General features: G+C 34.3%; 2 protein-coding genes across 3 annotated transcripts; both read right to left on the reverse strand.

Moving 5' to 3' along the window:
- Positions 1-30,691: 30,691 nt before the first annotated feature.
- On the reverse strand, positions 30,692-43,558 carry CSN3 (casein kappa). 2 transcript variants are annotated; one of them, XM_057302088.2, is made up of 6 exons: positions 43,484-43,558; positions 39,467-39,520; positions 37,258-37,319; positions 34,276-34,308; positions 32,632-33,127; positions 30,692-30,862 (listed from the first exon to the last, which is right to left on the reverse strand). In XM_057302088.2, the coding sequence occupies exons 3-5, from the start codon at positions 37,309-37,311 to the stop codon at positions 32,666-32,668; spliced, it is 549 nt and encodes a 182-aa protein (XP_057158071.1). In that variant the 5' UTR covers positions 37,312-37,319; positions 39,467-39,520; positions 43,484-43,558; the 3' UTR covers positions 30,692-30,862; positions 32,632-32,665. The 2 variants fall into 2 exon arrangements, with proteins under 2 accessions (XP_057158071.1, XP_003809047.2); XM_003808999.5 differs by lacking the exon at positions 43,484-43,558 and having other exon boundaries at positions 39,467-39,535.
- A 3,157-nt stretch (positions 43,559-46,715) lies between these two features.
- On the reverse strand, positions 46,716-56,315 carry FDCSP (follicular dendritic cell secreted protein). The gene is made up of 5 exons (XM_003809000.5): positions 56,252-56,315; positions 51,184-51,240; positions 49,411-49,443; positions 47,726-47,921; positions 46,716-46,857 (listed from the first exon to the last, which is right to left on the reverse strand). Exons 2-4 carry the CDS (start codon positions 51,238-51,240, stop codon positions 47,754-47,756), a joined length of 258 nt encoding a protein of 85 aa, XP_003809048.1. The 5' UTR covers positions 56,252-56,315; the 3' UTR covers positions 46,716-46,857; positions 47,726-47,753.
- Between the last annotated feature and the right edge of the window lie 15,774 nt (positions 56,316-72,089).

A 72,089-nucleotide genomic window follows, 5' to 3' on the forward strand; every position in this document is an offset into this window, starting at 1 on the left:
CCAGGATTTGTCCCTGGTGCCTTATTTAGTTCATTTGATGAGGTCATGTTTTCCTGAATGGTCTTGATGTTTGTAGATGTTTATCTGTTTCTGGCCATTGAAGACTTAGGTTTTTATTGTAATCTTTGCAATCTGGGCTTGTTTGTAGATATTTATCTGTTTCTGGCCATTGAAGACTTAGGTTTTTATTGTAATCTTTGCAATCTGGGCTTGTTTGTACCTGTCTTTCTCAGGAAAGCTTTCCAGGTTTTTGAAGGGACTTGGGCCCCACACCCAATTATGTTGTTGTTTTTGCAGATTCATAGAGGTACCACCTTGATGGTCTTGCATAAGATCCAGAAGAATTCTCTGGGTTACCAGACAGAGACTCTTGTTCTTTTCTCTTACTTTGTCCCAAAGAGACAGTCTCTCTCTTTGCCTTGAGCCATCTGGAACTGGGGTGTGTTGATGCAAGCTCCCCTGTGGCCACTACTACTGGGACTTTGCTGGGTCAGACCTGAAGCCAGCATGGCACTTGTTCTTGCTGAAGGCCCACTGAAACTGCTACTTCACTACTACCTATGTTCACTCAAGGCCCTAGGGCTCTATGATCAGCAAGTGGAGAAGCCAGCCAGGTTTATGTTCTTCCTCCCTTTAGGGTGGCAAGTTCTCCCAGACCTCAGGTGGGTCCAGAGATGCCATCCAGGAGCCAAGGACTGGAGTCAAAAACCTTGGAAATCTGTCTGGTACTCTATTCTATTTCAGTTAAGCTGGCACTCAAACCATGAGAAAAATCTTTGGTACTCTCCCTTCCTCTTTCCATAGGCACAGGAGCCTCTCACCTGTGGCTACCATCACCACAGGCCCACAAAGAATACTGCCAGGCCTTTACCAATGTTTACTTAAGACTCAAGGGCTCTTCAGTCTGCTTGTGCTGAATGCTGCCAGGCCTGGGACTCACCCTTTAGGACAGTGGGCTCCTCTCTGGCCTATGGCAGGTCCAGAAATGCTAAGAGCCTAGGCTTGGAACTAGGGACTTCAGGAGCCTGCTTGTTGTTCTACTCCTCTGTAGCCAAGCTGGTACCTAAGGTGCAAGACAAAGTTCCTTTTACTTTTACCTTTGCTTTTCTCAAACAGAAAGAGTCTCTCCCCATAGCCACCAAAGCTAGAATCCAGCTAGGATCACACCTGAATCCAGCTAGGATCACACCTGAATCCAGCAAATCTCAGAGTGGGTACCCTTTTGGCTTAAGGCATGTCTAGAAATGCTGTCCACAAGCTAGGGCCTGAAATGGGGGTCTCCTGACTCTGCTCATTGCCTTGTCCTACTGTAGTTCAGCTGGTATCCAATTGCAAGACAAAGTTCTCTTTACTATTTTCTCCTCTTTCCTTAAGCAGAAGAAAGAAGCCACTTTCCTTGCTTTGAGCTGTACTGCCTGGGGTTGGGGGAGGGGTGGGCACAAGCGCTTTCTAGTTGCCCCAACTGGCATCTCCCTAGGTCACATGCCTCCCTAGTCTGCTGGCTCTAAGCCCAGGCCAGCACTAGAAGTTGCCTAGGAATTGCAGTCCTTATGTCCTAGTTTATCAAGTTTATCTAGGACCCCAGAGCATAAAGTGACCTTATTTATTATTACTGTGGATATTTTCATCTTGGGAGTAATAAGACTTAATACATTAATCAGAAATAAAACACAAATAATTATTAAAGAAATGATACTGACTTGTGGAAATAAGCTGATGGGTTGTAAAAAGAATGTGGGTCAATCTTATAGAATTTACTAAATAATTCTGGGAAATATTAAAATCTAATTTAGAGAAGTCAATTTTAATTGGTTGGTAAAGTCAATTTTAATTGGTGACATTTTACCACTGTGACTATGGAATTTTGTAATTAATTTTTGGCTTTGCATTGTGAATTGAATGTAAGATATTTATATATGATAGACTAAAGAAAGTAGTAAAAAGGTTATTACAAGAAGGCACCTAAGTCTATGAAACTCAGAGATAATGTTGTGGCTAAACTCTAATGTAATCAGAAGTAAATTGTTTAGAAGTCAATTCAAGATACTCAATTTTAACAAACTACAGAAAATATGTCTTACAATTTTATTGTGAGTCAAAGTATCATGTAAGCCCTAGAATGTTGTGGTAATAATTCTCTATGAAATGAAGGAAGAAGAATGGAATGAAACTTGAAAAAACTGAGAGCGTCTGAATGAATTTGTGCAGATTGTCAAAAAGCAATTGAAACTGTAGAACATTATGAAAATGATGCTGTTTTACAAAAAATTATATGATGCTTGTAAATCATGTATAATTAAGCTGGAAGAGCATAAGAAAATTATTTAACGAGTCTTTCAAGAGATATTTAGGAAACCCACAACATAGTGTCTAAAATTAAGAGGCCCAGTCTTAGCAAAGCTAGTAACAATCTGGTTATATAATATGAGTTTCTGAATAGTCCAGTCTATGAATTAACTGTATATTTGATGTTTGAGTGGAAAAACTGCTTATTGCTCTTTCTTTTTAAGACAGAATCATAGGCTCAATTAGCTGAAAGGAAACAAGTTTGAGATGTGAATCCCTCCTTATGTAGACTTCAGAGGACACCACCCACGCATGCATTCGAGATGGGAGGATGTGGGGATGGTAAGGCAGCACAGGCTTTGTTAATAGCATCCACAAGTTTAATTCCAGTCCTCCCAATCTGCTTAGAAAGTGTCTCAAATCCTCTCCATGGTTTTGGTCCTGATTTTCCTTTGAACTCTCTTTTTGTCCTTGATTCTTGCTTTCAATACTTTTTATTTTTCTCTTCTAATCTGAGGAGATTATAGATAGACATATTCTTATGATTAAGAAAGATTTTTCTTTACTTCCACCTGGCTGTGTCCAGTTTGTAAAACCCCAGTGCCATATTCTCACTCTAAACTCTATATTTGTGTATGTATTTCTCAATATTGGGGAGTGCTAGGCTTCCATTGAATGAAGTCTTCAGTGGGAAACAAGGGCATAATTTACTTCCTTGTTAATTGAGTAGAATTGAAATAATCAGTGTATGAAAATATTTAAGGAGAAAGCTGAAACCAAAATTATTCTAATTGCTTAAGATATATTAAAATATTTTTAAAAATAGCTTTATTTGGAAAAAATAGAGCTACATCTTTCTTGTCCAGTTTGAAATTAACTATCAGAATTATTTTATTTGCACCATTTTAGAGCTTTCTTTTCTTTCTTTTTTTTTTTTGAGGTGGAGTTTTGCTCTTGTTTCCCCGGCTGGAGTGCAATGGCACGACCTCGGTTCATTGCAACCTCCACCTCCTGGGTTCAAGCAATTCTTCTGCCTCAGCCTCCCGAGTAGCTGGGATTGCAGGCATGTGCCACCACACCTGGCTAATTTTGTATTTTTAGCAGAGACAGGATTTCACCATGTTGGTCAGGCTGGTCTCGAGCTCCTGGCCTCAGGTGATCCACCCACCTCGGCCTCCTGAAGTGCTGGGATTACAAGTGTGAGCCACCACACTTGGCCCATTTTAGAGCTTTCTGAGTGTATTCTGAGTTATGTGAAGCTACTTTGCCTGGTTGTTATTTTATCATTTACTATTTTTAATATGTAAATCTATAATACATATATAAAATCACCAGTCAGGACATATGGTAAACATTCTGTGATCTGAAGAAATATAAGTGTGAGAATTCATCAGTATATTTGAAAATTCATTGCAGTGATTATGGTAAGGTTTTTCTTACGTGGTAAATGTAGTTGTCCTTAAAATTAGAACTATGTTTAAGTCCTAGCTGTCATTTAGTAGCTATCTGACTTTAGAGAGATTATTTAACCTCATCTTTATAAAATGGATAATATCTTCCCAATTCACAATACAAGATGTTGTCAAATTTATATGAGAACATTAGTAATGCATGAAATATATTGTAAATTCACTGGTAAGTCTGATTAATAAGTTAAAATCTAACTCGTTTATATATTCAATTGAATGAACAACTGTTTGCCTTAACTTATTTGTATATAAAAATATTGATTATAACTTAAATCTCACATTGAAAACATTTATTTTAATAAATCCCATGTACTAATTCACTCAAAAATATTAAATAAGTACTATTTGTGGGGCTCTGTATTCAGTGCTGAGGATGCATCAGTTAATAGTAATAATGGTGCTAATGAAAGGTCAAACGAAAAAGAATGGCCTTCTTTTTCCATGGGCATCTTTTAGTAGATCAAGCACATCTCAACTGAACAATTCCTCTACTACAACATTTCTTTGCATCCACCTTTGATTCCAAGAGGCTCTTGAGTTGGATGCCTGCTGGATAATCAACAATGTTGTAAATGTGCCAGTAACAGAACAATATATAATGCTGTCTTTTCATGAGATTTGAGGTCATCAGTTTCAAACCAGAAAGGCCACGTACATTTAGGACTGTTCCACTGATTTGACTCATAATGCGATTTGCTTTCTTTCGCATGTAAGTTTTCCATTTGCTTCAGAACAATAACTAGTACATACCCCTTTGTGAAGTTTACAATTATTGTTCTATTAGCTAGATATTGGGACATAGCCAAGAGGGTTTTTTTGGGTGAGGGGATTCTTGTCCTGAGATACCAGCAACTATTAAGTTGCCGACTCACATCTCATTATTTATCCAATATTAGCTACTATTTTTATTATGCAATATCTTTATTCTGAAAGCATTCTTTGAGCTCTATTAACAAAACCTGAGAAATGAACTAATTATTTGCATTGTTTCCCCAGTAAGATATTTCCTGATAAAATTGCACTAAATTTTAAATAAACCTTATTTACTGATTATGTCCTCATAAAAATGGAAAGATTATTGAAAACATAAGCTGATACTAAGATACGAATGTTTGTAGTTGGACACTGATGTTGAGCTGCAATGCAGGGCAGTGGCCAGATACAAAGGCTACAGAGCCAGACATATATGAGTTCGATCATTAGTTTCTCTGCTTACTAGCAGTGTGACCTTGGACAAACGACTTACTTTCTTCATGCCTCAGTTTCCTCTGTAAAATGAGGATAATTATTCTTTTTATTTCATAGGGATGTTATAAGGATTCAATGAATTAGTACAAGTGAAATATTTACAAAAGCATCTAACCCATAGTAAGCACTACAGAGGTGTTATTATTGTTGTTGTTAGTAGTAACAGTAGCAGAAGCAGCAGCAGCAGTATATTCATATATTCTAGTATTAGGAATTTGGGGTACAACAGAACCTTGAAATAATGGCCAAAAATGTACAAAAGTTTATTGGCAAATGAAGTTGAAGATTAATGTGGATTTTGTCAACTGCTGTAAATTAGTATACACCTGAACTTCTTTTTCTTTTTCTTTTTTTTTTTTTGAGACAGAGTCTTGCACTGTCACCGGGGCTGGAGTGCAATGGCGCAGTCTCGGCTCACTGCAACCCCCACATCCTTGGTTCAAGTGATTCTCCTGCCTCAGCCTTCCAAGTAGCTGGGATTACAAGCACCCACCGCCATACTTGGCCAACTTTTTGTATTTTTAGTAGAGACGGAGTTTCATTTTGTTGGCCAGGCTGGTCTTGAACTCATGACCTTGTGATCCGCCCCCCCTCAGTCTCCCAAAGTGCCAGGATTACAGGTGTGAGTCGCTGTGCCCGGCTGCCACCTGAAGTTCTTTATAGTATCTCTTCATGTGATTCATCTATAAAGTGTCATCTTTAGTTTTGAAAGTATTACAGTGTATGGCAATAGAAAATCACAGTAAATTATTTTGTGTGACAGTAATCAATAGAGAATTTAAAATGACAGTTTATTTCCTAATTAATTGCTATAGTGCTACATGCTTATTTCTCTAGCTTTGTCCTTAACACCTTCTCTTGCATGCTTTTTTTCAAATTGTGATTGGAGAACTATCTACTGCATAGATTATATTCACACATAAGCATCTTTGGGATTGACATCATTTGGAGAAATAGCAATTGTTCCTTTTTCAAAGGTGGTGCCAGCTTTAAGGTCAGTGTCAAAATCCACATGATTGTCGTCAACCTTAGTGCTGACTTACAAAGTTTCGGGGTAGTCCTGAATTTGCTAAGGCTCGCGTTAGTCAAAGAAGTTCCAGATGCAACTTTTTGTCCAGTCCCCAATTTACCTCTAGATGAGTTGTTGCTAAACTTAGCCTACATTTTGTTGGTTAATGCTGATGTTGTTATAGGCACCCATGTTTCTGAAGAAGGAGATGTAGTGAGCACGTTTGGGAGCATGTTGATGACCGTTCTTGCTGATGTGGTCCTTGTGGAAGTAGTAGGTTTGGGGGCTGTCTGGGGAGTGGTAAGAGCGTGGACCCTGAGGAAGTGGTGATATGTGGTAGATTATTGGAAAAAGCAGTGACAATAAGATTGTGCCTAGAGAAATGAAGGAAGTTAGCAGGGTGTGAGTAACAGAAGGTCAGGTACTGGTTATACCTGCAGAAGAGAGTTCATTTAAAAGTCTATGTAATTTGAACCCTGCCTCTCCTTTTTTAAATCTTATTTTCTCCTCCACTACCCTCTTCATAAACCATTTGCTCTGGATTGTCTAAACCACATCCTATTTTCCTTAAAGGTCTGTTGCTTTTCTGATGCTCTTCACTCTTTCTGGAATGCTCCTAGACTTCTAAACTAGGGGTCTCAATGACCTTCATGTTCTTTCAGGCCCAAATAAAATATTCTCACTCTTGGGAGTCTTCTTATGTGCCCAACTCGAGTTATTTTTTTCCCTCATCTGAAACCCAATGATTCTTTATATATTTTTAATGAGATTTGCCACTTTTATTTTGGCATAAAACTTATGTGGCTAATATTCAAGAATGAATTCCTAAGTTCCTTGCAGTTGAGGTCCATATCTGCTTTATTTTCTTTTAGTATCATTTTAGTAGGAGTCAGGTGTTACATGTAATTTCCAATATACTTTTATTGAAATGAATTCATGAGAAATTTTATAGTAATGTACCTTATATTAGTGACACTAAGAATAAGAATATGGAAAGAATTTATTCTATTCTTTAACCTAAAGAAATATACAAATTATTTAGTCCAAATTCCTTTTATTGGGTATTGATAAACATATATACAATTTTAATGTAGAAAGGCATATTTAGAAACATTGCAGTAGTTAAGCATGGAGCATTTGAAGAAAGAATGCCTGGATTTCACATATACCTGTGTTTTATCTTTTCTTGCTTCATTTTCTTCATGATTGTAGAGTTGTTTAAATATTACATGAATAAATCAATGTGAAGTGCTTATATTCACACTGCCTGGAACATAGGAAAGTACTAAATAAATGCTGTCTAATGATGATAATTAGATTAGGGCTTTTATTATAATGGATTGAGGAATATATTAAAGGTCTATTCAGAGTAACAACAATTAGATGATATTCAAGTGAAGCATTACCATGCTGTGAAGCATTATCCTAATAGGATGATGATTTCCTAATCTAGTGTATAAGACTTTCACATGGCACTTTATGTGGAAAAAGTACCATAATTTAATCAGGTATCAGAATTCTAATGTTAGAGTCTTGAATGCATGCAATATATTTATGTAAAGTCATGTATTATTTCAAAAATCATACACTGGCACTATTTAAACATAGTGGCTTATTTCTCTCTTGAATGGCTACACAAAGCAGGTATTGTGAATGTGATATTTCTTGCTACTTCTCATTACTATATCCTAGTCCCATGAAATTTCCTGCAAGCCTTTACAAAATTTGTAAACTTTGATTTTATATTTCTTTAACTAGAGTTTTAATTTTGTGATGGGAGACAGCATGCTTTATAATTTTCAATCCTGTTCTCTCAAAACACACACACACACACACACACACATACACACACTCACAATTCAATATAGCCATGTAGCCCCAGGCATAAGCTATAATTATACCTGTGTATTGAATAGGAATTGCAGCATTCTTGCTGGTATTAGAGACAGCATCAATTATAGTAGGTTCTGTGGTGGTGTGGTAGTAGGGTAGGTTTGAGTGGTTGTGAAGACAATAGCAATATGTTACTTAGTATTGGTATAAGGAGTTGGATTTTGGATAGACATGGTAACAATAGGGGTTAACAGAGAAGAAGTTGTTGATATTGCCTTAAGAATATGTTGTGAGTAAGGATTCCAATATGGTAGATTTGTAAGATACGTAGTTGGTGGAAACCAGTCATTCTAATATTTAGCTGTATCGGTAGATGTGCTGGGGCTATTCTTGATTGAAATTGAGTTTGCTGGTTTTCCTTAAATGGAGTTGAGCAATGATGAGCTTTGCCTAGTGGATTTGAAGAGTTTAGAGTTTGTGATGGGTGTGGTGGAGTTTGAATTGATGTAAACAGAGAAGGAAATAAAGTGTTTTCTGTAGTTTGAAAAGGTAATCATAGATCTTGTTAAATGATTGTGGTACAAATGAGTAGATGCTTGTGGATGAGATGAAGGCCGGTAGGGTACAACCCATGTAGGTCCAATCCATAATGAGGAGCTCAATTTGGTTGATCAGATATTTCTTGATACTTGGCAAATTAAAGGAAAAAAAATTATTAAATTCACTTGAAGTTCATTAAAATCAAACAAAGGTAATAAGCTTACCTTAGCGCTAACAGCAAATCAACCTTTACAGAGATTTTCCTATTCACTACTATAACTAAAAAATATCAAAATAAACAAAAATATAAAAAGTAAAAAATAACTAAAAATTTAAATTAAGATAAATAAGGAATTGTGCTGCTATTATAAAAAGAAAGCAACATATAAAAATAATCTTGTGCTTCATTCAGATTACCTATATGCAAAAGGAGATTATAATGGTATTCTCTTCATAAGGTCATTTTGATGATTAAAAATATATGTAAAGCATTTATAACATTGCAAGGTATATAATAAACTCAGTTTTATTTATTACTATCATTAGTGTTATTAATAAGAGTACAGCAAGAAAAATTATCCTATGTTACATGACAGAGGCAAGTTGACATAGTAGAAAGTGTGTGGGCTTTGGAATCAGAGAGATCTGAGTTCAAATCCAGATCAAGCACCTCTCAGCCTTGCGACCTCGAAAAGTTTCTTTGTATCTTTACATTTTTCCATTTCTGTAATGGTAAAAATAATGAGTTATTGTAATGATCAGAAAAATACAATTTTTTTTAAAATTCTAAAATGTCAAACATTGTATGAGGAACCATTGACTAAATAACAGATTACAATTATAAAGAAACAACCACTAATATAAAATAAATCTTCATTAATTATAGAACATTTAAGTTTCAGAAGTATTGAAATATAAAAATCTATCCAACTTAGAATTTAAAATTTTATAATATGTATAAAACGTTTAGACTCATATACAGAATGTGGGAGTTTTCACAAGGGATAGGCTACTTTACATTCACATTAAGAATGAATAATTAAGATCTAAATAAATAATTGAAACAAAATTGCAAAGTAAACTCAATTATTTTACCTTTGTAAGAAAAGGGTTTTCAAGAACTATGAAAGTATTCACATATGTGGAATAATTTTCTGTAGCATCTCCTTTACATTATCACCTATTTGCACTCTTAAAGTTATCTTTTTAAATCATTTGAAATTAGGCTCTGTGTGGTCAATGAATAGTCCATGACTGACAGTGGCTTTTCCAATAACTCTGAAAATGTCATGGGGCTCATTCTGAACATGAGAAATATTCTCCTAGTTTATTTTTCTTCACTCATTGTCTCAACTTCAAGAATGAAAAGGAGTGTGATAGACTGTCTTTTCCAACTCTAGTTGACAATAATTGTATTGGGGTTATGAAAATAAATGAGATCAAATTTGTGAGCCTTTCCTTAAAACCTTCCCAATTTGAATTCTTTGTGGAGTTACCTATTTAGATGCTGTGATGTATATTTTTGAAAATAGTGATTTTGAACTTCTAATAACTAACCACAATAAGATTCCCGGAATGATTTTAAATGATTAATTTTTTTTCTAGAAAATCAATTTGGTAGATCATATCTCATTGGGCAGTATTTTCTTTTTCACAGAACCTGGAGCCTCAAATTTATCTTAAAGTTTCCCTTTTAAATTCTAATGAAGCCAAACAAATTATTAATTACATAATTTTTAATGTTTATAATGAATAATTTTGTATCAAATATTGATTCAATAATGTTATATTTTATGTGCTTTATAAATGTCTATGCCACAACTGGGATCTTTGCATAATCAATGTGTTTAACAATCTTATTTTGATTTCTAAAAATTTTTGTTAAAAATTATAGTCTCGAGATATTCTTATAAATGGTAAGGTACAGACCTCTCTAAGTAACCTGGAGGTGTAGACAGAAAGATGCTGGAAGATTTTACATAATACAATTGTCATGTTTAACTTCATAGTCAACTTCTCATGGTTTTTGGATAACCCACAAATAATTACAATTTGGTTATTTTTCATGATTTTTGCCAGCCTGCTCAAGTGGAGCCTATCCAGACTGATCCCTTTGCTAGTTGCTGTTTTACCCCCAAAATGTAAAACATGGTTTATTGTTTCCAGGTTACTTCCATTTTTTTCTTTTCTCTCTTCCTCATCGCAAATCTCATGTTTTCCCTTTTCTCATTGACAACATTTGCCTTCATTTGCATGCAAATAACTGCACGTCTCAAAGTTATCCTTTGACAATCTTTGTGTAACTTTTTGAGCTATATATTTATTCTGTTTTTTTTTTGTTATATAAATTCACTGGTGCTGAGTTGCTTGTTGAAAGTATTAACTCACATGATTTTTCCTTTATAATGTAATCACCAGCTTCATAACATGCTTGCAAGATATGCTGTGGCTTACAGTTAAAAATAATTTATAAGCTCAACATGGTTTAAATGGTTTTTTTAGTTTACCAGATTTATAAAATAATTTCTTACTCATTAGAACAAGACCTTCTAAGCAACTCCCAGTTAATGTATTTATTGTAATTGGCGAAACATAATTAAAAAAATACAGGTGTTTTAAGTGTCAATTTTTACACATTTGAAAACCTACTTCTAGTTATTTTAAATTAATAATTTAATTAGTTAATAAATTTCAAGAAATATTAAATATCTTAAAGATTGATTCTCTGGTTTTCAAAGTAAACTCAAAGTAAAACTGGTAGAATTGGAAAACTCAAAAAACTGTAATAAAAATAAAAATAATTACTTATAATCTCATTACCTTGATAATTTTCTTAAAAAAATTGTAGTTTAGCTAATTATATTTGACTTTTAATAGTTGTGATTATGTAAAAATTATGTATTATATTTTTATTATGTATTATTTTAATATGTATTAAATTATGTATTATAGACTATATATTATGGTTTTTATACCCCAACTATTATATAAGCATAGAATTCTATTGTAAACTTTCTATAAATATAAATTTAATGACTTACGGTCATCCCATGTGGATATTCTACAGGACAGATTCTAATCCATTCTTTAATTGATAGGTTGTTTTCAGTTTATCATTACTACAAATAATTTGCGATGAATATATTATTCATAAAGCTTTCTCTTATTTTCCTTTCTTTATCTTTAAGTGCTAAATAAGTATATTTTTTATTTACTTATAAGTAATTTTATTGCTATTCTTATTTATGATTATGATATATTAGCTTATAATGTTACTATATTTTTTCTATTGTTTTTGTTTCTTTGCTGACTAAATTGTGCTGAAGTAACTGCATAAGCATAAGGTGAATTTCCACCACCCCAAAATTTAAAACCTTTGAGGTAATCTGAGAGCTTCAGAAACAAGCAGCCATCTTGTTTACGTTTATGATCACCTAAAGAGGGAGCTCTTGGTTTGATGATTTTTCTCATGTCTAGTGAAAGAGAAGCAAAGTATATTTAATATTTTAAAATGAGGATTTGAAATCTAACTTTTCTTACCTATTGCACTGAGGATATATGATTTCTGAGAGGACAGGAAAGAGCAAATGATGAGTCCACCTGTTAAATTTGAAGACAAGGATCACTAAGTTGGATAAAATCGTGCTCTAAACGTTTCTTATTATTCGTCCCTGCTGATTAAAAAATAAATAAAAAAATAAATTTATATATAAATTATGCACATGTATTATATAAGATATATTATATATACCTAAAATATAGCGAACAGAGGAGTTTAAAGTGTCGGATAAAAAGATATTTAAGGTTTAACGCTCTCTTTCTGTTCTGCATTTGTCTTCTTAAAGACAACTAAACAAGGCTATGTATAAGCTAGTGATATTACACTATCAGATCATCTCTATTTCAAATGTTCACAATTGGTCCACAAAGAATTAGAAGATATTTTTCCTGTGAATCAGCAAAAATTCTTAGAACAACCCTAGGTTATATTTATATGCAAAACAATTTATACCACATATCTCCAGAGGAAAAATCTAGAACCCTAAAGGATAAACCTAACAAACATACAATGGAAAAAGAAGTATCAGAAGCCAAAAGCAAAACAAAAGTGATATAAGCACCTTTGCCCATAGAATTAGGCATTTCAGGAAATGGTGGCAAAGCATTCAGCAGTCTTAAATTCTATAAAAACTATTGACTTTTTATAATAATTCAAGTGAAAGAGATTTTATGGAATGACTTGTTTGTTTTTATATATCAAGCGTGCCCATAAATGTTTGCATATATATGTGTGTGTATTTCCGTGTGTGTGAAAATACATATACATATACATATTTAGATATTCCAATAGCCACTCCTGATTCTACTCTGAGAGCATTTCTACAGAATCATGATTTGATATAAAAACAATAAGGGGAAAATGCTAAACTTACTAATACACACATAGTTGAGAACATAACTTATGTTGGGAAATTTTAAATAAACCTCAAGATAATCCTGAGTGCCCCCTCAGTTAAATTCTTGTTTTTTTTTTAGAAGCAAATAGTATTTAATTTTAAATCACTATTCTGATGATAATCAAAGCTTAATTTTCATCAAGACAAGTTTTATACTTTTTTTATACGATTTTGCCGGTAAAAGTACAATTTCATTGAAGGTGCTGATTCAAAGAGGGGAAATATCCTTAATTAAAGAGAATGCTTAATTTAAGAGATCATGATTATTTTATTCTTGAACCAAATTGAATGTTATTTCTTAACTTTTCTCCACATACCTAGTTTATGCAATCAAAATGACTGGCTTTATATCAAATACATATCACGATATTTTAATGCATGCCTGAAAGAGAAAAAAATCACGAACCTACTAAAATAAGACATTTCCAAAGACTCTGGCATTACCTACACAGATTAAGTGTCTGAGATCTTCAGATTCCTAGGAATGAATCAATGGTTTTTGATTTTACTGAGAATTACATACATTTATTTATTTATTTATTTATTTATTTATTTATTTATTTATTTATTTAGAGACGGGGTGGATTGCAGTGGCGCAATCATAGCTCACTGCAGCCTCGAACCCCCAGGCTTAAGGGATCCTCCCATCTCAGCCTCCCAAGTAGCTGAGACTCCTGGCATGCCACCAGGCCTGGCTAATTTTGTTTTGTTTTTTTTTGAGACGTAGTCTCGCTCTGTCGCCCAGGCTGGAGTGCAGTGGCATGATCTCGGCTCACTGCAAGCTCTGCCTCCCGGGTTCACCCCATTCTCCTGCCTCAGCATCCGGAGTAGCTGGGACTACAGGCGCCCGCTACCACGCCCAGCTAATTTTTTGTATTTTTAGTAGAGACGGGGGGTTTCACCACGTTGGCCAGGATGGTCTCGATCTCTTGACATCGTGATCCACCTGCCTGGGCTTCCCAAAGTGCTGGGATTACAGGCGTCAGCCACCGCGCTTGGCCAGGCCTGGCTAATTTTTGTATTTTGTAGAGATGGGGTTTCACTATGTTACCCAGGCTGGGCTCAAATTCCTGAGCTCAAGCTATCTGCCAGCCTGTCATCCAATTGCTGGGATTACAGGTGTGAGCCACTATGAGAATTTTTAGCTGAATCTTAATGAGACAATCAAGAATACGTTCTATTCTTCCTACTTTTATTTTCCTAGGAAAGAGGGGAAAAATGAACAATTATGTGATTACTTGTGTTTTAATTGTTAATATTCCTTGAAGGAAAAATAAAGTGACAGTTCTTTGATAAGCATTGGTTCTTCATATGTGATTGATTCTCTTAATAATGCCATTTTAACTTTAAAATTCCTTTTATTCTGTTAGAAATTTGATTTCTCTTGTTTCAATCATCTAACTCTCTTAGAAGTTCATAACTTGTCTAGAATAAACTTTGAAATTTGGTGTAAATAATTGAGATGTATTTTAAGTCTATATAAAGGATTTTAAATAAAGTTTATTTCAAAGATATTTTCTACTTTTTTTGTGTTTTTTAGAAGCGGAAATCTTTAGTCTCTATATAGACTGTATATATGAGCTCTGGTTTTCAAAATCTGTATTCAAAATGCATGCTGACTATTGCCCAGTGTTCATATACAACCATGATGTGCCTTTTCAGAATAATCCTATTGCATAAAAGAGATAAGTGGAGATCAATGAAAAATTATGATGTCATATATTTGTATGTTATTATTGTGACATTCAATCTTATTTTTTAGGTATATTTTTATAACCACAAAGATTTTTTCAAGGTATCTATTAATTATTAATGATACTTTAATCCCTTTCCTTAAGTGTAACTGTTTACGTGTTTTACCTGTATGAATCTGAGATTTCCTAAGAAGCAGTAATATATTGTTTCAAAGGTAAAGTTGAGAGTACTGCAAAAATTCTTCTTTCTCAATTATAAATTGTAATTATAGAGATTCTCCTTTTCTTCACATTATTAGGGAAAAATACCTGTTGTATTTAAATTAATGTATTTGTATACTTCCCCTACTATTTTGGGAATCCATTTTATTAATTTCTGAGATGCATAAATGGAAGTATAACTTTTTGATATATCTACTCTAATGTCCCCATGATACTATAAATTAATACAGCACTTTACCACTTCCTATGACTTTGACTGGGCCCCATGAGTTTGCATACATAATCTTATTTTTAAAATCTCTTATTATTGCCTATTTTACTACAGTTTTGTTCCTTTGAAAAAGTAAACTTTTTACTATTTCATAGTTTTTAGATTTGTTGCAGTCTACCAGGAGAGGTCTCTGGTAATATAGTTTCTGAGTTTTTCACATTTAGGGAGGTTATCTTTGTGACCTAATCTGTGATCCAGTTTTGTAATGTACCAGGGGTATTTAAAATAATGATATGTTCTCCGTTTTTAACACAGAGGTTGGAATAGATGCAGCCCATCTCAAAGTAAATTCTTCCTTTTGCCTACAGACTGACTTATAAATCTTGTTTTGTAATATCTTTTGTAAAAAAATTTTATGAGTACATAGAAGATATATATATACATTTATCAGGTGCGTGAGATGTTTTGATGCAGGCAAGCAATGTGAAATAAGCACATTATCGAGAATGGGCTATCCATTCCCTAAAGTATTTATCCTTTGAGTTACAAACAATCCAATTACCCTCTTTAAGTTATTTTAAAGTGTATAATTAATTATTATTGACTATAGTCACCCTAATGTGTTATCTAACAGTAGGTCTTATTCTACCTTTTTGTACCCCTTAACCATCCCCACATCCCCTCCCATCCCCCCACTACCCTTCCCAGTCTCTGGTAAGCATCTTTCTACTCTCTATGTTTGTGAGTTCAGTTGCTTTGATTTTTAGATCCCACCAATTAGTGAGAACATGTGATGTGTCTTTCTGTGCCTGGCTTATTTCAATTAACATAATGATCTCCACTTCCATCCATGTTGTTGCAAATGGCTGGATCTCATTCTTTTTTATGGCTGAACAGTACTCCATTGTGTATATGTGCTACATTTTCTTTATCCATTCATCTGTTCATGGACAGTTAGTTTGCTTCCAAATCTTAGGTATTGTGAAAAGTGCTGCAACAAACATAGGAGTGCAGCTATCTTTTTGATATACTGATTTCCTTTCTTTTGGGTGTATACCCAGAAGTAGGATGGCTGGATCATATGGTACTCAATTTTTCATTTTTTTGAGGAACCTCCAAACTATTTTCCATAGTGGTTGTAGTAATTTACATTCCCATGAACAGTGTACAAGAGTTCCTTTTTTCCACATCCTCACCAGCATCTGTTATTGCCTTTTGGATATAAGTCATTTTAACTGGGCTGAGGTGATATCTCATTGTAGTTTTGATTTGCATTTGAGCATCTTTTCATATACTTGTCTGCCATTCTGCCATTTGTATGTCTTCTCTTGAGAAATATCTATTCAAATCTTTTGCCTTTTTTTTTTTTTTTTTTGAGACAGGGTCTCGCTTCATCATCCAGGCTGTAGAGCACGAGCTTGGCTCATTGAAACTTTTGTCTCCCACCCCCAGGTGATTCTCCCACCTCAGCATCCTGAGTAGCTGGTACCAAAGGCATATACCATACCTTGCATTTTACCCATTTTAAAACCCAGAACATTGATTTTTTCTATAGAGTTATTTGAGCTTCTTATATGTTTTAGTTATTAATCCCTTGTCAGACGGCTAGTTTGCAGATATTTTCTTCCATTCTAGGTGTCTCTTCAGTTTGTTGATTCTATCCTTTGCTGTGCAGAAGCTTTTTAACTCGATATGTTCCTATCTGTCCATTTTTTGGTTTGGCTAACGGTGCTTCTGGGTATTGCTCAAGAAATTATTGCCAATGTCCTAGAGACTTTTCCAGTGTTTTCTTGTAGTGGTTTCAGAGTTTGGAGTTTTCAATTTAAGTCTTTAATCCATTTTGGTTTGCTTTTTGTATATGCTGAGAGAAAGGAGCCTAGTTTCATTCCTCCGCATATGGATATCCAGTTTTCCCAGCACCATTTATTGAAGAGACTGTCTTTTCTGCAGTGTATGTTCCTGGCACCTTTGTTAAAAATGAATTCACTGCAGATGTGTAGATTTGTTTCTGGGTTCTCTATTTTGTTCCATTGGTTTGTTTGTCTGTTTTTATGCCAGTACTATGCTGTTTTGGTTATATAGCTCTGTAGTATAATTAGAAGTCAGGTAATGTAATTCCTCCAGTTTTGCTCTTTTTGCTTAGGATAGCTTTGGCTCTTATGGGTCTTTTGTGGTTCCATGTAAATTTTAGATTTTTTTTTCTATTTCTGTGAAGAATGTCATTGGTATTTTGATAGGGATTGCATTGAATTGTAGATTGCTCTGGGTTGTATGGACATTTTAACAATACTGATTCTTCCAATCCATGAATATGGAATATTTTTCCATTTTTGATATGTCTTCAATTTCTTTTATACGTCTTTAATAGTTTTCATTATAGAGATATTTCACTTCTTCAGTTAATTCCCAGGTATTTAATTTTATGTGTGGCTATAGTAAATAGAATTACTTTTTTTTCTTTTTCAGATTGTTCACTGTTGGCATATAGAAAAGCTACTTAGTTTTGTATATTGATTTTGTATCCTGCAACTTTGCTGAATTTGCTTATCAGTTCTAATAGTTTTCTTGTGGAGATATTATCTTGTAACCAGTTATCCAATTCAGAAAATGGCTTCTTCTTTAACACCATCTTATCCAATATACAAATTCTCAATTTTTACTGATATTTATTCCCTAATATATCTCAAAATTGTCCCCTCAATTTCACCATTAGGCCTTTACTAACTCTCACCTTCATCTTACATTAGCTAAAAGAATTTACCTTCTTTTACACAAGTCTTAAGTTATTTCATTGTTTATAGCAAGGATTGCAAGCTTAAATGCCTAAATTTATGAGAAGCTACTCAGCAGTAAATGGGTGGAAACAGGTGAAATGTGGAGAGCATGCCTCAGTTATAAGAGCAGGGAGTAGCCGCTACTTAGTTCTAGTTCAGGTATACTCAAATTATTGGTCAGGAATGAGATAAGGAGTTGCACCAGAACACATTGCCTTTGTCAACAAGAAAGTCTTGCTACTGAATAAGTGAATGAGTAAATGAATGAATCAATAGTTAAAAAGAAGCTGAAATAAATAGTGTGTGTACATAATGACAAAAAGTGATTTATGTCCTTCACTCATAACTGACCGGTAAACAGTTTATGGTCCAGCAGCCAGCTTGCAGCACACATCCACTCAAGTGCCATCTTTTCCATAACACTTTTTCTTTAAGAGACAGAATCTCACTTTGGAGTGCAGTGGCAAAATCATAGCTTACTGCATCCTTGAATTCCTGGGCTGAAGCAATCCTGCCACTTAAATATCCCAAGTAGCTAGGACTACAAGTGCACACCATCATAACACTTTTTTTTCCTGATCACTGCCATGATCTCTCAGTCTGTAAGACGCCTCCTTTTCTATTTTGAATTGTACCATCATTAGTTATATACATATGGTATGATTCCTCTTTTACTGTGAAGTCCATTAGTCCACAATAATTGTCTGGGTCTTTTTGTACTGTCTCATAGCACTTAGCAGAGGGACTTGCTATTAGTAGATGTTCAAAATATATTTTTAAGTGAACATGTTAAATGAATATACCTAATTACCTGAAATTACTTTTTTTTAACAAAATAAGAGCCTTGGTCAATATTTTAGGTGTATAAATGTTTAAATGTATAAGAAAAAACAGAGCAGTTAGCAGAAAATTATTAGACATTAACATGTGTGACACTACAGAGCAGATGAAAATTTATGCCTGTGCTTAGCAGATTCTTATCATATTTCTCATCTGCAGTTAAGTATCTTCAATGGCTATACAAAGAAGAGAAACTTTGTCTACTAGTTTGGTTTAGGCTTATAATATGAATCTAGATTATGAAAATATAATATGTACTCATGATACATATCAATTATTTATCATGGGTACATTGATTTTAAAATCTGTGGAATAGTCTTGATAATGAGTATTTTAAGATAAAAACTGATAAATCTAAAACTTGTGGCCTGAAAGGAAAAATATTTGTTTTTAATTCTTCTTTTAAAATACTAGATTATGATATATGCATCCTGTTGACTCCACTTTGCAAAAGAGCAGAAGAAATTTGTGATGGGAAAAGTAAATTTATGGGTATGGCCCTTTTGGTGAGCTATAGAATGATAGCTCTCTCTCTCTCTCTCACCAACACCCCCAACACAAACACACGCCCTATAAAATTAGATCAACATCCCATGCTTATTTCTCAGAGGATGTAGGTGTTTGAAGGAATAGTGATAGCTTGGAGGAAAGGACCAGGTGCAGGATTTCTCAGTCCAATTACCCTTGGGACCCGATGTATGCATTGGGACCTGATCTATGAGTATGTGATTACAGTGGTAGGGAGAAGTCCCAAAGCTGCCACTGACATCATTCATTCGAGACAGTCTTGTTGGATCTGAGAAGCTCATGTCTTGTTCTTTCAGTGCTTTATAACTCAGGAATGATTTAAAGAGGCTTTCTATACAAGGAGATATGTATAGATTTCTAGGGCTCTTCTGGGCCAAATTTTCTTTCAGGCCAAGAAGAAATTTAGATTATCTGAATAAATCTCTGTCTCCTCTTTTATAGCATCCTAGAAATGTCATAGCCTACAATAAGTAATTCCTATTTTTCTATAGGTAACAACTTTAAGTGTTTGTTTCCTTTCATAAGAATGAAATTCACCAAGCCAATAAATTATCCCTTTAAACTATAAGAGACACATTTTTGTTGAATAATTTAATCAAGGTCAGTGAATGAGGGATTTTAGTACTCAAGAGAGGGGAATTAAGAGGATTTAAGGATTGTTGCTCTTAGGACATCAAAGACACTTTAGAGCGAAATGAGAATACAAGACAAATTCCAATCATGTCAAGTGTTGAGAACTGCGAACTTTTTGAATCATCATTTAAAAATGCAATGACAATTCTCCTTGTGTTGCTTCAAATATATGATATGACATATTGGCATATAAGGAAAAAAGACTTAAAAACCACATTATAGTATGCTTACAGCATTGCTATGTTTTCACTGCTAAACCTTTTCAGTATTTTCTCAAAGACTTTTGATCGTTGGTTGGGGTATCCCGTCAACATTCAAGGGCTATATGGAGTAGCTGTCACCTGTAGATTCTGAGCAGTGTTATCAGTTGTAGTTTCTCAGGCATTTTGTATAGGCGCAGTGGCCCCTGGAGATGAAGGAATAACAGCACTTGTGGCATTAGATTCTGTAATTATGGTGGAACTTTCAGCAAGCTCTGGTTCATACTCATAGAAGCTGGATTATAATCTTCAATATCGTAGGTATACTCTTCAGGGACAGTGACATTTCTTTCAGGCTCAGTGTCAACAGTAGTATTGGTGGCACTGGTAGCATCATCCAGGGCAGTGGTGGAATTAGGGGCAGCAGTGGAAGTGTTATTGGTCCCAGGCAGAGTCGTGTCGAGGGTAGAAGTTGTCACTCTTAGAGTAGCTGTCATGGTTTCTAGAGCCTCCATAGTGATTTCAGTGTCAGTTGCACTGTTAAGTGCTATCTATAGTGGTTGTTGGTCATAGAAGCAGTTACAGCAGTCTCTTTAATAGTTGTGTCAGTTTTAGCAGTAGTGGCTTCAACTTCAAACATGGTTTTACCTACTGCGGCAGTAGTAGTGTTAGTTACCACAACAGTGATGCTTTCAAACGCAGTGGTACCTTGCCTGGTGGTAGTGTAATCTGCAGAGAGGGTGATGATTGAGATACAGAGATAGTTGTAGTAGGTAAGAGGGTAGTAGAAAAGTCCTTTGAGGTAGGTGTAATTTGAGACATGCTAGTAGTGATATCATTATTATCTCCAATGGCTGCCGTGGTGATATCTGCAAGGATAGGAGCTGCCGCTCTGTGTGATGAAGTAGCTGCTTCTCCAGAATTCTGAGATGGATACTTTTTAGGTCAATGTGGACAAGGTATGGGCTTATGAGTTTAGATTTGTGAGTTTGAAATTGGGATGGATGCATTTTTATTGAACATGAGGATGGTGGATGAGGTTTGTGCACATGGTGCTTAGGAACATTTAGTAAAGTCAAGTAAGTTGGAGACGAGGACTTAAAGGGCCCATCTTCTCTGGTTTGTTTTTGGAAGCTGGACACTGGCTTCCAGCAGAATTGCATCTTTGAGACTTTTTGGCTGTGAACTTTGCAACTGTTTTTGAAGTAGAGCTGTAGCCTGGGAAATTGTTTTGGTGGACCCCTCTTAGAAGAAACCCTTCTTGTGTTACCTGTGGAAACTTTAGATGTAGGAACTAGAGGCTCCTCACTGCACGCTGGAAAAATGATGTTTGCCAAAGTGCAGCTTTCGCAGCTGTGGCCTTTCTTTTTGCTCTCTTGACGAGTGATTTCTGTGTAGCATTGGCAACTGATGACCTTTTGTTTGTTTTGTGAGAAGATGATGTCCTCTTGGGTATAGATTTGGTAACTTTTGACTGTTTCTGTTTAGGCTTAGCAGCTGTCTTCCTTTTTATAGCAGTTTTGGTGAGAGATGCCTGATTGGGCATAGACTTGTCAGGTAAAGTCACTTTGTGTGTAAACTTGTAGATTAATTTCTGTTGTTTTTTGAAGTTGTTCTGGTTGAGGCTGATTTTTTACAGTCTTTTTAGCTAGAAATTGCTTTTTGGTAGAGTTAGACTCCTTTGCTGGATTTTAAGATAATGAATGTTTGGATGTAGACTTGGATGTTGAAGATTTAAAAGAATTGGTTGTTAGAGATTGGTTTGGTAAAACTGACACAGGTGATTTTGGTTGAGTCACAGTAAGTGAAGCCTGGCTTGATGATTGCTTTGATGTCTGGATGTAGGCTTGTCTTAGTGCAGCCTGGATATGTGAGGTCTTTGTTTTTCTGATTTTGAAAGATGAATTTAATCTTGATGGCATTTGTCTCAACAGATCATGAGTTTTAAGACTCTCACTTGTCTAAATTAAAAATGCGTGTTTAAGTAAAGACTAAATATGTCTGGCATCAAGCTACATTGGGTGTATTTAAAAAATTAATTGATAAAAATAGGAAATAGCCATTTTGATGTTATTCATATTTTGATTTTCATTTCTTTCTTTTCCTTAAAAACTTTTCAAAAGCAGTTTTAGTTTCACAGAAAAACTGAGTGTGAAGTAGAGAGAGTTCCCATATACCCCTTATTTCAGCCCCCTATCCCAGCCTCCTTTATTATCAATATCCTGTACTAGAGTGGCACATTCATTACAGTGGATTAACTTACATCGACACATCATCATCACCCAAAGTTTATAGTTTATATTAAGGTTCATTTGTGGTATTTTACATTCTATGGGTTTTTACAAATGTATAATGACATATATCCATCATAGCATCTTACAGAATAGTTTTCATTGCTGTAAAATCTTCTGTGTTCCACCTATTTATTCCTCCCTCTCATCAAATCCATGGCAATGATTGATCCTTTTACTGTCTCCATCGTTTTGCCTTGATCGGAATGTCATATAGTGGAATTACACAGTATGTAGCTGTTTTAGATTGGCTTCTTTCACTTGGTAATATTGACTTAGGGATCTTCCATGTCGTTTCATGGTTGGATAGCTCATCTCTTTTTAATGATGAGTAATATTCCATTGTATGGATGTACCACAGTTTATTTATCCGTTTACCTATTGTAGGACAGCTTGGTTGCTTCCACATTTTGGCAATTATGAATTAGAGTTGCTATAAACATCTGTGTGGTTTTAGTGTGGACATAAATTTCTGATTTTTTTTGTTGGCTACAAATATCATTGTATGAAAATATATACAAAGATATAATAAAGTTCAAGGTAAAAATTTTTAATACAACAAAGCATATATTATTTGGGTTGCAAACACAATGATGATTTAGTATAAGATGTTTTTGTGGCATATGATTGATGTGGGCACCTTTACCTTTTCCTAAATGACAACAAAATTACCCATTTAAGACAATTAAAAATTTGCCAAGAAGAATATAATAATGTTCAAGATGATCATAGTCAAGATGAAGGCCTTCATTTTTTCTTCATGGAACTTAGCAAGACTTAAAAAAAAAGAATAAAGATAATCCATACTTAATAGTGTAGTGATGAATATGTTATTCAAATCCACCTTCATTTTAATCTGTTGTGGAATTAACACTTCTCAGGCAGCAATGCTATCACAAAATAATTTGCTGGTTACTAGAGAGCTTTCTGTGACCTTTATAAATGTCTAATAATAGAAGAGTAATTTAGAGTAATTAGGGTTAGGAGCTAAGTGCTTCTTTAAATATAAGAATAAGCCCATTATTTAAATAAAATTTTATTTTACAGACGTTTTTAGCTTTAAAAAATAGCAACTCATGCTTTTAGGATCTCAGGACAATCCTATAGTCAATGCTTCCACAGAGGGCTCAAAGTGTTGAGACAGGTATTGAATTCAGTATCTACTTTATTTTTTTTATTTTTTATTTTTTATTTTTATTGTTATACTTTAAGTTTTAGGGTACATGTGCACAATGTGCAGGTTAGTTACATATGTATACATGTGCCATGCTGGTGCGCTGCACCCACTAACTTGTCATCTAGCATTAGGTATATCTCCCAGTGCTATCCCTCCCCCTTCCCCCCACCCCACAACAGTCCCCAGAGTGTGATGTTCCCCTTCCTGTGTCCATGTGTTCTCATTATTCAATTCCCACCTATGAGTGAGAATATGCGGTGTTTGGTTTTTTGTTCTTGCGATAGTTTACTGAGAATGATGATTTCCAATTTCATCCATGTCCCTACAAAGGACATGAACTCATCATTTTTTATGGCTGCATAGTATTCCATGGTGTATATGTGCCACATTTTCTTAATCCAGTCTATCATTGTTGGACATTTGGGTTGGTTCCAAGTCTTTGCTATTGTGAATAGTGCCGCAATAAACATACATGTGCATGTGTCCTTATAGCAGCATGATTTATAGTCTTTTGGGTATATACCCAGTAATGGGATGGCTGGGTCAAATGGTATTTCTAGTTCTAGATCCCTGAGGAATCACCACACTGACTTCCACAATGGTTGAACTAGTTTCCAGTCCCACCAACAGTGTAAAACTGTTCCTATTTCTCCACATCCTCTCCAGCACCTGTTGTTTCCTGACTTTTTAATGATTGCCATTCTAACTGGTGTGAGATGATATCTCATTGTGGTTTTGATTTGCATTTCTCTGATGGCCAGTGATGGTGAGCATTTTTTCATGTGTTTTTTGGCTGCATAAATGTCTTCTTTTGAGAAGTGTCTGTTCATGTCCTTCGCCCACGGGCATGGGCAAGGACTTCATGTCTAAAACACCAAAAGCAATGGCAACAAAAGACAAAATTGACAAATGGGATCTAATTAAACTAAAGAGCTTCTGCACAGCAAAAGAAACTACCATCAGAATGAACAGGCAACCCACAAAATGGGAGAAAATTTTCGCTCGCAACCTACTCATCTGACAAAGGGCTAATATCCAGAATCTACAATGAACTCAAACAAATTTACAAGAAAAAACAAACAACCCCATCAAAAAGTATCTACTTTAATACCAGGAAACATCTTAGGCAGAGGTGAAGCATTTCTGGTATAGAAATTTTTCTGAACAAAGACAGGTTTGCTTTATGATTTTTTAACTTAAATCCCATTTTACCAATGGTTGCTATACAGCAATAAAACTTGAATAATTTGTAAGAATAAGCTTTAGCTGTAGAATTAGTGAAAGTGAGTGGGAATCTATCTTTTAGTGAGTATGTATGACCAGTTCCCACCAGTAATTAATAAAAGAGTGTTAAAAAGAAGTTTAATTTGCCTAAATCAGCAGATTTAAATTCCAGTTATTAATTTATTCAGCTATTACTGTTTCGTCAAAATGGTGGAAATCCCAGATCCTAAAAGAAAACTCTGTGTCCCAAATTCTTCCCTGAATAGATACTTTAGACAGGGGGTTTCTCCTCTATGTTCTGGTCAGATGTCTTCTTCTCTTAACCAAGCTGGTTCTTCTACGATTGTCATTGTCTCCAAATGGAATGAGTTAGCACCCTTTTAATAAATAAACCCTTCATTCTTGATGTCCCTCCTACTTATTTCCTACTGGGGAGAGACTGAGAAAATTTTAATGTGATTACTATTGGCAAGGGTTAATACTGATTAAAAGAAAGTCAAATTGGTTTACAAAATCAGTTGCTTGTGAAACTTTGTTTGTAAAAACAGTATGTTTCACTATTACATCTTAGGAAAAAGAAAGAATAATTTTATTGCTTATAGCATTTTTATTATTTGCATGATTACTTCAAATGTTAAGTTTCAAATTTATTGCTTCTGTAGCATGAAGTATGTCAAGATTTTATTATTTAAGGTCCTTGTCTTAGCCATCCCAACAATAGTTGTAGATATTTTGTAATGAATGATTCAAAAAAATTATTTTCAATATGGAAAATAACTGTACTAATACAAAAAAATTATTTTATGGGAAACATTTAAGAGTTTAACCTTACCTTCCAAAGTTTCTGGGATTTCTCAGTATGTGCCAATAAAATATAGACATAAACATAATACACTTGATCTTTTAAGTATAATTTTGCTCATTAGCCTTGACTACTAGCTTTATAATCTTTATCCCAATATCCTGGACATATGGCAACTACGACAGCACATTACACTAGGAAGATTAGGAAGAGGAGATTCTATCACCTTCTTCCAAATATTGAGCCAGAGTTAAGATAATATATAATATTGATACAGCAATTTGGTTATCCTTCTGTCGACATTCAATTTTCTTTCCTTGCAAACTGAGATTAAATTATAAAAACATTCCCTCTTTCAGATTTCTGTGATTGATAATATAATTTGAGTAACTTTCTTTTGTATTTAAAGTTGGTCTAGCTTTGATTCATCATCACTAGTAAACTGTCAAGGTCAACACTGTTTTTTCTTTCTGGATTTTGGTAAGAAAAGCCTAGGCTATTTAATCCAATTAAATCGGTATTTCTACTTTAGTCACCAACAATCCATTTTTCCTTTACTTGTTTATTTGCTTAACAAATATTTATTTATCTCCTACACTGTATTAGGCCTCACCTTGGAGAGACAGTGGTGAGCAGAACACAGTCTCTAGGGTTTATAGCCCCAGTGCGAGAGGTAGATAGGCCGGTGTCATCGAGTTTAAGGAGTATTAAGGGACAGAGGAGCTGTGAGGGCCAGGATACTGGGTGGTACATTAGTGGATCACTTGATTTTGGAAGTTCAGGAACTATTTCCTCAAGGATACAGGTCAGGGATTCATATTTTGATTAGATGCTGTGAATTATCGCGGTGATCTGAGCAGCTTCAGAAAAGTGCTGGAGGATGGTGATGGTATAGCTAAAGCAGTGACAGAAGTCTTTGAGTCACTGGGGTGAATGGTATGATGATCTAATGAAGAGAAATGAAGTGGGAAGGTAAATAATAGGACTATGAAAATTAACTTTATCTTAAGGACAATGGATGTCCTTGGCAATGTCACTTAGGGAGTTAAGGGATAAATGAATGAACATTTATTGAATGACCAACTAATATAAGGTACTCTAATACCTTAAATACTCTAATCAGATTAAGGGTTATATGTCCTAGTGATATGATAATGAGGGCTGGTGGATTGAATTGCTAGAGTTCAAAGCTAAGTTCTACTACTCAGTATTTCCTTATCTTAGCCAATTTACTTAATCCTACTGAGCCTGTTTCCTCATATCTACATAGGTATAATAATAGTACCTCCCTAAGAGAGTGAATATAAAAGAAATACCTATAAAACCCTTGTTATAGAGCCTGACAGATATATCAATAAATCAATAAATAGTACTTTCCATTATATTTATTGCCCAAAGTTACACTGCTAAGTAATATTGAGCTGAAACTTTGATCAAATTCTATACAAATATGAACCCTATACATTTTCACTACCATATGTTTGACCATTGTGGAGTTGTTTCCACATATGTAAGATGAGGATCAATAAGAAATTACTTCAAGAGTTTATTGGTGAAGGTTAAAATGTTGGCATGTGTAAAAGTGCTTTATACATTTTAAAGTGATATATAAACAATTGTTATATAATGTAACACTGGATTCCGAGTACCTGGGAACTTTCAAATATGGCTGTTTTGCAGTATTGAGAAATAAAATGTTTTTCTAAATCTCATTAGACTATGACATCCTAGAGGTGGGAGGGAAACATGTTGTATTTACAGTGGGCAGTTGACTAGTAATCGACAGAAGTAAATGGCTGTGGGTTACCATCTCCAGATCAGATCTCTTCTGTGCCAACAACCCAATTTCTCATGTGTAACAAACCACTTCTACCTGGATGAATACTTGCATCTGAAGTAATTTATTCAAGTCAAAGATAAGCAGCTCAACAATGTATTTTGTGAACAGGTAAAAATAGTAGCTGAGGGATTAGGTACAAACAATATTCCAGTTAGTTAATCCAATTGATACAAATATGGAGTAACATTATATCTGGGAGATAAGTGTTTAACTTAAATCTTACTTTTGGCAACTCATTATTAATGTTATTTAATTAGACATAATCATATTAATATGAACTAATATTTAGAATGTTTTTCTTGTTTCAAAGTATTTTATTTCATGTTTTATTTCACCTGCTATATTGAAAATGATTTTATAGTAGTTTTTACATGATTAAGAGAATAGACTTTTAGTTTTTATTTTATGTATTTAAGGTATACAACATAATTTTTTGTATACATAGTGATATGGTTACTACAATCAAGCAAATTAACACATTCATCATTTCACAATGTTACTACTTTTGTGTGTGTTAAGAGCACCAAAAATCTACTCTCTTAACAAAAAAAAACCTCAAGTAAAATACGATATTATTAACTGTAGTTCTCATGTTGTACATTAGATCCCTAGACTTATTCATCCTACATCCAACTCTGTATTCTTTGACCTACATCTTTGCAGTGTGGCCCACCCCCAGTAACTACCATTTTGTTCTCTGTTTTTATGGATTTGACTGATTTTTTTTTTTTTTAGATTCCACATGTAAGTGAAATTATTCAGTATTCTTTTTATCTATATCTGGCTTGTTTCACTTAGCTTTCTGTCCTACAAGTTCAAAGTTCATCAATGTTGTGGCAAGTAGCAGAATCTCTTTCTTTTAAGGCTGAATAATATCCCTGTGTATTTGTGTGTGTGTGTGTGTGTGTGTGTGTGTTTCAACGTTTTTTTATCCGTATCCCTTGATGTACACTTAGGTTGTTTCACACTGGCTATTATGACTAATGCTGCAATGAACAAGAGAGTGCAGATGTCATTACAAATGGTGATTTCATTTCCTTTGAGTAGATACCCAGAAAAGGGCCTTTTGGGTCATACAGTAATTCTATTTTTAATTTCTATAGGCACCTCCATACTGTTTTTCACAGTGGCTGCACCTATCTACATTCCCCCCATCAATGCACAAAGACTCCCTTTTGTCCGCATCCTTGTCAACACTTGTTATCACTTGTCTTTTTGAAATAGTCATCCTAACAGGTGTGATGTGATATCTTATTGTGGTTTTGATTAGCATTTTCTTGATAGTGATGCTGATCATCTTTTCATATACTTGTTCACCATTTTTTTTGTTTTCTTTGGAGAAATGTCTATTTATGTCTTTTTTTTTTTTTTGAGACGGAGTCTCGCTCTGTGGCCCAGGCTGGAGTGCAATGGCGTGATCTTGGCTCACTGCAACCTCAGCCTCCCGGGTTCAAGCGATTCTCCTGCCTCGGCCTCCTGAGCAGCTGAGACTACAGACACATGCCACCATGCCTGGCTAATTTTTGTATTTTTAGTAGAGACAGGGTTTCACCGTGTTAGCCAGGGATGGTCTCTATCTCCTGACCTTGTGATCCGCCCGCGTCGGCCTCCCAAAGTGCTGGGATTACAGGCATGAGCCACCGTGCCAGGCCTGTCTTTTGCTCATTTTAAAAATCAGATTATTTGTTTTTCTGCTATTGAGTTTTGTGAGTTCTTTATATATTTTGGATATTAACCCCTTATTAGATAAATGTTTGCACATATTTTCTCCCATTTTATAGGGTGTATTTTTATTTTGTTGATTATTTTCTTTGCTGTGCAGAAGATTTTTAGTTTGATGTAGTCCATTTACTTGTTTTTGATTTTGTAGCCAGAGCTTTTAGTGTGATATCCGAAACAATTTTTGCCAAGGCCAATGTCAAGGAGCTTTCTCCCTAGGTATTCTGCTAGTAATTTTAAAGTTTCAGGTCTTACATTGACCTTTTACCCATTTTGAGTGGATTTTTGTGTATGGTGTAAGTTATGGGTCCAATATCATTCTTTTGCTGTGATATCCAGTTTTCCCAGCACCATTTGTTAAAAAGACTATAATTTTGCTATTGTGTCTTTGTACCCTTGTTGAAAATTAGTTGACTGCATACATTCAGTTTTATTTATGGGTTCTTTATGCTGTTCCATTGGTCCATGTGTCGGTTTTTAAAGTACATGGACTTTAAAGCGAGACTTTGAGTTCAAATCTCAGCCTCACGTGGGGAAAATTACTTCATTTCTCTTTCACTTATAATAACAACAAGAATAAATATATGTAGTTCATGACTACCTATTAAATGAGTCAATACATATAAACAAATAGAAGATTGACTGGCAAATAGTATGTACTTTATAACTGCTCATTGCTTATTGTTATCAGCCATTATTATTGTTTGTATTATCACAATAATTCTTATAATACCTTGTGTATAATAGGTGATAAGATTTTTAATTAATGATATAAACTTTGCCTTTTCCACATATTTACTTTGTTTTTTAAGAAATTAATAATATCATTAATGATCATAGCAAATAAGGTCTAGCCATGCCATATTCCTTCCATGTCTCTGTTCAAGACTCTCTATTTGAGTGAGAGAGCAGGTAAAACACTGTAAATCAATCCTAATAATAGCACATCTGTTGGGAGCCACAGCAGAAGGTTAGATAGGTTACCAGTAAACATTTTGTAAGGGCTGAGTGAGTTTTATTTTTTCTGGCATGATGTGTTAAATATGGACCAAGCACAAAGGTGACCTGATTTTCCTTGCAATATTTGTTTAAGAAAACAACTATGTCCTATCCTTGGACCTTGAATATTCACGAGTTTTTCCAAACTGGAATACCTGAATTCCAGAAGCTTTCTGGTGTGTGATGTGTGTGTGTGTGTGTGGGTGTGTGTGTGTGTGTGTGTGTGTGTGTGTGTTTGAACAGATGTGAGACTGTGGAGTCCAGTGTGGGGAAATCTGGTCATGCATGTTTAGAGTCTCTGTCAACATCTATAATTTTGCAACGTATCTGTGTTTGTAGTTGTGGACATTTGTAGTTTGCCTGTGCCCAGAATTTGCTCTCAGGAATAATCTAGACTAACGTTAGCAATACATTTGGTCACTTAAATTTAATGCTAACTCTAGAGTTCCCATGGCTCTCAAGAGTCACTCTGTGGTCCCCTGGATTGGAACACTATGGCTTGGCTTTTCTCTGGTCCCAGTGTCATCCTAGAGGAGAAATTCTTAGTGTCAGACCATGAACCACTTTGAGAACCTGATGAAACTATGAGCACTGCCTTTTGGTAAATTTGTGTACTCTAACTCACACTAAATTTGTCATAGCATTTCAAAGTTTCAGAGATCCCTGAGGTACCTTTGCAAACTCCTCTCAAAGAATCAGTTGCAATCAGTTGGCTTTATTGTGCAAGAATCAAAATATTGAATGTGGCATGAATGTAAAATGTAAGGAGAGAAGAGCTGAATCTGTGAAAATCACATTTTCTGTTGACTGAAGGCAGACAAATGGCTGAAGGAGAGTGTGAAGTAGTCATTTGGTTTCAGCAAGTCCTATAAAAAATAATGATAGTTTAGAAATTTATTCATAGTGTGTTAACAGTTCTCATGATATATATTTATTTAGCTTCCACAATTTTTCTTTTATGTCTGTATCCAATAAGTCAATCAGATTACATATTTAAACTTAAATATTTAAAATAGGCATATAGTAAACTGAAAATAATAGACATTATGTAATATTTACAGAAAAAAACTCTTTTACATGCTTCTTTATGTTTTGCATCAGTAAAATATGTAACTACTTATTAAATAACTTGCTTTCATGTTGTCTTTATTAATTTTCTTATTTTGTTCTCCAAAATATAATAAGCCAGCTGTTTAACCAGCTCTTGTTCTCTTTTTCTTAACGGATATCCTATTGAACAGCAACTAAACAACACAATTTACCCATATGCTAGTCTAAGGAAATCACAGTGTATTTTCCTTGTTTTTCAGCAAGTTAGACAGCCCATATAAAAATAAATGACATAGTAATTAAGCCCCACTATCTGAAATTAAACAGGTTTGGTTTGCCTCCCATTTGCAATTTCTAGCTGTGATAATTTACTTAATGTCCTCAGTCCTACTGGTTTTTATCCCTAAATTTGAGATAGGAATAATATCTGTTTCATATGGTTACTATGGGAATCAACAGACATAATTATGTACGGTTTTTATCATTTAGTGGAGACTTAGGATACTGGTATGAATTTTACTTTATCTTTTCCAATACATGACATTTTACAGATTGATCAGTTTTTAAAATCCTTTCCCATGTGCATTCTCTCTTGAGTCTTACAGCAACCAGAATTATGAGAAAATAAAAGTTCAGAGAAAGTAATGACCAGCCTATGGTCATTAGGCAAGCAGATGAAAGAAGCAACCTTTTCTGGGCTAATGGTAGTCCCATGATATCACAGACCATTGTCTGGTATTTTAGATCATAAAACATGTAGACATCTGATGGACTGAAAATATTTGTTGTAAAGAAACTCCACATTTTGCAACTTTCTCCCCAAATTATTTTACACTCTTTGGATATTTTCCACTTTATTAATCATTCTCTTTGTTTAAATTCTTCTCATAAGTTTCAAATTATTTTATATTCTGCCATTATCCATTGGTCCAAGTAATAAATAGTAACACTTTGCATCACATTGTGTTCTGAAAGTATCCTTTTAATATTTATGTGTTTTTCAAGTTAAGCATTATAATTCTTCCATGGGTTTATCTTAGAATAGGAGAAATTTGAGAGGCTTAACTTCATGAACCATTTTGGAAATGATGTCTGAAATAAAGAAATGCATGGAAGCATATCATTTCCTTTTACTCTGTTCATACTACAATGAGAGTGCAAGAGAATTGTTACAGAATTAAAATTTACTCAAATTCATATTCTATATAACTTCTTCTAAAAATTATTTTTGAAATATCATGAAAATGTTACTTGCTGTTTTACTCTACTGTCATAGTTTGTGTGTGAATAAGGATGAAATAAAACTATTACATTCTAAGAGTGTCCCAATTGTCAGAAAAAAGTTTGATAATAAAGTTGCCAATTATTTTCATTTTGTCAAATAAAATTATTTTAAATTTCTAGTTGGAACAGAATCTGGTGTATCAATGCTATGGGTTTACCAAGGTAAAACTGTAAGTACCCTGTTTTGTCTTCTTCTGTAACACACTTAGTTTATCTATTTGTACTATTTTAGAATTTATGGTTGTATTCATAAATCCATGCTTCTTGTCGGAATTACTCATTTTATATACTGTTAATTTACCTGCGTTGTGTTCTTTGATATTTCCTTGGTGTTTTTATGCCGTAGGTGGAGTAACTGCGACTGTGGTTGTCTCAGGGGTGCTCGTGATGATGGACTCTGAAAAAGCTTCTGAAGTGACTACACTGTCCACCGTTGGTTCAGTGGCAGGAGTTGGTGTAGGTTCAACAGTACCAATGGTATTGATGGTAGGGATGATTATTTTATCCTGAATTTTCTTTGGGGGGATGGCAATAAATGATGGATGCAGGTTTGGGCGATGTACCACAGTGGGTGGGTGGCTATTTGGCAGGTATTGCCGCTGAGGAATTTGGGCATGTGGCCTAACTACAGCTGGGTTTGCATAATATGTGCGAGGCACATATGGATTATTAATTGCTATAGCTGGTCTACGTTGGTACAAATTGGTTCCATAATAAGGATAGCTATTTGGCACATAATACATTGGGACATATGGAGCTGTTTTCTGATAGAATGGTCTTTCATCATTCTCATGGCACTGCAAAAAAAAATGAATTATACAGAATATTATTATTATAGACCCAAATGTGGAAATACCTTAAATCTGCATTTTTTGAAATAATATAGTATTTACCACTGAGTAAGATATTAGAAGTATGGAACCCAGCAGCAATATTATTTTATAAGATGTTGATTTGTACATTGCCTTTCCACTTTATGATTTTCAATATTATAAATATTATTTTGATAATATTAATATAATATTTGTTTCAAGAAATTAGATGAGTTTATTCATAATGTAAACCATATTGCCCAGAGATTGGCATATATGGAAAGTGATCTTATATGTTAGCTATTGTAGGTACAACACAGAGAAAAATCTCATTGAGAACTTTGACATGTTATACACAAGCACAACATGCAGACACACACAGAATGGCACACACACACATATGTATTCTCACCACATATTTGTAATTGGTCTCAAATTTTATTCATTTAAAAATTAGCCCAAGAGCACATTTATTTTTTCCTAAACTATAGCAGAATAGTAACATAATGTGATGTGGAGAGATTCCTGGATTTAGATTTTGGATTTTTTTTGGTTTAATTTTCTTCACAAAAGATTAGATAAAGAATTGTCTATATCTATGTGCCTCTGTTTAAAAATTTGTCAGTAGACCTTTCCATATGAATAGAAATAAATTGACAAAATTATACTACAAAGCAAACATTTCTCCTAAAACGAGACACATTTAAATGTATTCAAACATATTTGGGAAACGAAAGGGGAAGTAAATATAGATGTATGAGAAGTATTCAAAGATGGGTCAGAAAAGGATCTTCCCTTGTCTTAAAAAGTGGAAAGGGGAAATATTAAGCTTTACTTATGTTTTCATTTTTTTCCAACATGAAATGTTGAAAGAGTTTTCTCATATTGCTAAGTATACATGAAAACCAAAGATACATGATTTGGGTTATATAAGAAAATAAAACTTTCAGATGAACATCAATGTTGATTCATATCACCTGTTGCTGAAATTATTTTCTTGCAAATATTATTAGATTGTTTTATGGAAATGAAATATTTAGGTTTTAGACAGAAGGCATCTATAATACGATTGACCTTTGCAGAATATATTTTGTAGTTCATGCCTGTAACAGAAGTAATTAAAATGGACTTACTGCTGGTTGTTTCTGGTTTTGAACCTCTGCAGCCTGGGGAGTTCCAGAAGAAGAAATGATGAGAAATAAGTTAAAAAAGAAAAAAAAAAAGTACTTAAATCAGTTAAAAAAATCTTTTGTGTTAAAGACAAAATATGTTTTCTTTTTATTTTTTAAAACATTTTTCATGAGTGATCTATGAGGCCTGTGGACTACTTAAGAAGCAACAGTAGTCTAACTGATTAGTAATAATAAACTTCATGTTTATATTGTCTTTAAATATCACCACCTAGAATGAAAAAGTCACTGTGAGAAAAATCTAGTCATCTGACTCCCATGCCAACAAATATGCTTAAATGAAAAATATGAATAATTTCTATTTAGTTTTTATTAAATATACATTGTTAGATTGTTAAAAATTAGAGGAGCATTGAGCCTTTTTTCCTTTCTCTGCTCTCATGCTAAGATGATTCATAAGGTTTACTTAGAAGATTTAAAATATTGCCTCTTGCATAACCTTAACATATAAATAATAGTGTTTTTAATACCATCTTTCATTTGTTTTTATAGCGCTTTTCTTAGTTTTGGATTGTGACATATTTAGAGAATCAGGAGTGAGAAAACAATTTTTATGGACACATATTTATAAAACTAAAAACTCCAAAGCTTTTAGAAACTTTTGAAAGGACGTATAATATTAAATATTTTTAAATTGACAGTTCTGTTTTAGGACATTACACATGTATTCCTTGGGTATAAAATGACTCTAGAAACCTTTTGGAAGGTGTGAGTATAGAAAATCAGAAATTTGAGAAGGTAATAAAGTTTCCTTGCTTTGAGACAAAGACTTGCTTTTCTTTAAATATATTAAATCATTAGTTTAAAATGTAGAGAAGCAATATGGGGCCGGGCACGTGTCCCACCCTGTAATCCTAGCACTTTGGGAGGCAGAGGTGGGTGGATCATCTGAGGTCAGGGGTTCAAGACCAGCCTGGCCAACATGGTGAAACCCTGCCTCTACTAAAAATACAAAAATTAGCTGGGCATGGTGGCGGGCACTTGTAGTCCCAGCTATTTGGGAGGCTGAGGCAGGAAAATCGCTTAAACCTGGGAAGCAGAGGTTGCAGTGAGCCAAGATTGTGCCACTGCACTCCAACCTGGGCGACCAAGCGAGACTCTGTCTCAAAAAAAAAAGAAAAAAAAAGAAGTAATATGAATATTGTAGAAAGTATACTTTAAAAAATTCTGACAATCTAGATACCTTAATGCGATATCAACCTATGTTATGTATTCCTGGTATATGCTTGTCTAAAAAGTATCCTGCATTTTTATAGGAAATGTGGTGTCTCTTTTTTTTATTTATATCGTAGGTTTCATAGTTACATTTTTATAGTTGATAACTAAGTGATCAATGATTATGTCATGAAATGTTTATTTCTTATCATTATCTATTAAGATAAAATTTTAATTATAAACAGAGAGATGATTAACATCTGTATACCAGTGGCCTTTTTAATAATTTTTGTTAATACCTTAAAATGATTTTTCACAAATGAGATTTGATTCTTTGATAGAAATTATGAAATTGTGGTATAGAAAAGTTGTGTCAAATTATAATGTCACCAATAGGCTATGTGTTTATGCAGTTTAGTGCATAAGTGCTAGTAAAATATTATCTAACTATTTTTATTTTGGGGGAAGGGATAAAATAGTACATATAACATGGTATCACATTGATGTTTTAATTTGTATAAATTTGACTACTCATAAGATTGAATGGTAAAATCAATACATTTTATTTTATTTTCTGTATATTTGTTCATGTCCCTGAGGCCTGAAGCCTTTGTGAAAATGGGAAGGAATGTTTGAAAGACGAATCCGGCTCAGGTAGCTCAGGAAGAGGTTGCTATGCAGCAGGGATTTGTAGATCATTTCATGATTTAAACTTTAAGCCCTATTACTCAAAGAGACAACCTAAGTTCCAAATGTTCAGGTGACCACAAAGTATTGAGTTGTAGAACTCAAAGTTTTAAAAGGTAATTTTGACTCCAAGAATTGACCTAATAGAATTAATAGACATGTTATACACAAGCACAACATGCAGGTAATAGAATTAATTAATAGATGTTAACTTAAAAGCAAGTCTAAACTTAATAATAAATAAATATTACAGAGATTCACAGAACGAGGACTAGTGTTCCTCAAAATTTTACAATCTAGGAGGAGGACATATACCATTATTTATGCTTGCCTCCTTTGTCAGTGCCTAGAATACCCAGATGAACAAGAAAATAAAAAGAGGCAATAGCCAAAACAACAATAAAAACAAGTCAAAAAATTAAAAGAAAAAAACAGAACCTTTTTCTAAGTCCAGTAGCCTTAAAACATTGCATATAATTCAAGATAATGCCTGCAAGCCTTCAAGCTGTTTATAACCATTGATCCCTGGAAAGGGGTCAGTCAATTGACATAATGGGGAAGAATATAACAAAAGTTAATGATTCAAATATTAAAGGCAGAAGTATCAAGGTCTTTGAAACTTGTGAAAAAGCTTAACCAAAGTTGACCTTTGAAGGATTTTGTTTCCATAAAGAGATTGGAGTCTGGGTGAGATAGGAACTCAATTAAAATAATTTCTGATTCCCAGACTATGATTTCTGTATTTATTCTTTCTGAATTATCCTTAATGCATTTACAGTTTTAAAATGTTTTCAGTATTGTTTTTCCCCCGAATGTATTTTCTCTATAGTATGAGAATTTTAAGTTTCCTATACATGATTAAGTGTGATTTCTTAATTCACAGAACTAAATGATTATCCCAAAGAACATGACTTTGATTTTATAATAGAAATAAATATTTAAAAAATTAACCTTAAAAATGTAACAACTATGTAGATATTTTGTTCTATGAAGTATAATTGTATTTAGAAGTTTGCATAGTTAAAGCCCTTAAATAAAATTTTCTTCAAGTCAGTACAATCTGGTTAGATGAAATTAACTTACCAAAAAAGGCAGGGTTAATGCCAGGGCATTGACAACTAGAAGAAAACTCTTCATTATTGCACCTAAAGATAAATTTTTAAAAAATTAATTTAAAAGAATTTGTTACTAGAAATTTAGGAGTGACTTGAATACAATGTTTCCTCGATTAAGAAAAAAAGCCAGATTTACAGGTAGATTTAGCCGATGTGAAAAATTTATTTTAACAAAAGAATGTAAAAACTCAAACTTGGAGTAAAAATTTCTGAATTTAATTTTTGACAATATTAACGGAATTATCAAATTATCATTACTATGTCAAGTGTTGAGATTATCAATGTAAATATGATACAGGCCTTGCCAATGAGTAGCATCAATTTTAGGAAGAGTGTTGAAACATATACTGAAAAACAACTGTAAGAGGGAAAAAAAAGTAGAAAATGCCACAAAAGTGGTTTTCTATTAATAAAAGTTTCAGTTAAGAGAAGCAGCAGTCTTTGCGTGGAAAAAATGACATATAGGTGAGGCTTGCCTATGCAGTATTTAATAGGGAGAGAAATATTTCAAGTAGAGGAGAAAGTCTTGAGAATCGCCATGAACATTTGATTGGAATCTTGTATGAGAAGGGAAATATAAGATTGGAAGGAAAGTTCAGAGCAGAAGAAGTAGACACCTTTAAGATAATGATGGGTTAAAAAGCTAGGCATGGCTTTATAAACAACAGAAAACAATTGAGTGTTTTTGGACTAGAAAGTGTATGACTATACATTTTTTGGAGGACTGAATTCTAGACCAGGCCTTATCTCTACCTCTGTAACTTTGATCAAGTGATTTTCCTTTCCTGGGCTTTACATTTTCTTACCTGTAAAACCAGGGTTTGAACTTAGAGATTTCTAAAATTCTATAATTCCATGATCAATCCAACAGAAGTGTGTAGGATGGAATGGGAAGTGGAGGGTTATGAGACGGTTTTCTTTATAACATACTTCTCCAGTAATCATAACTGATATGATTAACTTGATTGTTTTAATAAGAAGTATAGAGATGACAATTACAGTGGCTTTGACTAAAATATTTAAAGAAATAAATTGGCCTTATTTTTCTAAAAGAGTATATACAGTGTCATACTTGCTTATTTGATTTTAATAAATCATCTTTTTAGACAATAATAATATATGATACCCCAAACTTTTTATATTTAAGTATATATTATGTTTAGGAAGTAATTACTAACTTCGTCTTGTTGCAGCTATTGTTATTGACATACTCATATAAACTTGAATCACTACAAAGTAGAACTTTACCAAAAAGATTCACAGAATTAAAGCCTCAGATAGGGGATGGAAAGCCCGCTGGACTCCATTAGCGTCTGATTCTCAGGCAATAATGATTAGGAAGGCTGTCTACTAAAGTGACTTCAAAACTGCCCATACGATGTCATCAAATTTCCATTCGATGGAACTCATTTGGAATCAATTTGAACAATCTAAGCAAACTCGTATTTCTTTAAGTGGGATGAAGCTCCTTATTAATGCTTCACTTGCTAGTGATCTTTTAGGATTATAGACTGAAAATGTTTTTATGATGAATCACAGACCTCTTGTCAATTCACACAGTAAAATGATATGTAAACAAAAGAAAATATTCTATAAAATGATAGTAATTTCCTTTTGGCACAAACAAAAATCACAGAGATAAGACCATACTTTGCAAATCAGCTACATTTGCATTTGCCCTCATCACTTGGTAAGAAGAAATAATCCGTGAAATGGTAGAAGTATCCAGCTTTCATGAATATTTGAAAAACATGTTTTAAAAAAATAATTATTCCATAACAAATAAAATTATGACTTTTATAGGAATAAAATTTGAAAATAATTAAGGGGTTAATTGCGATTATTATCATGAGCCCAACTTCCTGTGGAGTTAACTGTCAACATTTGTCTGTAGGAATACGTTAAACGCCTTCTTGTTCGGAATTCACAATGGCTGCTATGATTTAGTTGGTATCCGAATTTGACTGGAACCCAAAGTAAAGTTAAAAATAAATTTGAACATAACACTATCCAGAACTTAGGTTTAGGTTAGAAATTAATTTTAAAGTGATGCTAGGTCATATTCAAACTTAACAATAACTAAAAGGAAGAAAATGTGATTCTGAAATAACTATGGTGATGTCCCAACTAACTACTGTGAAAAGGATCACTTTCTCCAAGTGTTTCAGCAGCATTACCTTTCCTCGTGCCAGTCAGGTCTTGGTTGGCAGTAGGTTGAGTTGGCCTGTCAGCTGTAGAGAAGACCCAAGAAAAATAACTGAAGACCAATTAAAGGGTATTAGTACCTTGAGTCACGCTATTCTATTTCCCTCCTACTTTTTACCCAATAAGATGATGATAGCAGGGTCACCTTTGGGTCAGTCTTTTTAAATGAAATGCAGAGAAGGATGTAGAGTCATCACTCATAAAGCTTGAAAAAAGTATTCATATCTTTTTAAATAATCTTTTTTTGTTTATAAAGAAATATAGAAGAATTTTTAAAAATATTAATTGTATTCTTATTCAACTTATCCTATCTATTTAAACTTAAAACTGCTGTTGAAATGAAAAATAGCCACAATACTTTCACATTTTAATTGTTTCTTTTAGTTTAAGAACCTGGATTTCAAGTGATACTACATCTGGCATTGACTGTGGTTGGTCTTCTTCCTTCCAGAATTACAATTATTGATTTTAAAAAATTAAATAATTGGCCATCTCACACATACCCAAGAGCACCTCCTTATAAAAGTCAAACCCATATATGAAACATTTTAATCAGTATAAAGTGGGGAATCATTTGCGTTTGGGCTGCAGCACATTTTCTCCCATATGCATTGACTACATACTTAGTGATTTATTATCCTCTTATGAATAAATTTTTTTAAGATTTTAAATTTCAATAATATAGGTGAACCATTTTGAAAAAAATTATTAAATTATTGAATTGGAGATAATTGTTCTGTTTTAAGGAAAGTCATTTTGACTTAGAGCATAAATCACAAACCCACTGACATTGTGAATATTTTGGCAAAAAATAGCTAAACAAAATTTTGCTTAGATAATTCAGGAAAGCATATTTTCTTTTACTTGCTTTTCTCAAGAAATAATGTTAACTGTGACTTTATTTTGGCTATGAAGACCTGACCAGATTGAGGAACTTACAGGAATTAATGTAGGACTGCCAGAACACAAACAAGAAATAATATCAGCATTGTAGTTATGTCTATATTCCTGTCTGTTTCTTAGAAGTATTGCATGTCTTAGAAAGTTAGGAACAATATTCTAAACCCTAGAATACTTATTTTGATTACACAGAGTAAAATAGTAATATGAAATTTTCTGTTTCTCAGAATAGTTGGTTTTTGTGGTTCAAAAAGAGATGACAGAATTTAAAATGGCTAAACCAAGTTGCTAAAGTAATAACACCAGCCATTCTATCTGAACTATTTAGTCACAGTGTTTTCCTTTGATTGTCAGGGTCCGTGGTTGAAAGATCATGATCTGGTCATTCCTCAAATTTTGAAGGTGTTCTATTTCACATAGTAATTTCTCAGCCATTTATTTAGAGTAATAAGAGTGATAATGATTTTCAATTGAGTATTGAATTATTTAATTTACAAGTAGCAGAGACTCAGAACACTTCTGAAGACATTGTTTTCACAGGAAAATATATTTTAAGAACATCTGAGAGTGCTAGTAATCTTTTCTCCCACCAAGATAAAAACATGTTTACCATGGTGTCACCCATTCACTTCAAATACAAATGTAGCTTTTGTGGGGCTTTGCAAAACTGGACATTATTATTTGAGCACATACAATATTTCAGGTCCTGGACATTATTCTTTGAGCACATACCTTATTTCAGGTACTGTTTCAGGCAGTAGGGATAAATTAGTAACCAAAGCAGGTAAACATCTCTGTTCTTGTGGAGCTCATAGTCTAAAATTTACTTGAGTACTGGTAACATTGGATATTTCCCATATCTACTGATCTAAGGCAACCTTAGTGAAAGTGTTTTGAGTGACTGGAGTAGATGAATTAGATGGATTCTATAATGGAGCTATGCAATGCTCTTGTGTTTTCCAAAGAAAAGCAAAAGGAGGATCAGAACTCGCATGCTCTGAAATCTCCAAGGAAGCTGCGATGGTGCTGAACAAGGCCTCCAAACTGAGAGTGTTTATAACCTGGAACGAATCCACCAGTCTTTATCTACTTATGCATCCATCAACAGGGGCATCGCCTGATTCTGGAATATCCCTGGATTGTGGGAAGAGAACCAGCAGGGCTTTTCAGTCCAGCTGCAACTTCCCTTTGTTTAGGTCCTGATAATCAGTGTATATTCATACCACCATTCACACACTGGGACTGGGTAAGACGCTATTGTGGGTACATAAGTTCACATTTTAAGCATTGTAAACAAAAACATTTTGCAATAAGTGACATAATGATTATTGACTCATATACACTCTTTTTAAGTAACAACTTCTTGTTATTCTGTTAATGTTTCTTACTTTTGAAATGTACTTCATGTCTGTTTTATCTTCCCTTGATGGTATTTACATGCATGTAGTTTTATTTTTTCTGTCTCCTTTTATTTCTCAGCCACTTCATTAGTACCAGGCTGACCTCAGCACTCTATTTTGTTCTTGAAGTACAATAATGTTTGTAACAGTAGCTGCAAAGTAAATGATGAACACAACTTTCCATAGGATTAGTAAGGCATTAGAAAATTGGTATTTTCTAAAAGCATACATACAAAAAAGAAATTTGAATGCTTCAAAAATCTTTGCTATATGTAAAAACCATGGAAAAAATAGCATAAAATGCTCTTTAAAATGGTCAACAAACTAGAGCAAAGTGGAATATCAAAATTTTACTCTCCTGTAGCCACTTCTGTTAAACAAGCAATACACATACAAACTGTTTGTATTAGAAACAAAGTACTTTTGGGAGTATAGTAGACAGCCACAATCTCTGTTTGTAGAGATTATCTAAGGAGATAGTGCTTTCTCCTGAACACTTACAGAAAGACTATTTTCAGATTGTGAGGAGACATTTGATGTCATCTGGAGCCTAGAGTGAGTGTCATTGTGACTTTAGCATTAGCACACACATTAATTTATTCCTCAGTAGGTTTTAGGGTCCAAAGATTTCTGAAGCCATTAAAATATACAGATTTAAACATACAAGGGATAATCAATTTATGTAAAGTGTTATTTCTCCAACATGAACCCAAGACCCCCTGTAATCCTGTCCTATGTTTACTTCATTCTTGTCATTCTTGTTACCATTCAAAATAAACAGCCAGATCAACGATGATCTCTGTGTAGCCAAATCCAGTGGTAGCTGTTAGATATTCTTCCCACTCAATATTGTAGCAGCTCTTGGCATGGTGATTCATTTTTCTGGCTGGTAAAACTTTTTGACTTTTCCTTCTTTTTTTTTCCCCCTCGAGTCACTTAAAGCTGCTCTTAATTTCCATTTTGGTTCCTCTTATTTTCCTCAAACTCTAAATTTAGGAGAACTTTTAAAAATTCTTCCAGCATCCACCACCACTCTATCTTTTCTCCCTCTATCTTTAATATCTTTCTAGTTAATGTACTCAATTCCTGTAACCTTAAGTATCATCAATAGGCTATTGCCTTCACTGAACTGTAGGTTCAAGTATCCAATAGCTGTTTTAAAATCTCTATTTGCATGTAAAATAGACATCTCCAAATTATCATGAACAAAACAGAATCTTCTATTTCCAAACATACCCTGTTTCACAACTAGTTCTCCACTAGTCTCTTTTCTCCTTTAGGAAACAGTACCATGATACTACTAGTGGCTCAGGGGTCATCTGGTGACTCCTATAGGTCATCTTTTCTCTCCTCCCTGCAACAACCTGTTAGAAGAATTATTAATTCTATCTTAACAATATACCCCAAATCTGACACCACTTTCTAATCTGACCTTTGTTGCTTTAGTCCCAGCCACTGGCATGTTACACTTGAACCATCCTAATATTTCTGTTTTTGGTCTCTTTACTTTCACTCTTATCGCCCTATACTCATTTCTTACACAGTTATAAAAATGTTATTTTTAACATATATCTAATATGATTATTCTTCTGATTAAATTCTCAATGGATTCCTATGCACTTACAATACATTCAAACTTTTTGCCAGGGACTGTTTCTAAATAATTTGGTCTCTCTTTATCCATCTTACCTTAACTTCTACCACTTTTTCTCTCACTGTGTGCTGGTTTCAATGACATTTCTGTTCCTAGAATGTGCCAAACTCTCTCCTAAATCAGGAACTTCCACTTATATTCATGGTCTCTGGAATGTTCTTACCTCAATTCTCAGTAATGTTGCCTGTATTATTTGGGATTCAGCTCAAATGTCTTCATTTCAGAGAGGCTTTCCTTGGCAGTTTGTCTAAATACTTCTTCAAACACTTTATTATTTTACCTTTTATTTTCCTCATAACATATTACAATATAAAATGTTTTTTTAACTTATATATGTTCATTTACTATTTCCTGTCCTTTTCCATTAGAAAATAATAGTCCCAGTCTCTAAACCTGTGCTTGGCACATATTAGACAAATACTTTTTGAGCAAATGATTAATTATCTGTACTACTTGTTCAAGTTGCAAATTCCTGCCTAATCCCACAACACGGAGTCAAAATTTTCAGAGCAGGAATGTTCCTAGAAATCTGAAGAACAAATAAGAAACTAAATAATTTTTTATGCAGATCAATGTTTTGGAATTACTACTTTCCTCTGCATGAGGCCAGAACCTAGTCAAGAAGAACTTCTAAAGTGGGCAGTCATATTATCTGTTTTCCCCTTGAATTCTAACTTACTTCATAGAAGAGTTAGAACATGTGGATGAGGGATGGATTTTTCTGGGCTCTGTTCTCCTGTGAGTGTATTAGAACTGGTCTTCTCCTGACTGTTGGGGAGACTGGTCTCTAGCTGGGCTCTCATTTAGAGTGACCGCAATTAGAATTCAGTGTGTCTCTCTGCTCTGATTTCATTCCCGTGCTAAAGTCTTGGATACTTGAGGGGAAGTAGAAGCTTCCTTAAGCGATTGTGGGGAGCATCCAATAGGTGGTCCATGCCTTGCTGTTCACCTTGCTATATTGCTGTTAGTGTCCTTCAGCTACCTTGGTTTGATGCCCATGGCTTTGGCCAGAGTTTCAACTCTGCCCGGGTATTATTGAATTGACATAGAAGTCTAAATAAATACTGTCTCCTAGATATATTAGCTACTTTCATAAGGAAATAACTCATCAGGTTATATTTACTCTGTATCTGCATGAAAAATTGGTAGAAATGTTATTTAGTGAACAAGAATATTATTAAGATGTTTATCTTTTGCTTCTCAGATTAGAGGTTGTTCCTAAGATTAATAGAACTTTATATATTTATTAGAAATATGTTTTAAAGTATTTCACTCCCATCTTTTGCTCTTTTGTCTTTGTCCAGTGAAAATAAACATCGTTAAAAATATCCATTTTCAATAAAAAAAAACAAAAAGAAAATAAAAGCAACAAGCAAAAATACCAATTTGAGTGTAGAGCTTATCTAGTAAATATCTATTCAGCATCTAATTTGTGCCTGTTTCCCTGTCAGTAACCTATGTATCCATTAAAGTTCAACTCAAAATCATCTGTGGGACTTTTCCTAATTTGTGTAGGCAGAGCTAGTTTCTCCTCTGCTTTAAAACAAAAAGCTCTGTAATTTTTTGGAGCATTTATTACATTTCTTGAAATTTTGTATATGTTTATCTCCCCTATCTAACCTGTAAGATCATTAAAGGGAACCTTTTTTCTTAATCACTAGTATTTAGCACAACAATATTTTCCCCAAATCGCCAGTATTTAGCATGACAATTGACAAAAAATAAGTATAGTCATGCGCTGTATAACAGTGTTTTGGTCAATGCTTAACTATCTATGATGGTCATCTCATAAGATTATAATGGAGCTGAAAAACTCTTGTTGCTAGGGATGTCTTGATAATCCTGGCCCTGGGTAGGCCTAGGCTAATATGTATGTTTGTGTCTTGGTTTTAAACAAAAAAGTTTAAAAGTTTAAAAAAAGTATTTATATTTAACAGTAGAGAAAACTTATAGAATGAGGATATAAAGAATAAAGATGTTTTTGTATCTTTTTTGTATCTTTATATTCTAAAGATATTTTTGTACCTTAATTCATTATTGAAGAAAGAAAAATATGTTTTCATAAATTTAGAGTAGCCTAAGTTTGCAGTATTTATAAGGTTCACAGTAGTGTACAGTAATGTCCTGGGCCTTCACATTTAATCACCACTCACTTACTGACTCACCCAGAGCAAATTCCAGGCCTAGAGGCCTATATAGGGTATAAGTACCGTATATAGTGGTACCATTTAAAAAAATCTTTTATAGCACATTTTACTGTATTTTTCTGTATGTAAATACACAGATACTCCCTGTTGTTTTCTAATTACAGTATTCAAGAATAATGCCCAAATTCACTGGGTGGGGGAAATAGTTGGTTAATTTTAATAGAAACAAATCTAGTAGTTAAAAGTAAATGCCAGAGTTGTTTTTTCTTCAGAAAGTTATTGTGACATAAAATGAGGCAGATAAAATAAAAGCTCTAATCTGAGAGTTAAGGAGAGATGTCAAAGACTTTTAATGAAACAAAAAAGTGGGATAGATTAGATTAGATAGTAGATTAGTGGCACAGTAGATTACTTGCAGAGCTGACTCTTCCACATTTCAGAGCAACCATTTGTCTTTGGCCCCTCTTCAGGGCTCTGATTGCCTTTGTTCTCTCTGCCCCTCTATCTTATTTTCCCATGACTGCCTCTCCCGGGTCATGCAGTTGCCTCCAATCTATCAGCCGTAAAGTTAGGAAACAATGCCTATAAAATTAATTTACCAAATTATATTGATAACTGTTTGGTTTTCTTGCTGTCTTTCCCATATTTTAATTGGGATCACTGACTTTAATGCCAATAAATATTTAAATGTTTGAGGTACCTGTAATCCCTGAAAGTGACCAAGGGAGTCAGCCATTTCCCTACTCAAGTGCCAAGTGGCTCATTAGGCTGACTTTGATTTGTAGCCAGTTATGGATGAATGGTGGCAGAATTTCCATTATTGATGTTAAGGGGCTCAGCTATGAACAATTTAAACTTAAGGTGAAGAAACATAATCTTTATTCAAAGAGAATTTTTCTAATTTCCTGATAATCAACTTATGGAGACAAAGGCAGTCATTCTGACCCACTGAAAGGCTTATTGTGCAAGTAGAATCTTGTTGGATGACTTTTGTCACATGCTGTAGGACAGTTTATTTTTATCACCACCTGCCACCTCTTCCTTCTTCAGGGGATTGCTGAAGATTGAAAACAAATTGAGTACTAATCATGGAATTTGTGGAAATTAAGAAACCAAAATCTTTGCTTTCATGTTTATTAAAGAAGATCACTAAAGATATTGACTAGAGAATGCTGTGTGCTATTTCAATTACATTTGTTTTTCTTTTATTAACAGGAATTTTGATTCTTCAAGGAAGTGGCTCACATTCAATTTCAGGTGACCTGAAATAAATAACAGACATATGGTTATCAATTGCAATGGGTCATTTTCTTGGAAACATATACATTTTCTGCATTTTAATGACAACTATTGGCTTAAAAATATATCTAGTTCAAGGACTGGGAAACCATCTGCTCAAGATGTAGAAAGAAAGCAAAGGTCTTTAGTGGTAAGTAGTAGCTGAAATATTTTTTTCCTAGAACAGTCCTCTGGGTTCTAATTTAATCTTAGATAAGATTAAATTATATATATTAAATTATAAATTATTATAGTAGATTAGATCTATAGTCTATAGTATAGATTATATTTCCTCAATTTATCTAGTAATTGACACACCATCCACTTTGTTTTTGATGTGATGAAATGACAGGGGCCACTGTTATAGGTGAAGCATGAAGCCTTTAAAATTTTACTATAATGTGACACTTGGAAGCTAGGTTTGGAGTTTTAGTATTAGAAAAATTACATGTTTCTCTAAGGGCTAAGCTGGTCTACTTTAAACTCTAGGCCCATAACTTCATCTACTGTGATCTCCACCTTGGTTACTCTGATTCAGTCCAAAATGCAGTTATTGACAATAGTATAAAGAGTTACAAATACTTTGTAAACAATATTTTAATAACATTGAAATTGTTTCTGTTACATCACAACCAAGGAGGGATTTAAAGTGCTGTGCTGGTTAGATCATGGAAGGGCACATGTGTATTTCTGAGTGGACACACGTGACAGTATCTACCAGAGAAAAACATTAAAACAAACAGAAACTTAAAGGGGCCAACTAGGGACATAGTTAACATTTTTTTTCCTTGAAATTATGGATTCCAATCTGCAAACTTAAAATAAACTATGATTGTAACTATGTGTACTTACCAGGTTTATCATGACTTTTCCTTCTTGTTTACTTTTCGCTAGGAAGGGGAGTTGTAGGGGCAGATTCAGGTATTGGAATAGGAAAATTACGTCTAAACCATGGAAATCTTGGAAATGGAATTGGTGGAAGTGGGCGAAATGGATATGGGTAAGGGAACACAAAAAACCCTGAAGCTAATTCATCGCTGTCACTGATCTGTTGAAAGAAAGAAGTTAAAGGGTTTATTTCACTTTTTTTTTTTAATTATACTTTAAGTTTTAGGGTACATGTGCACATTGTGCAGGTTAGTTACATATGTATACATGTGCCATGCTGGTGCGCTGCACCCACTAACTCGTCATCTAGCATTAGGTATATCTCCCAATGCTATCCCTCCCCCCTCCCCCCTCCCCACCACAGTCCCCAGAGTGTGATATTCCCCTTCCTGTGTCCATGTGATCTCATTGTTCAATTCCCACCTATGAGTGAGAATATGCGGTGTTTGGTTTTTTGTTCTTGCGATAGTTTACTGAGAATGATGATTTCCAATTTCATCCATGTCCCTACAAAGGACATGAACTCATCATTTTTTATGGCTGCATAGTATTCCATGGTGTATATGTGCCACATTTTCTTAATCCAGTCTATCATTGTTGGACATTTGGGTTGGTTCCAAATCTTTGTTATTGTGAATAATGCCGCAATAAACATACGTGTGCATGTGTCTTTATAGCAGCATGATTTATAGTCATTTGGGTAAGAAGAGAAATAAAACAGCTTTGCTTTTTAAATAATGGGCCTTTATTTTTAGGAAGAGGCTTTAGAAGCTCTAAAATCCTTTATCCTTTCTGTGTGTACTATGGACAGGGAGTTTATTAATTTGCATCATTTAAAAATTATCTAGAGATACTCATGTTCCTATACCTTTCCAGTTAAAGGCAAGTTTTTGTGGCAATCACTTCTTTACCTACAAGGCCAAGATGAATGTGGTGTTGCGGTACCATAAAATTTCTCCCTTTGCCTTCATGCAAGGTCTTTACCCAAACCACATGTAGGAAACAACTTCTCTCTTTCAGTATCTCAGTTCCTTCTTCCTGCTTTGCTCTCAATTATCTGTTTGTATCTCTATTAATTTTTGTATTCTTAACTCTGTTTGTAGTTTTTGCGATAAAATCATGCTTTCCAGATAACAGGATTTCCATAAATAAAAACAAATCTTTAAACAAGGCTTTCCCTCTTCAAATTTTATTTTCTTTTTATTAAACAATTTTAGTTAACTGTTTAGACCCAAATAATCCGTGAGTGAATTTGCCACTGGGAGGATCATCAAAGCTGGCCCACATCTCTTAACGCTCAGGTTTCATTTTTTCCTTTTTTTGAAATGAGTTTCATAGAGCTATGGCAGAGTGGAGGTCTGAGTTATTAGGCTAGATAAATCTAGTAAAAAATATTGCAACCCAAATCATCACAGAGTGATTCGGATTTCAATCCAATTTTTACCGTGACATGAGATATGGAGATAATTTCCTCTCTATGAGCAGAGCTCAAATCCCTGAAGTCTAAACCTCTGTTGAGTGCTAATACCAAAAGCTCTTTATGAATCTCTCCACAGTTTGGGAGGTTTAGATAAATCAATATCTTTAACTATAGTTATGAATATTTCACATGTAAAACTTACATGTAAAAAAGAGAAAAGGTAACTTACACTTCTTTTTTCTCGTTCCTGGTCTTGAGAGACCTAAAGATCAAATAGTGAAATTAATTAAACTCATGCTCATGAAAACACACAAATAAATATATACATATGCATGACAATCTATTACCTAATATTGTTTCATAATAACCATTTTTTTAAAATACCCATAATTTGTCTGGAAATGTAGAAATGATTTTCCCAAAAAGTCTTAATATGTATTCTTAAATGGCTCAAATTCACCACTACACCAAAGATATGTGGAACTGAATTATGCACTGAACAGTATATGGTTTATAGTATTTTCTGGACTGTAATGATAAAAGGGCAGGTGTTAGGTATTCTTACAGAATACAGCGTGTGTGTTAGGTATTCTTACAGAATACAGCCTGTGAAGGAGAAAAAAACCCTTAAGATTCATGAATCAAGACAAAATATAGAGTCATGCATTGCCTAACAGCAGAGATAAGTTATGAGAAATGGGTAGTTCAGCGATTTCATCATGTGAACATCATAGAGTGTCCTTACACAAACCTAGGTGGTATAGCCTACTACATAACTAAGCTAGACAGTGTAGTGTCTTACTCCTAGACTACAAAACTGTATGGCACATTACTATCCTGAATACTGTAAGCAGTTGCAACACAGTGGTAAATATTTGTATATCTAAACATATCTAAGACATAGCTAAACATAGAAAAGGTACAGTAAAAAATACAGTATAAAGGATGGAAAATGGTACCCTTTATACCTATACACTTGTATAGGTTATGTACCATAAATAAAGCTTTCAGGACTGGAAGTTGCTCTGTGTGAGTTAGTGAGTTATTGCATATGAAGGCCTAGGACATTACTGTTTACTCCTGTGGACTTTGTAAACACTGTACACTTACACTACACTAACCTTATAAAAACATCTTTTTCTTCCCTTGATAATAAATTAACCTTAGCTTACTATAACTATTTTACTTTAACTCTTTTGTAATAACACTTAGCTTAAAACAAACACATTTTACAGCTGTACAAAAATACTTTCACTCTTTCTATCCTTATTCTATATGCTTTTTCTTTTTTACTTTTAAACTATTTTGTTTAAAACTGAGACATAAACATATACATTAGCTTAGGCTTCCAGAGGGTCAGGGTCATCAATGTCACTGCTTTCCACCTCCCCATCTTTTCCTACTGGAAGATCTTCAGGGGCAGTTAGACATGTGGAACTATCATCTCCTATGACAATAATGGTTTCTTGTGGAATACCTCCTGAAGGACCTGTCTGAGGCTGTTTTACAGTTAATGTTTAAAAAATAGTAGAAGGAGTTAACTCTAAAATAATGATAAAAGCATAGTATAATTAATACACAAACCAGTAACATAGTTGTTTATTATTATGAACTGTGCATAATTTTTTGTGCTCTATTCTTATATGACTGGCAGAGGGTAGGTTTGTTTACACCAGCATCATCTCAAACACATGAACACATGACTAATGCATTGCCCTATGACATAATGATGGCCACAATGTCATTAGGTTCATTATAATTTTTTTTTTTTTTTGTAGAGAGGGGATTGCTATATTGCCCAGGCTGGTCTTGAACTTGTGGGCTCAAGTGATTCTCCTGCCTTGACCTCCCAAATTACAGGGAATACAGGCATAAGCCACTGCACTTGGTAGCTCTGTTATAATCTTTTGGGACCACCCTTGAGTATGTGGTTCCTGGTTGACATAAATATGCCATACATGGCCATACGTAAATATTTTGGAATGTATACGTGGATACTTACTGGGAAACCAGCAGCCACTGCCAAGATGGCTGTGATCAGAAGGAGAACTTTCTTCATCTGCAAAATGGAGTAAATAAAAAATAAGAAGAACTTTCATTTTATTCATAAATATCTTAGAAGTCAGCTAAAAGACCATGAATTCAAAAGATCCAGTTAAAGTACGAATTACTTGACAAATAGCTCTTTGAGTTTGAGCAAGTCACTTACAATCTTAGGGAATCAATCTATTTGTTAATAAAGAACTTTTTAAAGGTCAAAGCAAAGGAGCTTTGTAATTTCATAACTATATTACACCAATTGCTTTAAAAATAAACATTAACATATTATTTAAGAATACTAATTCCCATGTAACAAACCTACACATGTATCCCTGAACTTAAAATAAAAAATAAAAGAATAACACTTCTACATACTTGATAGTCACAGAAAAGTTTCTGGAAGAAATAATGCATTGGTTTATACAGAGAATGTCAGTTTGGAAGTAAGCAGTTATTCAGTGATCTCAGAGAGTTCGACATTCCATATACTAATGTCCATGAAAGTAATGTAGGTGACAGATTTATTTGCACTGGTTCCAGGCAACCCCAAAAAATTCGCAATGTGAAGAAGGATCTCTTTTCTTGCCTGCTAACACAAAATCCATCCTGCAGTCCATGGATCATAGAGTAATTTTGACTTTCAAGTTTTATTATTTAATAAATGATAAAGGACTTGTCCAAAGCATTTTATTGTATTTTAATTTTCACTGTAGATTCCTTATCATATTACACACACTGTTAAAATGTATCAGTTACAATATTGTTAATATTATATTTGAGAAAACTGGGCTAAATTAAAGATTTATTCAATAATTTTATAATGGAGTACACAATGAAACAGAACATTTGCATTTATAAATATTTGTCATTAATACAATAAACATGTGCATATTACTTGATTTCAAATAATAATGGGAAATCTTCCATATTGGATGGTATCATTAGGCATTAATCCTCTTCTTTGTCATGGTGTGAATGCAGTATGTGCTAAAGAATATGTGGGGGGTTCTGGGAAAGGCAATCAAGTTGAAAATGGAGATTGGCTAGGGGCCTTTACTTGAAATTTGCCTCATATTTGTTAATTTATTAGTTTATAAAGGTTTTCTTGATAACTGACTAAGTATGAGATGTTATTCTAGGTGTTGTGTATATACAGGCACACCTCATTTTATTGCACTTCATACATATCTTGTTTTTTTACTAATTGAGTGGCAATTTGTGGCAATCCGGCATCGAGCAAGTCTATCAGCACCATTTTTCCAACAGCACATGCTCACTGCGTGTCTCTGTGTCATATTTTGGTAATCCTAGCAATATTTTAAAGTTTTCAGTATTATAAGATATTTTGATATCTATAAGACATTATAAAGATGTAATAAGATTTTATTATATCTTTTATGGTGACCTGTGATCAGTGGTCTTTGGTGGTGTTACTTTGATCTAATTATTTGGGGGTGTTATGGGAAAAATAAGTGGCAAACTTATTTGATAAATCTTGTGAATGTTTCGATTGCTCCACTCTCTGGCCATGCCCCCAGTTATCTCTTCCTCTCCTCAGGCTTTTCTATTTCCTGAGACATGAGAATATTAAATCTGGGCCAGTTAATAACCCTACAATGCCCTCTAAGTGTTCTAGTGAAAGGAAGAGTCGCATGTCTCCTACTTTGCATCAAAAGGTAAAAACGATTTAGTGAAGAAGGAATGTCAAAAGCCAAGATAAGCTGAAAGCTAGGATCTTGCAACAACTAGTTAGTCAAGTTGTGAATGCGAAGGAAAAGTTTTGAAGGAAATTAAAAGTGCTACTACAATGAACACAGGAATGACAAGAAAGCGAAAGAGTCTTATCCCCAATATGGAGAAAGTTTTTAGTTGTCTGGATAGATCAAACCAGCCAGCACATTTTATTAAGCAGAAGCCTAATCTAGAAGAAGGCCCCTATGCTCTTTAATTATACAAAGATTGAGAGATGTGAAGAAACTGCAGATGAAAAGCTGGAAGCTAGCAGAGATTGGCTATAACATAAAAGTGCAAGATAAAGCAGTAAGTGTTGATATAGAGGCTGCAGCGTTATCCAGAAAATCTACCTAAGAACACTACAATAAATAATAGATTTTTATTGTGGATGAAACAGTCTTATTTTGGAGAAAGATGCCATCTAGAACTTTCATAGCTAAAGAGAAGAAAACAATGCCTGGCTTCAAAGCTTCAAAGGACAGGCTGACTCTTTTAAAGGGATAGAGCTGGTTTCCTAAATTGAAGCCAATGCTCATTTATCATTTCGAAAATGGTAGTGCCCTTAAGAATTATACTAAATCTACTCTTCCTGTGCTCTGTGGATGGAACAACAAAGCCTGGATGGCAGTACATCTAACACAGCATGGTTTACTAATATTTTCAGCTCACTTCTTAGGAAAAAATGTTTTTTTCAAAATATTGCCATTCATTGAAAATGTACCTGAGCCCCCAAGAACTCTGAAGCAGATGTACAAAGAGATGAATGTTGTTTTCATGCCTGCTAACACAACATCCATTCTGCAGCCTATGGATCAAAGAGTAAATTTGACTTTCAGGTTTCATTATTAAATAAATACATTTTGTAAGGCTATAGCTGGCACAGATAGTGATTTATTTGATGGACCTGGGCAAAGTAAATTAAAAACCTTCTGTAAAATATTCACCACTCCAGATGCCATTAAGACCATTTGTGATTCATAGGAGGAGGCCAAAATATCAACATTACAGGAGTTTGGGAGAAGTTGATTCCAACTCTTGTGGATGACTTTGAGGGATTCAAGACTTCAGTGGAGGAAGTAACTTGCAGATGTGGTGGAAATAACAAGAGAACTAGAATTAGAAGTGAAGCTTGAACATGTGACTTAATTGCTTCAATCTAACGGTAAAACTTGAATGAATGAAAAATGGCTTCTTATGGATGAGCAAAGAAAGTGGTTTCTTGAGATGGAATGTACTCCTGGTGAAGATGCTGTGAATATTTTTCAAATGACAGTAAATGATTTAAAATACTACATAAACTTAATTGATAAAGCAGTGGCAGGGTTTGCAAGGGTTGGGTCCCATTTTGAAAGAAATACTGTGGGCAAAATGCTTCACATGCTCCAAAATGCTACAACATCGCATGCTACAGAGAAATCTTTTGTGAAAGGAAGAGTCAATCCGTGTGTCAAACTTCATTGTTGACTTATTTTAAGAAATTGCCACAGCCAGCTTAGCCTTCAGGAACCAACACCCTGATCATTCAGCAGCCATCAACATCAAGGCAAGACCCTCCACCAGCAAAAAGATTATGACTCAGTGAAGACTGAGATAATTGTTAGCATTTTTGAGCAATAAAGTATGTTTTAATTAAGATATGTATGTTGTTTTTCTAGACATACTGCTATTACACTTAACATACAATGCTGTAGTGTAATCATAACTTTTATGTACACTGGGAATCCAAGAAATTCATTTGACCTGCCTAACTTTGATACTCATTCTATGGTGGTGGTCAAGAACTGAACCTGCAGTATCTCTGAAGTTTGCCTGTAATATCAGTTTGGAAAGTCCCTGATTTATGGATCTTTTAAGCTCACTGTTACATTGTTATAAGTAAATACATTACAAAGCTTTTTAAAGACTATTTAATTTAATATTTTACATTGAGGAAAATGTCAATTTTTAATATCATTATCATTTTGAACTACCTTTGAGATAGTGGAGATTCTAGGGAAATTTTATCACCTTTTGATGTTTCCTATATATCTATGAGACAAAAGAACGCAGTGTAAAAAATGTAGCAAAGTTTTGATCTCTGCCTTTATTTTCTGATACTAATCAAAATTTGAATTCAAATTCAAAAAAGTACCAGATAATCTAATAATTTTGAGAAGACAGGAATGTAAAATTCCGGTCAAGTTGAGACTTCTACAGGCAGATTGTTAATGTAGGAAATCAAGAGTAAAAATTATAAAAACACACACATGCACACACTCACACATATTCCTCACAGACACACACATACATATACATAGTCCACTTTCTATGTGCAAAGCAACAATGCTGGGTGCTTTCAGGGATACAATGATAAAGCATAATTTCTTCCATTTGAGACTTCCACATGGAAGATGGATACAGATATTTCTGTAATGTGAAAAAAAAGCGTGATATATACCATATGTAGAAATTGCAAAATATTGTGAGTATTTAGAAGAAAGAGGCAGGTTGAGAAAATAGTTTTGGAGAGAATAGAATTCAAGCAGGGCCTTTACAATATAATTTCTTTCAACTGGTTTCAAGAATTATTCAAAACTACATTAAGCAAATAAGTAAATAATCCACATTACAGACTCTTCCAGATCATATCTTAGAGTCAGGACACAGCATAATTACCAGCTATCTCCTTTTATTTTTATACTTATCAAGTCATGATACCCATAGCAGTTTATTGCTGTGTGCTGTAGAATAAATGATTCTCCAGATAAATCAGATGCATCTTCCTAGATAATTAATTTTATTCAAGAGTTTATGGGAAAGACAAATGACTTTTATATTAAAATCAACATAAAATGTTATGGAATGGAATGTAAGTACTGCATATATTTTAAAGATAAAAGAGGAGGCCAAAGAAATTGGCACTTGCTCAGACTTTAGAGAATCTCTGGCGGGGCGTATTCCCTCTGTTTGCTGACCTGATGGCCACAAATTTAAAAATAAACCTGAGGCTCTGTTGTTTGACTCTGTCCGCACTCTCCCCCACCAGTGCTCCACTCCTAGAAAGATTCATTTATGGTCACTCTAAAATAAATATTTACTACAGCAGGGTGGTGATTTTAAAAAAAGTTTTGCAAACAGAATACTAAAAATGATTTTCTAATTACTAAGTCTACAAATTCAAGCAACCATTACAATTTAGTCTCAATAATTAAAATTTTTATGATTTAAAGAAAAATATATGGAGAGATGCTATATATCTATATTTACAAAATAGATATACAATCTTAGTTTACAATGATATTTAAGACCTTTCTTACCTCAAACGTTTCAGTCAGTTCTTTCTCTCTGACGCTGTTATGAGAAATGGCAAGTGACTGGCCCTGGAATATTGTAGCTGTTTTATATACTCAAAGGTATAATGCAATGGAGAAATCTGTGGCTTAAAGGCCTCTCCCCTAGGATCAGTTATTACTCATCAACTATCACAATATGTTGAAATTGGGGAATAACCAATGTTTAGTTTCCTAGAAACTACCAAATACCAAAATCTTTTGTGGTTTTTTTCTCCAAATTTTGTGTCTTGTATATTTGAAGTTTATCACTTTACATGTTGTTGCTCCATTGTCTACTCTCACAATTTTTTCCTTTACTTCCCACAATTTAAAATACCTCTAAGCATTTTACTGGTATTGATTATAACCTATTGCAAAGCATATTTGATAGTGCTGGAATCTTAAGAAAATAAAAAATCTAAAAATTGTTAAAGATGGGATTAAAATCTTTTGCATGATTCTTCTTTCAACTTCTTCATTTTATTATCAGGATTAGAGCTTCGTAGATGAGTGAATTGTGTTTTTGGAGCACCACAGCATCTTGTTTACCTTATGGAACACTATACTCATTTCTCAACTAAAAATTCACTTACAGCAGAAAGGGTATCATATTAAGTGCGGGACCAGAAACTAGGGCCCACAAAACATTCAAGAATTACCTTAAATATGCATGCATATTGTATATGCCTTTTTCAAGAGTCATAAAATTTGAGCTTTAACTCATTCGAGAGCTTTTAAGAATATTCTGTTATTGAGTTCAATTTCTACTTCAAAAGAGGTTATATAGTCCAGATTGTAGTAGTAGTGCATCAAAGTCCCTTTTCTTCTTTTTATTTTTTCTAGAAATCAGTTCTCAAGGCAACTCAGAAAAATAATAGCAGGTAAGTTTTTTTGAGGACTTTCAGTGCTGAAGCACAAATTTAAATGCTTTATATATATAATATAATTAAATCTCCCAAACAACCACCTTAAGAGGAAAGTACTATGATCAACACCATCCCATTTTGAGACTGAGAAGCAGAGAATATTAGTAATCAGTCTGGGTATTACAGCTAGTCTCTGGCAGATATTGAATTGAGCACCAGCAATTTGGTTCTAAAACCCACATTTATAACTGGTGCCTTATACTGTCACTGTTAACAGAAGGTTAGAAAAATCAGCACAAAGCCAGAGAAACATTAAACTACTTCCTTCACCTATAACTCAACGTTTAATCTTATGTCAATGATTTAAAGAAAACTGCCTGAATCAGAAACTTAATATATTAAACCTGTTATGTTATTGTACATTGGTTTCTATTTTGACCAATTTGGGGCTCACAGTACATTTCCCCAGGGATGGGGATGACAGGTGTGTGTGTGTGTGTGTGTGTGTGTGTGTGTGTGTGTGTGTGTGTGTATTATCCATTTCCTTACCTAAAACCTGTCGTTCAATTTATTCTACTTCAATTTCTTTTATCTGAAATAGCTCTAATGGAGGTTGGCAATTGCCACTGAATTGTGAAAACCATAAATGATTTTCTGTCCTTGTGTTACTTCAATTCTTTTGACATTTAACTGTGACTATGCCCATCTGGAAATCTATTTTTGTCTTCCTTGGCTTCTGTAAGCCAATTTTTCATGTTCTTTTTCTTTTAATAGAAACCATAAGTCTTATTTTCTGATTCTTTTTCTCTGATTTATTATACTTGACAATTTATCTTCTTAGTCTTCACTTTCTCTTATAAAGTAATCTACTTCTGACTCCTTAAGCTATGCCTTCAGCTAAAACTCTTCTCTAATTACCCAGAATCTTGTATCCAACTGAATAAGCATCAAACCCAACCTATTCAAAACCTAGCTTACTATTTTTCCCTCTTAATATGCTCCTCACTTTTATTTAATCTTTCAGCTGATGACCATCAATCACTCAGTTATCCAAGCAATCAATCTAAGACTCACCCTATTTTTTTCTTGTGCTTTCTCTTCCACATCAAATGGTCATTAACTTTTTCCTTCTTATAATGCTCTGGAATAAATATCTTCCATCTTTTTTGTCTTTTCCTTAGTTTAGTTTCTCATTCTTTACTAGAGTGTTACAGTAGCCTCTTATATAGAGTCCCTGTCCCCAGTATTTTTGTCTTCAAGCTATCTTCCACAGTAATGCTATAATGATCCTTAATGTGGCTTTCAAAAATTTTAAAATAAAAGCCACAGTAAAAAATGCATTATATATCATAACTCAGTCTACACACACACACACACAACTGAGACAAGGATTTAATAAAATATTTTTTACATTGTTTACATGAGGAACATACTGAAATTTTCAATTTTTTAAATTTATGTTCTAAACTAGTTTTTTACGTGTCTTTCATTCTCTTCTAATTTATATCTCTTAAATTCTAATGACCCACAAAATTCATTTCTCAATGGAAAGAGAAGGATTTAAATAGTGGCAGAATACTAACAATCTAGAAAATGAAACGAACTGCTCAGTGTATTATTCTTACTCATTTGAAGGTTTACATTTTTTTAAATAAAATATTGGGGAAAATTATTTTACTGAAACGTTTTCTTCTTCATTGGCTTCTAAGATCCATTAGGGCAAGGATGGTGCATTTTAAATTCTTAGGTGTTAGATACCTAGCATAATGATTGCCCTATAATAGGTAATTAATAAATATTTGTTGTTCAAAGAATATGCATTTGACTAGTTCCTAATATACTTGGAAAAACAAGAAAGAATTGTGTTTTGAGAGGAATAAGAAGATCAGAGAACTCCAATCTAGAAAAAGAAAGGCTAATTTGTATAAAAAATTGAAAGTTGTTATAATGGCGTTCACTGCACAACTGCCAATACTGTCTGTTGCTATTGTTCATAATATAATTTTGCACCAATGGATAAAAATATGACTTAGTATGAAAATATTTATCCCAGAATTTTGTATGAAAGGCATTCTTTTTCAGTTACATAAAAAAATAGTTACAGTTTTCAGAAATTAAGCCTGATCCTTATCCATGTGCAAACATGTAGGCAAATCATGAGACTCAGTTTCCATGCCTTGGTGTATAACTAAAGGTATTTTAAATATTTAGTTTAATATGTTGAATCAATAATATTAAATGTTGTGTCGTGCACATTGCAGATAGTAAATAACTGTTAGCTGAATTGAAGGAATATTCCTCTCTTAGCCATGTGTTTATCTTCTTAAGAAAATAAAAATTTCTAGTTTTTTAGGACAATCTCCCCTTACAGATTATTTTAAAAGTGAATTTGAGTAATTTAGGAAGAGAATAAACAGTTTTCATTGAACATTCTCTAGTTATTAGTTACATTTGTAATGACCTTTGTGGTTCATTTTCAAGGTGAAGCTGTCAACTCTGGATTTGTGGAAGGTTTGTATTATTTTCTTCAGAAAAGTACTTTGATAGGAAAATCCAACAAAAAGAAGCTATACATTTCTTATGTTGGTACGTCTTTCCTGTATAGAACTGGATTCTAGTGAGCACTTTTTGCTTTCTTGATCTTTGGCTCCCATTTGTGTTGGCTCATAGATAGTTCTGATGAAGCCAGGAGGTTGTTGCCTAAATCTGAGACTATCCTGTTACTAAAGTTCTAGCCACCACAAGGCAGTAGGAATAATGAAGTCAAGGATGGATAGCTCCAAGCTAAATGAGTTAGGAAGAACTGTAGATTTCACTGATGAGACTGTGTTTAGATATTTAAATCTTCCTCTTTATTAGTTGTAAGTGGACAAATCAGGCTTTCTGAGTTTCAATTTTCATCTGTAAAGGGAGTTGTCTCTGGAATTGAGAATAAAATGAAATGAAATGTATAAAAGCACTAATCATGTGTCTAACATCATTAATGGTGGTTTCAGCAGCATCAGAGGCATTGGCTCAGGATATCCTTTAAGTGGAGCTTTGAGTAGATCAGACTTCTTGCTGCCACCCATTTTCAGGGGTCCTCAGATACTTAGGTTCCCTGGCTAATCTAAAGGTATATGAAAGCCAGTTAAGTAGTAATTGGAATAAGATAGGGGACTAATATGTTAATTAAATCTGAATGTAAGTAGGAGAATTCTGAAACCAAGCAGTATCAGGTAGGAGTAATTATTCTTTCTAGTTGGCCATATGGTTATGTGACCTCCACACAACCTCCAAGTATTGTCTAACAAGCTGTAATCTTGGCTTAATTTATGCAGTAGAAGCTGGGGTTGCTTTCTTGTGTGAATCTTAATTCAATTGGCAAAATATAGAAAAGACTAACAATGTAAAAGTTACAGCTACAAAAATCCCCTCTGCAAATTCTTCAGCACATGATTGTCCTTAAAAGCAAGGGCAATTGAAGGAACAGCAACCAGGATGTTTTACTGGAAAGAAAAGTTGTGAGTGGCTTCATAGGAAAGAGGTCAGACATGCCATATGAAAAAGTCTTAGGTTTATTTGGAGTATTCAGACAGAAGAAGTAAAAACTAATTTATCAAGGTATTAAATTATAAGAAAAAACTTTTTAAAGAACAAAAACACCGTCTATGCAGATATTCAAGGAGTGGATAGATGACCAGAGGCTGAATTATAGCAGAGGGGATTTTTTGTGTAGTCATTGGAATTTATTAAATGAACTCTCTGTAATTCCCCTTTCAACCATAATATTCTCAGACTGGGTGTTACAGGGATGAGAATTATCTACTGGAAGAGGTTAAGCAACTTACTAAATACAAAGTCGCCATTATCATTAAAGGATTAGACATTAGTATTAGGGAAATGCCCACTATGGGAAGCCTTCGCAGTGGACTTCCTCACCATTACATCAATAAGAGAGCAGAAATATTTTATTTCACGTCTTTTGGCCTATACAGTTTGCAAAAATTCAACACATGCATACCTTTTAGGCAATCCTCCTTCTCTGCTGTGAATTGGAAATCCTGATAAATGATCTGAACTTTATCAGGTTTGCATATATCTCAATACTAAGGAGCAATTTTTAATTTTAAGAAGTTTGTGAGAGACTTTCTAAGAGAATAAATACAAATTAATCCATGAATTCTCATTAAAGCCTCTCCTAACATTATGTGTTCAACTAAAAGTCAACTTAGTGTCTGTGAATTCCTGCAAAATAATTAGAACCCTGTGTGTCAATGTTGTAGAATCTGAAGAGGTGTCAATTCCCAAATCTCCAGGGCATACTTGGCCCTAGCTATAAAAAGGGAAGTAGTTGCAGAGTTCTCATGCCCAGATTTCATACTAACAACTGCCAGAGCCACAGCCAGACAGCCCTATGTCCACCGTACTGCTCACTGAAATGGGCTCGGCTTACATCGGCACCAACTATGTGCTTCATAAATATTGAGTGAAGGATTTAAGCTCCTCAGTACCTGCCTTGGACATTTCTTGGTGCTTTTTTATCATTTATACCATAGCTTGAAGCCTGAAGGGCAACAGTTGAGAAGCCCTGCTTATTAACTGTCCCCCACACTCATAACATTGGATTTTACCAGTATAATTTGAATGTGTATCAAGTTTTATTAATAATTTTATATACCTCATATGGCTTAAGTGATAGAAAGGGCTACATTTTGCATATATTACAAATAGCCTATGTAACCTTTTCCTAAACTTCCCTTTCGCTTTGCAAAATATATAATTTCTCCATTTGAAACTAATATTGCTTTAAATATAAATCCACCAAAAATTAAAGACCCCCTTTATACACTATCACATATATTTTCTATAATGTTTGACTAGAACATAAGTATTTTGATATAAAACATGGTTTATTGTACTGGTGCCATGTCTGTATTACACGGAGCTCTGTCGACAGTCTTCCTGTGACTCCGCTGAGTAGACATTTTTCCCAGTTGCAAGCTCCTTTTGCAGAGTTTAAGAAAGAGGCCTGTGGAGTCACGCATATGGGTCTGAATCATTCCCATCTACTCACTAGTTGATTTAACTAGCACAAATCTCTTAACCTTTTGCAATCATTTAGGTTTTTTTTTTTTTTTTTTTTTTTTTTAGAAGGAGTCTCCTCGCTCTTCGCCCAGGCTGGAGTGCAGTGGCACGATCTCGGCTCACTGCAACCTCTGCCTACCGGTATTAAGCAATTCTGTGTCTCAGCTTCCCGAGCAGCTGGTATTACAGGTGCCCACCACCATGACCAGCTAATTTTTGTATTTTTAGTAGAGATGGGGTTTCACCATCTTGGCCAGGCTGGTCTTGAACTCTTGATGTTGTGATCCACCTGCCTTGGCCTCCCAAAGTGCTGGGATTACAGGTGTGAGCCACCGTGCCCGGCCATTTAGTTTTTTCCACATTGAAATAACAGTAACATGTTTTCCTATTTGCCACATAGCTCTAACAGTTTAAACAAAAATGATGCTTTCTATATGGCAGTGTGTTGATATCAAAAGTACAAACTTGAACTGCTAGTCTCCTTTGGATATATATCTGATCTTCACCACATTAATTGTCCAAACTTTTACATTTTTGTCCCGTTACTTTTATCTTTGAATTATCAAAGTATAAGAATTTTTTTGCATTTAACAAAGATTCTAATTATACTAAATCCTAAGGGATTTATATAATTAATGACCTGTTAGCTATACATTATTTAAGGTAACATTGTCAAAATGCTTATGAAACCGCCAAGCACTTTTTTATATACACACACACCCCCACACACAAACAAGTGTATGTGTATATGCACATACATTCACCGTAGACGTACATAGGATAAACTATAAAATTACCCCATTTTGTAGGTGAAGAAAATTTGCTTAGAAAGTTAGGTATTTAAGATTACAAATCTATAAACTGTGTAACTGGAATTCAGAATGAGTCAGTTCCTAACCACAACACACAGAACATGAAATGAATTAGGGAAAAGTCCACTTAGTGAATCACAGTGAGATGGCAAAAATTTTAAATAATTTCATTAGCTGTTATTTTAAAAACAATTTTTATAATAAAAGAGAGGTTTCATTCAAATATGTTTAAACAAAAGACTAGTTTACAACGTGGTCTTTTAGTTTTATATGCTTTAAATAATAACTGTATATTTTAAAAGGTGGTACTTTTTGACAGAGACAAGTGAAGTTTTGAAACCAATCAAATTTTTTTTTTTTTTTTTTTTTTTTTTTTTGAGATGGAGTCTCGCTCTGTCACCAGGCTGGCGTGCAGTGGTGCGATCTTGGCTCACTGCAGCCTCTGCCTCCCGGCTTCAAGTGATTCTCCTGCCTCAGCCTCTCGAGTAGCTGGGACTAGAGGTGTGTGCCACTACGCCCAGCTAATTTTTGTATTTTTAGTAGAGACAGGGTTTCACCATGTTGGCAAGGATGGTTCCAATCTCTTGACTGCGTGATCTGCTCGGCTCGGTTTCCCAACATAATTCTTAATAAAATTTGATATGATATATAAAGTGTTTTGGTAGAGTTTTCATGTCTTATGACTTGGGGAAAATTAGTACGTGACTGCCCAGCTGTTGACCCTTGCCATTTAAGTTTTGAAATTATGGATAGAATCAGGTTGTTTCCAAAGTAGTTTATATTTGTTAATTCATTAATCATTTATCGTGTTTTAATTATATGCCAGGCAGTAGGCATAGGACTGTAATACAGTATTCAGGGAAGACATAGTCCATACCTTCCTAGAGCCATAAGAGGCTATAAAGCTTCTTAGACAAATTAAACAAAAATAACAATAGAATTTATATGTGAAATGACTCAGGAAGTTCAGCACTATAGAAATACACAAAAGTAAAGATTTAAAAGTCAATAAGACATCAGCCAAATTAAGAGGATCAAGAGCAATGTTCCAGACAGAGGGAAAAGAGTATGAAATTTTGGAGATCACAGGTACAAGGCGTATTTCATTGAGTATAAAGGAGTTTACTTTGGCTAGAGTGTAATAATCAACGAAGGTAAATGGCAGACCATTTATCACCAGGACCAAGTGATTATGGACCTTTTAAGCCAAATAAAAGAGTTTGAAATTTAAACAGAGACCAATTGGAAGGTATTGAATAGTTTTAATGAAGGGAGGAACATGATTAGGCTTCCATTTCTGAACGGATCATTCTTTGTTAGAAGAACGAATATGAAAGCATTGTATATCTCGATCCTCCTAAGCAATGAGGATGACCTTTAGGAGAGTAGTGACAATGAAGATAAAGAGAAAGCGATTGAAGAGATACTTATGAGAGAAAACCTTCAGAATGTAGACTTGCATCTTTTGGTAATGACAAAGCTTATGTTGACCTAAAACTTTCTGTTCCTAATAATGATAAACTCTGGACAAAATATGATAAACAACACTTTGAAGGCATTGAACATGAGGGAATGTAGGCAGAAACTCAAGGAAATTGATTTTTGAGAGAAATGTCAGATAAACATTTATTTGTGTTTTCCTTTATAGGCATTTCCCAGCTTCAGAGTGTGAGGGCAGAAACTTCAAAAAGGAGGTCACAGTCTTTTTAGCCTGAGGCATCAAAAGAGAGAGTTTGGGAATGGCTGAGGGGAAAAGTCCCATAAAGATGAGAACTTCTGAATTAGGAGCCTTGAAATCTGTGTGTGTATTTCTCCCAAATCCTTGGGTGACCCATAAAATATGCACATGCAGGACAAGATATTAAGGAGGATCCCAGGGCAAACCAATAGCTGGAAAACTAAAAAACTGAGCAGTCATTTCAGCAGTTTCTTTTGCAGTGGAGATGAGCAAGCAGTTAGAGTCCTACCTACTTGGAGGAAACTGATAAACATCCCTGGCTTTTTATTGAACCTGATTAACATCACTGTTTTTTTTGTTTTGTTTTGTTTTTTTTTTTTTTACCAGAAAAGCAACCTTGTAACTGCAAACACCATGTTGATAGAATTGAGTTTTGCCTTAGCACTAAGGGTAAAAGTTAAATAAGAATATGAATAAGTAAAATAAACTGCAGGTCATTTTCTTAAGTGAAGCAACTCAGAAACAGAAAATGACATACCACATGTCCTCACTTATTAGTAGGAGCTAAATAATGTGTACACATGGACATAGAGTATGGAATAAGAATTCATGGATTGTTTTGTGTTTATTCTCTTAGAAAGTCTCTCACAGACTTTTTAAAATTAAAAATTGCTCCTTAGTGTTGACATATATGTGAGCCTGGTAAAGGTCAGATCATTTATCACAGTTTCCAGTTCACAGCAGAGAAGGAGGATTGCCTAAAAGGTATGCATATTTTTAATTTTTGCAAACTCTAAGCCAAAAGACGTGAAATAAAATATTTCTGGTCTCTTATTGATGTAATAGTGAGTTAGTCCACTGCTAAGGCTTCCCATAGTGGGCATTTCCCTAATACTAATGTCTAATCCTTTAATGATAATGGCGACTTTGTATTTAGTAAGTTGCTTAACCTCTTCCAGTAGATAATTCTGGAATTCAGGGATAATTCTCATCCCTGTAACACCCAGTCTGAGAATATTATGGTTGAAAGGGGAATTACAGAGAGTTCATTTAATAAATTCCAATGACTACACAAAAATCCCCTCTGCTATAATTCGGCCTCTGGTCGTTTTTCCGCTCCTTGAATATCTGCATAGATGGTGTTTTTGTTCTTTAAAAAGTTTTTTCTTATAATTTAATACCTTGATAAATTAGTTTTTACTTCTTCTGTCTGAATACCCCAAATAAACCTATGACTTTTTTCATATGGCTTATCTGACCTCTTTCCTATGAAGCCACTCACAACTTTTCTTTCCAGTAAAACATCCTGGTTGCTGTTCCTTCAATTGCCCTTGCTTTTAAGGACAATCATGTGCTGAAGAATTTGCAGAGGGGATTTTTGTAGCTGTAACTTTTACATTGTTAGTCTTTTCTATATTTTGCCAATTGAATTAAGATTCACACAAGAAAGCAACCCCAGCTTCTACTGCATAAATTAAGCCAAGATTACAGCTTGTTAGACAATACTTGGAGGTTGTGTGGAGGTCACATAACCATATGGCCAACTAGAAAGAATAATTACTCCTACCTGATACTGCTTGGTTTCAGAATTCTCCTACTTACATTCAGATTTAATTAACATATTAGTCCCCTATCTTATTCCAATTACTACTTAACTGGCTTTCATATACCTTTAGATTAGCCAGGGAACCTAAGTATCTGAGGACCCCTGAAAATGGGTGGCAGCAAGAAGTCTGATCTACTCAAAGCTCCACTTAAAGGATATCCTGAGCCAATGCCTCTGATGCTGCTGAAACCACCATTAATGATGTTAGACACATGATTAGTGCTTTTATACATTTCATTTCATTTTATTCTCAATTCCAGAGACAATTCCCTTTACAGATGAAAATTGAAACTCAGAAAGCCTGATTTGTCCACTTACAACTAATAAAGAGGAAGATTTAAATATCTAAACACAGTCTCATCAGTGAAATCTACAGTTCTTCCTAACTCATTTAGCTTGGAGCTATCCATCCTTGACTTCATTATTCCTACTGCCTTGTGGTGGCTAGAACTTTAGTAACAGGATAGTCTCAGATTTAGGCAACAACCTCCTGGCTTCATCAGAACTATCTATGAGCCAACACAAATGGGAGCCAAAGATCAAGAAAGCAAAAAGTGCTCACTAGAATCCAGTTCTATACAGGAAATACGTACCAGCATAAGAAATGTATAGCCTATTTTTGTTGGGTTTTTCTATCAGAGTACTTTTCTGAAGAAAAATAATACAAACCTTCCACAAATCCAGAGTTGACAGCTTCACCTTGAAAATGAACCACAAAAGGCATTTCAAGTGTGTGTGGTTACTATTTTAAAATAATAAATAATAATAACTAGAGACTGTTCAATGAAAACTGTTTATTCTCTTCCTCAGTTACTCAAATTCACTTTTAAAATAATCTGTAAAGGCAGATTGTCCTGAAAAACCACCAATTTTTACTTTCTTTGAAGATAAACACATGGCTAAGAGAGGAATATTCCTTCAATACAGCTGACAATTATTTACTATCTGCAATGTTCACAACATAACATTTAATATTATGGAGTCAACATATTAAACTAAATATTTTAAATGTCTTTAGTTATACACCAAAGGTATGAAAACTAAGTCTCATGATTTGCCTACATGTTTGCACATGGATAAGGATCAGGCTTAATTTCTGAAAATTGTAACTATTTTTTTATGTAACTGAAAAAGAATGCTTTTCATACAAAATTCTGGGATAAGTATTTTCATATTGTCATATTTTTATCCATTGGTGCAAAATTATAAACAATAGCAATGGAAAGTATTGAGCAGTTGTTCGGTGAACTCCATTATAAAAACTTTCAATTGTTCATACAAATTTGCCTTTCTTTTTCTAGATTAGAGTCCTCTGATCTTCTTATTCCTTTCAAAACACAATTCTTTCTTGTTTTTCCAAGTATATTAGGAACTAGTCAATGCATATTCTTTGAAAAACAAATGTTTATTGATTACCTTTTGTAGGGCAATAATTTTGCTAGGTATCCAACACCTAAGAATTTAAAATGCATCATCTTTGCCCTAATGGTGCTTATAAGCCAATGAGGAAGAAAATGTTTCAGTAAAAGAATTTTCCCCAATATTTCATTTTGAAATATTTTAAACTTTCAAATGAGTAAGAATAATACACTGAGCATTTCATTTCATTTTCTAGATTGTTAGTATTCTGCCACTATTTAAATCCTTCTCTTTCCATTGAGAAATGAATTTTGTGGGTCACTAATAGAATTTAAGAGATATAAATTAGAATAGAATGAAAGACATGTAAAAAACTAGATTAAAATAGAACATATGTGAAGTAAAATTGCAAATTTCAGTATGTTCCTCATGTAAACAAGGTAAAACTTATTTTATTAAACCCTTGTCTCAGTTTTGTGTGTGTGTGTGTGTGTGTGTGTGTGTGCAGACTGATTTATGGTATATAATGCATTTTTTTTTTACTGTGGCTTTTGTTTTTAAAATTTTGAAAGCCACTTAAAAGACCAATATAGGGTGACTGAGGAAGATAGCTTGCAGTGGAAAAATACTGGGGACAGGGACTCTAAATAGGAGGCTATTGTAACACTTTAGGAGAGAATGAGAAACTAAACTAAGGAAAAGACAAAGAAGTGGAAGAGATTTATTCCAGGGCATTACAAGAAGGAAAAAGTAAATGACCATTTGATGTGGAAGAGAAGGCATAAGAAAAAAATAGGATGAGTCTTAGATTGATTGCTTGGATAACTGAGTGATTGATGATCATCAGCTGAGGGATTAAATAAAAGTGAGGAGCATATTAAGAGGGAGAAATAGTAAGTTAGGTTTTGAATAAGTTGGGTTTGATGTACCATCAAACTTCTAAATGGGTTATTCAGTTGGATACAGAAACAGAAAATGAAATACCACGTGTCCTCACTTATTAGTGGAAGCTAAATAGTGTGTACATGTGGACATAGAATACGGAATAATACTCAGAAAAGTGGGATTGTGGGAGGGGGCGAAGGGTGAGAACTGACTGAAGGGGCATACTGTACCTTATTTGGGTGATAGTTACACTAAACATCCAGACTTATCACTACAAATATATCGATGTAGCAAAACTGGTCTTATGCCACTTAAAAATATATGAATTTTTTAAAAAGATAATACAAAAAAAAACAAAAAACAAACCTTTACAAGATCAATATGAGCAATGCAACACTCTTCAGATGAAGATGACAGAATGCAGGCTTTCTATCTTATCATTTACAAAGTCAAGCATACAGTGCAAAGCAAAACTAAAACAAAACAAAAACCGTACACATATGACAGAAGCAAGTGAATGTGACCTATACTTGAGAGCAAAATCAGTCACTATAGATTCACAGACAACCTACATATTGAAATCAGCAGATAAAAACTTCAACTAGGTTTCAGTTCCAAGATGGCTGAATAGGAAGAGCTCCGGTTTGCAGCATCCAGTGTGATCAATGCAGAAGACAGGTGATTTCTGCATTTCCAACTGAGGTACCCAGGCAAACAGGGTCTGGAGTGGACCTACAGCAAACTCCAACAGACCTGCAACTGAGGGACCTGACTGTTAGAAGGAAAACTAACAAACCTAAAGGAATAGCATCAACATCAACAAAAAGGAAATCCACACCAAAACCCCATCTGTAGGTCACCATCATCAAAGACCAAAGGTAGATAAAACCACAAAGATGGGGAGAAACTAGAGCAGAAAAGGTGAAAATTCTAAAAATCAGAGTGCCTCTTCTCCTCCAAAGGATTGCAGCTCCTTGCCAGCAATGGAACAAAGCTGGATGGAGAATGACTTTGACAAGTTGACAGAGTAGGCTTCAGAAGATAGGTAATAACAAACTTCTCCAAGCTAAAGGAGGATATTTGAACCCATCACAAAGAAGCTAAAAACCTAGAAAAAAGATTAGATGAATGGCTAACTGGAATAAACCGTGTAGACAAGACCTTAAATGACCTGATGGAGCTGAAAACCATGGCACGAGAACTTCGTGATGCACGCACAAGCTTCAATAGCCGATTTGATCAAGTGGAAGAAAGGGTATCAGTGATTGAAGATCAAATGAATGAAAAAAGTGAGGAGACAAGGTTAGAGAAAAAAGAGTAAAAATAAATGAATAAAGCCTCCAAGAAATATGGGACTATGTGAAAAGACCAAATCTATGTCTGATTGGTGTACCTGAAAGTGATGGGGAGAATGGAACCAAGTTGGAAAACACTCTTCAGGGTATTATCAAGCAGAACTTCCTCAACCTAGAGAGGTAGGCCAACATTCAAATTCAGGAAATACAGAGAATGGAACCAAGCTGGAAAACACACTTCGAGATATTATTATCCAGGAGAACTTCCCCAACCTAGCAAGACAGGCCAACATTCAAATTCAGGAAATACAGAGAACACTCAAAGATACTCCTAGAGAAGAGCAACCCCAAGACACATAATTGTCAGATTCACCAAGGTTGAAATGAAGGAAAAAGTGTTAAGGGCAGCCAGAGAGAAAGGTCAAGTTACCCACAAAGGGAAGCCCATCAGACAAACAACACGACTCTCAGCAGAAACACTACAAGTCAGAAGAGAGTGGGGGCCAATATTCAACAAAGAAGGCCATTATATAATGATAAAGGGATCAATTCAATAAGAAGAGCTAACTATCCTAAATATATATGCACCCAATACAGGAGCATCCCAATTCATAAAGCAAGTCCTTAGAGACCTACAAAGAGACTTAGACTCCCACACAATAATAATGGGAGACTTTAACACCCCACTGTCAATATTAGACAGATCAATGAGACATAAAATTAACAAGGATATCCGGGACCTCAACTCAGCTCTGCACCAAACAGACCTAATAGACATCTACAGAACTCTCCACCCCAAATCAACAGAATATACATTCTTCTCAGCACCACATCACACTTACTCTAAAATTGACCACATAATTGGAAGTAAAGCACTCCTCAGCAAATGTAAAAGAACAGAAATTATAACAAACTGTCTCTCAGACCACAGTACAATCAAATTAGAACTCAGGATTAAGAAACTCACTCAAAACCACACAACTACGTGGAAACTGAACAACTTGCTCCTGAATGACTACTGGGTAAATAACGAAATGAAGGCAGAAATAAGGATGTTCTTTGAAACCAATGAGAACAAAGACACAACGTACCAGAATCTCTGGGACACATTTAAAGCAGTGTGTAGAGGGAAATTTATAGCACTAAATCCCCACAAGAGAAAGCAGGAAAGATCTAAAATCAGGACCCTAACATCAAAATTAAAGGAAGTAGAGAAGCAAGAGCAAACAAATTCAAAAGCTAGCAGAAGGCAAAAAATAACTAAGATCAGAGCAGAACTGAAAGAGATAGACACTTAAAAAAAACTCTTCAAAAAATTAATGAATCCAGGAGCTGGTTTTTTTGAAAAGATCAACAAAGTTGATAGACTGCCAGCAAGATTAATAAAGAAGAAAAAAGAGAAGAATCAAATAGACGCAATAAAAAATGATAAAGGGATATCACCACCGATCTCACAGAAATACAATCTACCGTCACAGAATGCTATAAATATCTCTACGCAAATAAACTAGAAAATCTAGAAGAAATGGATAAATTCCTTGACACATACAGTCTCCCAAGACTAAACCAGGAAGAAGTTGAATCTCTGAATAGACCAACAACAGGCTCTGAAATTGAGGCAATAATTAATAGCCTACTAACCAAAAAAAGTCCAGGAGCAGATGGATTCACAACCGAATTCTACCAGAGGTACAAAGAGGAGCTGGTACCATTCCTTCCAATCAATAGAAAAAGTGGGAATCCTCCCTAACTCATTTTATGAGGCCAGCATCATCCTGATACCAAAGTCTGGCAAAGACACAACAAAAAAAGAGAATTTTAGACCAATATCCCTGATGAACATCGATGCAAAAGACCTCAGTAAAATAGTGGCAAACCAAATCCAGCAGCACATCAAAAAGCTTATCCACCACAATCAAGTGGGCTTCATTCCTGGGATGCAAGGCTGGTTCAACATATGAAAATCAATAAACATAATCCATCACATAAATAGAACCAATGACAAAAACCAAATGATTATCTCAATAGATGCAGAAAAGGCCTTCAACAAAATTCAACAGCCCTTCATGCTAAAAACTCTCAATAAACTAGGTATTGATGGAACGTATCTCAAAATAACAAGAGGTATTTATGACAAGCTCACAGAGAATATCATACTGAATGGGTAAAAACTGGAAGCAGTCCCTTTGAAAATCGGCAAAAGAAAAGGATGCCCTCTCTCACCACTCCTATTCAACATAGTGTTGGAAGTTTTG

This window comes from Pan paniscus, chromosome 3, assembly GCF_029289425.2.
Source record: "Pan paniscus chromosome 3, NHGRI_mPanPan1-v2.0_pri, whole genome shotgun sequence".
NCBI classification, from domain to species: Eukaryota; Metazoa; Chordata; class Mammalia; order Primates; family Hominidae; genus Pan; species Pan paniscus.

Coding starts and splice junctions, on each gene's coding strand:
- CSN3 (XM_057302088.2), bottom strand. CDS start 37,311: ATGAAGAGTTTTCTTCTAGTTGTCAATGCCCTGGCATTAACCCTGCCT. Junction 34,309..37,257: donor CATTAACCCTGCCTTTTTTG/GTAAGTTAATTT, acceptor GGAACTCCCCAG/GCTGCAGAGGTTCAAAACCA. Junction 33,128..34,275: donor AAAACCAGAAACAACCAGCA/GTAAGTCCATTT, acceptor TTTTTTTTGCAG/TGCCATGAGAATGATGAAAG.
- FDCSP (XM_003809000.5), bottom strand. CDS start 51,240: ATGAAGAAAGTTCTCCTTCTGATCACAGCCATCTTGGCAGTGGCTGCT. Junction 49,444..51,183: donor CAGTGGCTGCTGGTTTCCCA/GTAAGTATCCAC, acceptor TTTGATCTTTAG/GTCTCTCAAGACCAGGAACG. Junction 47,922..49,410: donor AGGAACGAGAAAAAAGAAGT/GTAAGTTACCTT, acceptor TTCTTTCAACAG/ATCAGTGACAGCGATGAATT.